Genomic DNA, 72,089 nt, shown 5'->3' on the forward strand with positions numbered 1-72,089 from the left:
TAAAAATATGAGTTGTCACATCCTTCCCCCCTTAAAAGAATTTCATCCTCAAAATTCTCACATTTGCACGCATAAACTTGATGTTACAAGATATTCTCCAATTCTAAAATGGTCTTTCCTTACTCATAGTACTACCACAAACTTACCTAAAGGGAAAATCTTACCACATAAACGCTAAACTAACATGCTAAGGAAGTTTAACAAAGATATCAAAAGGTGCAGGGTAATATAAGCTTAAAGACCCAAATTTAAAGTGAAACCGGTAACTATGAAACTTGGTTACTACCTCTACTGGTTCTTGAAATCAACACAGTACACTGGCCACTTACTATCTTCTCTAATCGAACTGCCATCCTTCATTATTAACCACAAATAAAGAATTCTTGTCCAAATCCAAGAACAAGGTGCAAAAATTGAATCACAGATAGGAATTTAACTCCAAACAATCACATATGTTTAATATCACTAATCAAAATATTAGGTAGCAAGTTCACTGTTTCTAACGGAAATACAACTTATATATAAATCTTTCACTGTACATAGCCTAATAAATACAGCTATATCAAATAAAACATCAATAGTTGCTAACTTTAACTATTGCTGCATTTTATCCTCAAGAAATTCATTTATCTTGGACAGTTCCTTATTTGATGTCCAAGTTGGTCGCATTTGAAACACACACCAGTTTTTGAATGACATAATCCCGTATGAATTTTATTACAGAATTCACCCTTAGCGACTACGCATTTCTTCTTGAAGGGTCCATTCTTTCTTTTCCCCTTCTCTTTATCCTTCATAGCGAGTTCATCTTCACTAATTGCTTTACGTTTCCTTTCAGTATCGTGAGAACTTCTTTCACCCCTTCTAACTTCATTACTAGGAAGGTCTTGAGGTACTACTTGACTAGGTGAATACCCCAATTCAAACTTATCCCGTACCTCGTCTGAGATCTCTTTGTATTTCTTTTCCAATTCCATGTTCTTGTATAGCAGCTCAATTTTCTCCGCATATTCCTGTATCCATCGTCCTTTCCAATAGTCAGCCAATTTCTTTTGTAATTCTACCTCCATTCGAAAGATGTCTATTTCCTTATGCATCTCTTTCAAATTTGTCATATCACTAATCTCCTTAAGGTCAAATGATGTCCTGTCAAGAAAATCAAAGGATCAAAATAAATAACTAATCACACTTGGAAACTATAGCCGTATAACTCTTCCATCCTTTTGCTTACAGGTCACCTAAAACATAAATCCTAGATATTTCTACCTAGATAAACAAGAAATTTAAATACAAGTACTTACTCCTATTTTTTAATCCTTCTATAAAGATTACTATCATCGCTTACACATATAATAAGATATAGAATCATATTCCTTAAAGTAGAAGTTCCGGGCCCTAACTCATTTTCCATTATACACTCACTTATAAACTCGTTGAAAAAGAAATTATAACTTCTTCGTCTCACTAATGATTGGTATCATCCTCTATCAAGACGTCAATCCTAATTTTGTCAAAATTCGTATATAAGAATGGAACCCATATCCGCCGCTCGACAATGCTAATACAGGTGGCTCAATCAAACACTTTTTCCAACCAAAACTCGCACTTATTGAACTTAGTAAAAGTTAGTGCTCTCTCTCAGGGTTTGCAAAATTATTCTCAGGTGTCTTTCATGATTTTCTTGAGACTTAAAGTATACCAATATATCGTCTATAAATATCATCACAAATTGGCCCAGATACGACTTAAAGATTCGATGCATCAAGTCCATAAATGCTACTGGCGCATTAGGTAACCCAAAAGGCATAACTGCAAATTCAAAGTGCCCAATGATGGAACCAGGGGGGCAGAGGGGGGGCCATAAGTTTTGAAAATTTTAATTTATAATATGTAAATATGTATGTAAAATAAAATTGGCCCTCCCTTTAATTTTTATAATTTTAGTTTATATTATGAGAGTTGATATATATATATATATATGAATTAGTCATCTTTGAATTAATTTTTTTCTTCAAAAAAAGTTATTTATTTTTTATTGTATTAATTATTTAACTTTCAAAAATTAAACATATAATTTGATGTTCCGTAGTAAATTGACCCAATGTGATGTATTAGAATAAAAAGATCCAATTCATAATTGTTAATGGGCTAAAACAAAAATAATTATTTTATTGGCCCATATACAAATATATAACTTAGCCCAATGGATACAAGATTTAAAAAAAATTATTTTATCTTTACTATTCTAAGAAAAGCTTACAAAGTAAGCTACTTGCCTACTTCTCTGATACGCGGATCAAAAAGGAAAATGTGGGTCACTTTTCATTTCTTTCTTTCTTTCACGGTGGTACTTGGTAGTTGGTAGACAAAAGTAAAGTGAAAAGAGCAAACTGCAAAGAGGACAGGAGAACTGGAGACGAATACAACAAAGGTTCAAAGAAGATTCATCAAAGGTGTCGCGTGATTGGTTTGGACCGTTTGGTGGCTTCCGTGGTTTGGTCACTTGGTGCTAGAAAGTAGAATCCAATAAATTGACGTGAAGTGGCTCCATTCTTTGGTACCTGTATTAAACCTTTTCCTTTTTATAATTAATTTATTATGAAATTTAATCTTTTCCTCTTTCCAATTATCTTATGCTCTTGTAAAATACATTTCTAGTATCAAAATTGTGATATTATACTATATTTGTAGTATATTTTTCTCAAGAAAAATAATTTGACATGTATAAAGTATTTTATTGTTTAATAAGTGAGTAACATTTAAAATTGTGATTCCATACTCTATTTGTGGTTCAAAGAAATAGTAATATAATGAATATATAATTTGGCATATATATAATTTATTATGATAATTTGCTAGAGTTGTAGATAACTTATGAAATGTGAATTAAATTCAGGTTTGAAATTTATTCTCCATGGGTAAGTCAACAACAATTGATGCATTTTTTAAAAGAAAAATTATTGAAGATCAAAAGCACAAGGAGAGTGATGCTACTCCATCCTCTATTCTTAGTGAGAGTTTGGTTGTTGAACCTCCCAAAAAAGTTCAAAGAGTTGAACTTGAAAAGATTGATATTGCTTCTTTGGAGCGTGATCCCGGAAAACGTCCACCTATATGGAGTTATCCTCTTAATCAACAAGATGAAATTCGTCAAGCTTATATCAATTGGGGGCCATATCAAGTTAAGCTTAAAAATTACCCTTCAAGTGGTTCAAAAAAACATGTTCGTCATTTTTGTAGCTCTTGGTTTGAATTGTTTCCATCTTGGCTTGAATATTCTCCATCAATTGATGCTACTTTTTGTCTTTCATGCTATCTATTTAGTAAGCCGAATGGACGAGTTGAATTAAGTGCATTTGTTCTTGGTGGCTTTAACAATTGGAAGAAGGTCAATAATGGAGATAATTGTGCTTTCTTATGACATGTGGGGAAAAGTCCTAACTCATTTCACAGAATTGCGGTAAAAGCATGCAATGATTTGATGAATGCTTCTCAACACATTGGAACTTTCATTAAGAAACAAAGTTTTGAGCAAGTTGAGATTAATCGATTAAGGCTTCAAGTTTCAATTGATGTAGTGTGATGGCTTGCATTTCAAGGTTGTGCCTTTCGAGGACAAGATGAGAGTGAAAAATCTCTTAATCGTGGAAACTTTCATCAACTTATTAAGTTGTTGGCTTCTTATAATGATAAGGTAATAATGATTTTCTTCCAGCTTTGCATTCTTTCTTGAATTTATATAATATCCATGCTTGAAAGAAATCTTTTTAGTTCATAATATGCTTCCATTTATTTATTATCTTTATAAAATTATAATTATGCTCTATTAATGGATAGGTTGCAAATGTTGTTCAAGAAAATGCTCCATCCAATGCCTCCTATACATCTCCTGAAATTCAAAAGGAGATTCTTTATATATTTTCCAGTAAGGTTAGAAAAGAAATTTGCCAAGAGATTGGAAATTCAAAATTTTGCATTGTAGTTGATGAAGCTCGTGACGAGTCCAAAAGAGAGCAAATGGCTCTTGTTTTGAGATATGTAGAAAAGGAAGGATGCATCCGTGAATGGTTTTTTGGTGTTATTCATGTCCGTGATACTGTGGCTTTAGCTTTGAAGGAAGCTATTTTTTCTACTCTCTCTCAACATAATTTGGCCATTCATAACATTCGTGGACAATGGTATGATGGAGCTAGTAATATGAGAGGTGAATGGAATGGCTTGCAAGCTTTAATTTGCCATGAATGTCCATATGCCTATTACATTCGTTGTTTGGCCCATAGGCTTCAACTTGCTTTAGTTGCAACTTCTAGAGAAGTAGCTTCTGTTCACCAGTTCTTCTCCAATTTAGTTTTCATTATTAACATTGTTACTGCATCTAGCAAACGTAATGATGAATTAAAGGAGGCTCAAGCAATTGAAGTTGCTACTAAGATTGCTAATGGTGAACTTGAAACTGGAAGGGGGCTTAATCAAATTGGCGCTTTAAAACGAGCTGGAGATACTCGTTAGGGTTCTCATTTGGATTCTATTTCTAGTTTACTGAAAATGTTCAATGCTACTTGTGTGGTTTTAAGTAACATTGCAGCAGATGGATGTTCATACTCTCAATGTGGAGATGCAAATTTTGCTTTGAATCAGTTGTTATCCTTTGAGTTTGTTTTCACTTTGCATCTTATGAAAGACATTATGGAAATTATTCATCTTCTTTGTATAGCATTGCAAAGTAAATCTCAAGACATTTTGAATGCAATGCATCTTGTCTCAAGCACAACAAAGCTACTGAAGAATTTTCGAGATTCGGGATGGGATGATTTCTTGGTGAAAGTTAAATTATTTTGCCAGCAACATCAAATTGATATCCCGGATATGAATGCTCAATATATTGAAAGACGTGGTAGATCTCGAAGTCATCATGATGAGATTAGTGTGGAGCATTATTATCGAGTGGATCTATTTCTTGCAACAATTGATTATCAATTGCAAGAGTTACATAGCAGGTTTAATGATCATGCCGTGGAATTGCTTGTTTTGAGCACTGCTTTAGATCCTAGAAATGGATTTATGCTGTTGAAGATTGATGATATTTGTAATCTTGCAGAGAAGTTCTATCCGAATGATTTTATGGAGCAAGAACTGGTACGTCTAAGAATAGAACTTCAACATTTTGAGCTTGACATTCCAAATCATCCTGAATTGCAAGAATTATCTGGTATTCATGAGTTATGTCAAGGCTTGGTGAAAACAAGAAAATCAGTGATATATCCTCTTATTGACAGATTGATTAGACTTGTTCTTACTCTTCTTGTATCAACTGCAACTACAGAGCGGGCATTTTCAATTATGAAAATAATCAAGACAAAGCTCCGAAACAAGATGGAAGATAATTTCTTGAATGATTGTCTAACTGTGTATATAGAAAAGGAAGTTGCTGAAAAATTTAGCAATGATTCAATCATAGATGAATTTAGTTCTATGAAAGAGCGTAGATTTCAATTTACTTCTAAGAAAAGATGTTGAAATTTCAAAGTATGTTAATATAACTTTTATCTTTTTTCAATTGAAAATAGTTACATTTATATTACATGGTTATATATATATATATATATATATATATATATATATATATATATTGCATAGATGACATATTGGAGAGCATCTTCTCATAATGTGTAAATTGGATGGTTTGTGATATTATAAAATATTTAATCAAAGGTTATCTTTTTTGTTAATTTTTGTTATGACTGTAACGCATATTTATGAATAGACATACCTTTATAATTAAATTTAATATTTGATATTTTTAGATGTCATATATTTAAATAGAAGAAAATTATTTTGAACATAATATATTAAGATAATTTTATGAGGAAAAAAATTTTGGCCTCCCAAAAAAAAAAATCCTGGCTCCGTCAATGAAGGTGCCCATATCTCAAATTAAAAGCGGTCCTAGGCACATCCGCTTTTAGAATTCTCAACTGGTAATAGTCTTGTCTCAAATCTAACTTGAAAATACCTCGGCCCCCTAGCAACTGATCAAATAATTCATCTATGTGAGGCAAAGGGTATGTGTTTTTAATGGTCACATCATAACCCTTAATTGTTAGGCTTATTAAATCTGTCAAAAATTTCCTCTCACCAACCCAAATCTCATAATTTCTATAAACCTTATTAACAATTAGGCACTGGTTCCCCGTAGGAGTCTTAATTTTCAAATCAAAAGAGTAAGAAATCACACTTTCCATCTATACTATTTATGAAGTTAGAGTCCACGAATGAATAGGTTGCCTCGGGATCAATTAAAACTCTAGATAGACGTTCAAGAACATCAATTATGCGGTTAAGAGCTGAAACCACTTGGTCATTTCTCTCAATCCTAGGGTTTTGGTATAGATCAATCGCTGATCCCTCATCTCTCTCGGAAGTGCGAGTTGCCAAAACCTACATCCATGACCCCATCCACGTTCTCGTCGATCCATGTAGCAAGAATATAAACATATAATTAAAAGAGAGAAAATAAATATAGAAATTTAAAACATATGCAAGTTCCAAAAACACTTGAAATAAAAGCGTAATTCTTTACATAAACTAAAAATCATACTATAAGTCAAGAGTTCACAAAACAAATCTAGAAGATCAAGTATAGGATATTGGTATTCAATTGTTTCAAAATATAGGGATACATACAACAAAATACAAAAGGCCTCAAAGCAAAGATCACCCTTTCTAAGTCCTTAGCAAAAGTCAAAAAGATCAGGAGATCACTAATATAAGTGAACTGAGCTAATAGACCCCAATTATCCTTGACAAAACTACCAAAGTAGAAAACTACTAGATTAATGGTTAGTAGAGTCAAAAGTCTCGGCTATTTCAGTAGGTTCAACTTCATCTTCAACACTAGGGTTGCGCTTTCCTATCCCTCATCGAATATTTTGCTATCAACCACTTATTCAACCAAGGTAACACACTCACCCATCATTCCTTCTGTCCGGTCTCTTATTTCATGTACTACCATAGCAAGTCGGCGCTTAGCCTCCTGAAGCTGCTCATGAAGAGCCTCTGCTCTATTTTGCTCTTCGAGTACATTCGTCTCCAACTCATGAATCCTAACGGTCTGTGCGTCCACAGTCGCTTTCAATTCTCGATTATCCTCTTGAGCTATCCTATTCACATTAGATGACTATCTCCAATCATCGATTACCGATAGCACCACACAGTTAGAGTATAAGTAAGTCCTCTAACAATTGCATGAAGGCCTAGCTCGACGAGCTAGATTCCACTGCCAAAGAGGGCCCCAAGCCTCTTTTGATAACGAATCACTGGAAGGCGTCTCAGAGATGACTCATTCCCACCATTTCTTTCCATAACTTACAATTACAATTAGAAACTTAGACAGATCCAGGTACACTTAATAAACTAGATCCTAATGCTTTATACTATCACATATACTTTTCACAAGATCAAGACTCCTAATTGTCCAAACTAATTCAAACCTAAGCTCTGATACCAACTGTGACGCCCTCACCTCTCCCTAAGGCGAACCCTAAGGTATCAGCGAGACGCCTGCCCAACTCTCGTCAGGGCTCACGCATTTATTCAAGCTTAAAAGGAATCCACAAGTCAACCATAGATTTAGGATTTAAGAAATACTTCAAATGTACAAGCCACAACTCCTAAGGCTACCATTTATAATTACAAACCAAAATATCCAAATATAACAAAATTTACACTTTAAAAGTCTCCAATGTCATACACAAGATTTACTAGCTTCGACCAAAAGTTGCTATTCTAAAGTCCTCAACTTCCACCTCCCAAAACCTGTTAAGGAAAACAAATTTGGAGTGAGCTAACGCTCAGTGAGCCCAAGAAAAGTAGGCAACAAGCAGGTACATCTAGCAATAATAACATATAAATACAAAGGCAGCCATAATATTCATGTAAAATCACAAAAGGAATTAAAAACACAATCAATGAAAGATACGAGAGCTCTCAGGAGCTAAATTCACACTGCTTCATCGATAATCTTGATCCATAATTTCCAAGTGTTGACACTCCGTCAATCGAGCAAGTAACAAGTCCGTAGAACCCCACTTTTCACCAATTTTCGTCGATCGTTACACCCCCTACCGGATCCAAACGTCAAAAGTTTTGATATTACTCGAGTATATCGAGGCAACTAAAGTATATGAGCCCAAGGTTCACCTAAATCTTCAACCAAACCCATACTGGCTTGAGTTGAATGGCTAGTCACTGGGTTTTGGGCGTCCTCACAAGTATGAGTGGTCGATGAGACAATGCTCAAATCGACTTAAAATCGATCATAATATTGAGTCAGGATAAGAAGCACCTCCCACCCGAATAGGGTGTGGTACATGCTACCACTCAATACTTACGATTACAAGCACGTTCCAGTACAAGTTCAAGTCACGCAATTTCATATACAAGTAGTAAGTATTCAAGAGGGAGAGGACAATGGCGATAAAGTACACCCTTGCCTCGGCAAGTTCATAAATCATGACAATTGCACGTAACACTTGTACACATATCATTTCAATTATAGTAAATGAAACATGCACTTGACACTCACTAATTTCCAAAATCAAGCAAGCAATTAAATCCTTTAGTTCTCCGCACCAGAATTCCTTTCGAAATCCTCTTGAGCATCTGAAAAAATATTAACCAACTATCACTCATGGATACCCTAGGCCACTTAGCATTCAAGGAAGAAAATGCATTTGCTTAGAACTTAGGACAATGCCTCAAAAGAGTTTTAATCCATCGAAAACTGAGATTCAAAATGAAGATTTAAAGTCACAAGAGAACTTGTATCATCCATGAAATCAAGTTTAAAATATACTATCAATCTCAAAAGGAAGTTGGAAGTTCTTAAAAGTTCATTTTGTTGGAAACCAGAAATTTCCAGCTTTATACGACAACACTTGAAAAATCATATTTTGAGTTTCGTAAGTCCAAAAATTGGAAATTTTATGCCGTTGGAAACTAGATTCAAAGTACTAAAACTTTCCAGAAGACACTTTTTCCAGATTCCAATCAGAAATCATTCAAATCTCAGCTCAAACTTGCTATTTCATTGAAACAGGGCAGGAACAGTTTTGATTTTCAGTAAAGTTTGAAAATTCGGTAAAATTCACAGGAATTGAATTAGCCTCTGAAATCTATAAGACATAAAGAACATCAATTCAAGTTCAAACAAAATAAGCAAAACTCAATTCAGATTTTCCAACACCAAGATACAACAGTTTTAAGAAAACTGGTTTTTGCAACCTGTTCCGCGGATTTTTAGTCACAAATCTTCGACACAGTTTCGAAGTCAGGCCATAACTAATGCTACACAAGTCCAAATTGGGAATGGTTTATGGAGTTGAAAACTAGATTCAAAATACTATAAATCATTAGAATAAATTATGTTCAAATTCTTTTCACAAGAGGGACGAAATTGAGCCACAAGATGCAGTTGTATGATTTTCTCGGGTAAACAGTAGAAGCAGATCAGTCCAATTTGCTGGTTCGCTACAGTTCACACAAAACGAATTAGCAGAGGAATTTTAAACCATTAGAAAGCACTTGGTGTCTAGTTTCAAATGCCACAAACTGCACTTGATTTCGACTCTTGTACAAAAATTTATGTGTGGTCAATGATACCATGGTCGGCCATCTGAACCAGTTTTCCAGATTTACTTCTTTTTGCAAAACTCAAATTTTACCCAATCAATTGAAACGATTTTTGAGAGATAGTTTTTGCACACATAATACAACATATAACAAGCATTTTTACAGCCATTTGAGTAACAAAATTCGAAATCAAACCAAGGAGATAAACCAGCAAAATTTCGGCAGCACCTTCCCCCTTCATCTTCAAGTTTCTTTCCAACTTTCAAGCCAACAACCAAGCCATAAACCACAAGAATACAACCAAACAAGTAAGAATCCTCAAGTCCTCTACCTAGAAGTTCACCTCAAGGCTACTATTAAATCAAGAAAAACAAGGAGTTCCTCAAATCCTCTAGCTTAGTTTTGGGTTAGGGTTTCCAAATTGCCATGCAAATAACCCATAACCACCACTAACTCTTGTATAAAATTGAAGATCAAGAGGGGTGAAACTTGTTACCTCTTCAAAGCCTCTTGAACCCTAGTTGGAGCCAAGCTTTGCACCAACAATCCACCAAGAACTCACCACAAGATGGAAGATTCCTTCAAGTTAGATCAACTACTAAAGGTTTTGAGGATTTTGTATGAATCTTGGAGCAAGATTGGTGGGTAAAAATTGGAGCTTTTCTCCCTTCTTCTTGAGCTAGAGTGTTCGGCCACTTAGAGAGAGAAAATGAGAGGAGATGAAGATGAATTGTGATGTGAGGTTGAGTGAAAAGTTAACTTTTGGTGGTTGAGAAGGTCAACCATTAATGGTGGTTCAATAGTGTCATGCACTACCAATTTCCTTCTTGATTGCAACATTTAAATACTAATCTTCCAAAGTAGTTCCTCTTGCACCACTAATACTCATTCTTACCAGTCTACAATTAATTCTCCAAATCTCCAATTAGTCGCGCTGGTGCAACTTTTGAAAAATTTTGACGCGTAAACGATAAAAATATAATTTAAGTAAAATTAATGCTAAAATAATAAAATTACATAACATCAATGCAAATAATTTTAAAATAGGCTAAATTAAGAATAAAAATATGAGTTCTCACATGTATACCCCGTGCTCGCCAGTTGTTAACAGGGAAATGAGAGTGACTGAAAAGTCACACATCTTGGTTATTGATTCCCCTCTTTTAGCAATTTTGTCCATGTACTTTTAAACTACTAATGCTGCATGATAAATCCACACCAAAGGGGGTTTTTTCCAACAAAAATAAAAGGAAAGAACAAACTATAATGTAGTGTGGCAAAAAAGTGGAATGCAATTATTCAACTATCATATGTTTAAGCGCATTTAATTTTACTTAATCATTGAAATGGTTGGCAACAATTTTTGTTTTTCTTTCCCAGTCGTGAAAGATAGGATATTCAAATTCAGAGGGGTGGCAATTGGGTCGAGTTTGGGTTGGCGGGTCAGGTTGAGACCCAGGTATAACAGAAAACCCGCTGACCCGAACCTGACCCACCAACCCGAAACGGGTCAGGATACTTGACACGAACCCGAAAATTTCGGGTTGGCGGTTTGGCTGGTCGACCCGAAACTTAATTTTATTTTTTTAATTTATCACTGTAATTTTTAATAAAATCAATTTCTGACAAAATTAATTACATAATCAAGTAATAAAAATTTAAATAAATAATTCCAAACCAAATCTAAATTAAATTAAATACCGAAAAAGTGTTTTATCCCAAACCAAATATAAAATAAATTAAAACAGTATAAAAAGTAAAAAATAATATAATATATTATTTGTTCAAATATAATAATTTCAACTTCACACAAGTTAAATAAATTCATTTAGGATTAAGTAATTAATGCCTTTGAAAAAAAGAATAACTTAGTTTAGTTAGATAAAATAATTTTTATGTTTATTAAATTATTTTTAATTGGTAAACGGGTCATATCAGGTTATCCACGGGTTGACCCGAAATCGACCTATTTTCTTTTCGGGTTCATCGGGTTCGACCCGATTCTGACCCTAACCCTCGAAACCTCAACCCAAACCCATTAATTTCGTGTTAGGTTCGTGTCGTGTTTTCGGATCGTGTCGAAAATTGCCACCCCTACAAATTCATGCGACACATGTGGCCTCAACTAAACTGCCAATTGCATACTACTTTGGTTAGCTCAAACTGTGTTCTTGATTATAAACCTTGAAGTGAAACTTACAAAACAACCTTTAATATCAAACTTATTTTTGAAAGAAAGGCCAAACAAATAAGACACAGATATTTTTTATTTTCGTTTTGAACTTGATGCACAAAGTGTTAGTGATTATCGTGGGATGGAATGGAAGGCTGTGAGTAGAAATAATGAAAAAGATAGCGATGAAGGTGATGGGAAATTAATGTAGGTGAAATTAATATTTTCCATATTGCTAGGTTGATGGGCCATGTTGGTCCAGATGAATCAATCAATCACACGTTCGGATCAAGTATCATTCCCTTTTCTATAATGTCCTAAAAAGATCGAAAGGTTTACTGGAAACTTGTACTTTATTCAAATTATAAAGGTATTTTTAAATTAAACAAAAAAGCTTAAATAAGTTGTAGAGTAAATGGTATGAAACATCTCTAAACCATTTAAAATTACATGATTTAGTCACTTGACTTTTTTTTCAGCTAAGAAGGTCACTCTTTTATTTTTTTTCCCTTTTGAACATAAATTTTTTGTTATTCCATTGAATTCAGGCATTGGACCTAACAACAATTAGGCTAAAAAGTTTAAGGTAATGATGCATGGTTGATACTAAACTTTGTTAGATGCACGAATAAAAGATTATATCCTATATTGATTCGAGAGATGCAAAAAGAACGGTTAATATATAAATAAGGGTCCGAAACCTAATAATTTAAATTTTTGGGTTAAAATTGGGTTCCTAACTTATATATTGGGTTTTTTGATGGGTTCTCTCGAAATTTTTCTCTCTAATAAGTGGTATCAGAGCCTCTTGTTGCGAGACTAGGTTATACATGAGTAAGTGGATTATTCTCAGAGTTGGACTAGTGAAAATTCTCTTCTTAGTGGTAGATCGAAGAACCAAAGAGTTTGGCTGGTATTGAATCAAGTGCACTATGGAGGGTTGGCAAGAGCTCGAAATCCAGTTTGGATGTTAAAGAAGAGTAGGTCCATGATTAGAAGAAAAGTGACCTTACGTGTTAATGTAGACTTACGTTGAGTATTAAAGTGGGTTCGGAGAAGGGTTTGTAAACTTGGTTTAGAAAAAAAAAGGTGATTTTAGGTATTAAAGTGGATTTGCGTTGAATACTAAAATGGGTTCTTCTAGAAAATGTGACCTTACGTGTTAATGTGAATTTGTGTTGAGTATTAAAGTGGACTCGTTAAAGAGTTTGTAAACTTAGTTGGGTTTGGAGAAGTGTTTGTAAACTTAGTTTAATGTGAGCGATTACTCATGAAGCTCTCTAACAAATGGTATCAAAATTTCTGGTTGCGAGACTAGACTACTCATGGGCAAATGGATTCTTTTCAGAATTAGACCGGTGAAATACTCTTCTTAGTAGTGGATCAAAGTACTAAAGAGTTTGGTTGGTGTTGAATTAGATGCGCCATGGAGGGTTGGCAAGAATCCGAAATCTAGTTTAGATGTTGAAAAAGAGTGGGTCCATGATTAGAAGAAAAGATGACCTTACGTTTTAATGTGAATTTGTGTTGACTATTAAAGTAGGATCGAAGAATAGTTTGTGAACTTTAGTTTGGAAGAAAAAGTGACCTTAGGTGTTAAAGTGGATTTGCGTTGAGTATTAAAGTGGGTTCCTCTAGAAAAGGTGATCTTCTATATTAATGTGGGTTGGCATTGAGTATTAACGTGGATTCGGAGAAGAGCCTATAAACTTAGTTGGGCTCGGAGAAGAACTTGTAAACTTAGTTTAACGTGAGCACTCATGCAGAGGGAGATTATTAGTTTTATGAGTAAAAGAATTATATCCCATATTGGTTCGAGAGCGGTTAATATGTAAATAAGGTTCTAAGACCTAATAGTTTAAACTTTTAGATCAGAATTGAGTTCCTGACTTATATATTGAACTCTTTGATTGATCTCTCGAGATTTTTCTCCCTAACAAACTTGACGGCAACTATTAAAAAAATGTTTACTTTGTGACTTTTTGTGTCATTAGCTCTAATATGAAAAACACATCCCCATTGTTCGAGGGATTTTTTAATCTATAGGGCCTCACATAATTGAATTATTAGGCTAAAATGAAACAAAAAATTTTTTTGTTTGCATTATTTTAGGATTTACAGGTGTCCTTAGACCACAGAATAATATATGATATAATCCTCGTTGTCATTAGTGTGACGCCCCCACTTTCTCCAAGGGCGAATCCAAGGGTATCGGCGGGACGCCTGCCTAACTCGTGCCAGGACTCAAAAACTTAAAGCAATAAAAGCTAGATGGACCAGAAGATTACTATTCATAATATATATACATTGGCTACATTGGCCAAAGAGTGCTATTTACATCCTCAAAAATAGATATCCAGACTACCACAATACCCTATGATAATAACCAAAAACAGAAAATAGACCCGAAAAGGATTTTTATACAGATCACCAAAACAAGAAGAAACACTTTAAATGTCCATCTAAGACAATCGAAAACTATCTATACTAGTGGTAGTGCCAAAAGGGTCCCCTGCGTCGTCCCCTGTTAAGAAAAACAAAGGGAAAGGGGTAAGCTATAGGCTTAGTAAGTAAACAGGAGTAAAAACATAATTTTCACATTAAAACGAACAATTACATCACAAAGAGGTCAAATTGAAAGTACAAAATAACAATACAAGTTAAGGATACAGGTTGGGTCCAAAGCCAAATCATGTGCCACGTGTGACCTCCTGTCGACCCCAAATAATGGTCCGTAGAACTCCACTTATACTCCCACCGTACACCTTATCACCCTCACTGGCTAGTCATCCCACGAAATGACTCGAGTAAACGAAACGAAATTGAACTTGATTCACAAGTTCGGTTCACAAACTTGGTTCACAAACTTGGTTCACAGAACCACAAACTTGGTGACCTTAAGGCTAGGTTGGACTGGCTTCGACCAAGCCCCTGCCGACTCGAATAATCCATCTAGGTCTTGAGATCGGGCCCCACAAAAGTCACCCCGAACTACAAGTTCGAGGGGTTCAACACCAAAATAAGTCATATATACACATCTCATAAAAAAGCACAAGTGCAAATTAGGGTTTAGATCGAGTGTGATCAAGTACACCCTCGCCTAAGTACCCTCTCATCCACGCCAAAGAACATAAGTAAGGTATACACAAAAACGGCCTGAATACTTATACAAAACACAAAGTTAGCACAAGGGCGAAAATCACTTCGCGTGTGATAGCTAGTAGGCCCTACCGGCTCCGTCTAACTCACCACCGTCTGTCATAGAAGGTTGCACCACATTATTACACAAACCACTACTAAAGTGCATAAATCAAGCAAAACGGCAAAACGGGCACATGCACGCGCGGAAACGGCAAACGAAAACGGAAACGGCCAGCAAACGGAAACGGGCAGATTTGGCACTTAGAACTGTTTTGATCAATTTTCAGGCTACAGTTATCAGATCGAGGTGCATGAGATACCGTTGTGAAGCTAAGAAGAAGGGCTACAACTTTCATGAAGACACCTCAAGCCAGATCTCAATGGGACTAGGACAAAAATGCACAAGACAGTCCCAGCCGTTTCAATTCAGGTTACCGAGCAGGCCCTGTTTGAACGACTATAACTCATGACTCAGAGATCAGAATCAAGAAATTCTAGAGGCGTTGGAAAACTCATTTATAAGGCTATAACTTTTGTGTTTTGACCAAAAGCTGAATCAGTACAGAGCATAAGGAAAAATGGCTCCAAAGTTCCTGTCAGAACTGTCCAACTTCAAAGGCAGTTCTGACACCCGATTTTGTTTTGGGTATAACTAGAGCTACGGAACTCGGATTTGGACGCACTTTATACCGTTTTGAAGTTGAAACAAATATCTACAAGTCTTATACCTCAACACCCAGTTCCTTCGTTATTAATGTGAACTGAGCACGGTCAGAAGCAAAATCAAGAAACGTAGCACAATTCAGAGTTTAGAACAGAAGCGAGGGTTTTGACCATAACTCAGGCTACACAGATCCGTTTGACCTGAAATTTTGCATGCACAACAAGAACTTAAGAAGCTACAACTTTCATGTTTTGGGAAAACCCTGAATCAGTACGTAGCACAAAGAAAAACGTAGCCAAAGTTCAGATTCTGGGCTGCCTTGTTTTCCAGTTTAACCGGTTTCGCACGTCGCAAACGCATGGTCCGTTGCTATGGTTCTCATGCAAGTTTTCTAACCAACTTCATACCAAACAAACACACATAAGCCACCTCCTATTTGCCCTACAAGAAAACCGAAATTTCTTTTCCAAATTAATCCCAAAACTTACCAAACACTAACCATAATATAGATTCTAATCTCACTAACTCTAACTACTTCAAAACTTAACCAAATCAACTAAGGAAAGCATAAAGTAAGAAGCCTTAATTCTTTCTAACCTTGACTGAAATTTCAGCAATATTACCATCAAAATAAATCATGAAATTACTCTATAATCATCATATATTCACCATAAAAAGTTCCAACCACAACAAAAGCATCACTTCACATGGTTTCAAGACTTAATCACCAAGAGTTAACTTCCAAATAAGATGATTTACCTTCAATCAAGCCTTGTTGATGATCAAACCTCAACAATCACGTGCTCAAGTTGCTACCATAGGCTCCAAAACCAAGATGGATGGCTAGAGGTTGATAAACTTTGAAGGAATTTTCTTTTCTCCCTTGCTCTCAATCTCGGCTCTCTCTCTCTCTTTTTCCTTTGATGTTTAGTTGGTTAATAACTTAGATTTCTCTTGTATGTTCTAGACCATGATATAAATCAAGACCACTAAAGATATTTTCCACCTAACCAATCATATAAAAGATGGTATTTTACTTCCTAGCCTTTACCACTTTATTTTAGCTTTCTCACACTCTTGCCCACAAACATTTAAAAATCTTTCAATTAACTCCATAAGTTACAAACTTAATCTAATCTAAAACACTTAACCACACTTAGTTACTTCACTAATCACCCTCCTATATTAATCACCTATACTTAATCATACCTTATCCTACATAAAAGCAATTTAATAACAACCTTTTTGTCATAGGCAAAATTAGGGTTTAAACCCAACTTAGAATTTCTAATAGATTATAACACTAGAGATTTTGCTAGTTTAGGGATAAAATGGATCAGATCCTATACTTACCTGTACGAAAACACACACTAGCATAACTACAACTCGAACTTATGATTAATACAAAAACTAGGGTTTCAATTCCTAACCCAAATTAGGGTTTTCTAATTAGCCCTAAAACCCAATTTTACCGCACAAATAATTCACCTCACCTACTATCATACTTAAGGACTAACCGGGGTCTCACAATTAGGATCACTGGTGTTAATTTCTAAAAATCTCAAAAAACGATTTGCCACTATGATTCTTTTAAAACTATTACCCAAGTTAAAATAACCACGTCAGCCTTAACATTCACCTGCAACTATTATTTAAAGAAGATTTTCTCTTTTAATTAAATAAAAAACTTTCTTCTAATTCAAGCTCCAAACAGAATTACCAACTCACTAAGTTTCCCGAATCCAATATTATAAAAATTAAGACCCTATTCGGCATTACAGTTTTTTGTCAAATTTGTCTGCTACAAGTTTTTTAAAAACTTTACCTACAGTAATCACAAAAAACTTCTCAAAGTTTTTAAACTGTACATTTCAAAATATTAAAAAATTTACACACTTCAAAATTTTTTTTTAAAATTTCTACAGTAAAGTTTTAGAGAAACACCCAAAAAACTCACTTACCAAACGGGGCCTAAAACCGGAAAGTGATTGACAACAACAAAAATGTGTCTTAAATCAACAAACATTATATTCATGCGATATTTTTATCCAAAATAAAAAAGATCCGTCCAATCAACATGATAGGTCTTGACAAAGTAAGAATGGATAAAAACAACAATATTCAATCTTCTCAAAAACATACTCATATAGATTATGTGACGACCCCACTTCCCCCTAAGGCGAACCAGAGGGTTGGCGGGCCGTCTGCCCAGCTCTCGCCAGGACTCACGCACGCACACTAACCCGAAACCTTCCGAAGAATAACCTAATCTATTACAAAACAACTTTTCCCAAATAGGATCATCCTTAAATCTACATTAACTTCAGAGATAGCAGTGATAAAAATAACCAGTCGAGGCTCTTAAACGTCCCACGTGCTACGTACCCAAGATATAAAGTCGTACCAATCCGGAGATAAAATACATAAATCCCAAAAACAAACTTACAAACCAAGTAACCGAATTAGGGTTTACACATTTTCCAGCTTCAAGTGGCAATCAAAAACAAAAGTACATAATTCAAGTTGAAGCATAATACAACCCACACAATAGCCGTAATTCTCCATTACATCCAAAAGAAAAGAAGCATAAGTAAGTTCAAGGCTTTCAGTTTCCCGAACCTGTCAAGGAAAAACAAATAAACGTGGGGTGAGCTAAAGCTCAGTGGTGCCCCAAAAACATGCAATCAATTAAAACAATTAACACGTATTGATTCGACTGAAGTAAACAAATAGGGAGGCGATAATACCCAAGTGTACCTTAGACTGGTCGAGGGATTCACCCAACGACGTTACGTCCAGCACTTATATTATTATTATAGACTGGTCGAGGGATTCACCCAACAACTTTACGTCCAGCACTTGATTCATTATTATAGACTGGTCGAGGGATCCACCCAACGACTTTACATCCAGCACTTGATTTACTATTATAGACTGGTCGAGGGATCCACCCAACGACTTTACGTCCAGCACTTGAATTCACTAAAAAAAAATGTTTTTCACAAGTCACCACTCGAACGGCTAGTGCGATAAAGTACACACAGCTCACTTCAATGGATCAGAAACCAACTTTTCAACTTATCACATATCAAGTCAAGAAGGTGCTTTAAGCAGGTAAGCATAGAACAGGCAGGGACACTCACCAGGAGTGAAGTTCAAATGTCAAATTGGGAATCGAATTCCGCTTCCTCGCAATATCCTAGATTATCAAATATTGAAACTATAAGCTTCTATTCAGTCTTTAGGCTCAAACACATTGAGGTTTATCTAATATATTGCTAGTTTACTTTCCCGTAGTAATTTCAAAAACCAAGCAAATTTTTCAACTCAACTTTCGGCTATCACATAAGAAATTCCAGCATTTATATAATAACATTTTTGGTTCCATCTTCCAATATATCAAGTATTTCATTGCTATACAACTTACACCATTTAAAGCTTACAACTCTTTTGTATTTCTAAACTATTATATTCCAAGGGAAAAATAAAATAAATTCCAGAAACCAATTACACTTTCAAAACAACTAAAATTTCTGGTTCAACCTTGCGGCTTCCAAAGTTTTTCCAGCAACCAATCTACTTTAGTTCAAATTTTCCCTCGGCTTGATCATGGTTTTAGGTACTCAATTTCAGCGTTTAAACACTTAGCTAACTATTAAAATTTTCTACTTCAAAACCTGATTCATACAGCAACTAAAATTATCCAGAAAATTCCAGAAATCTGTCCAACTAGCCACGGTTAAACATGCATGGAGGAACTCTCTGTTTTCATTTTATTTCTTGGGTTAAAACATGCTTTTAAACTCTCAATTCCCTCATGCAAATTCTTAGCTAGAAAATAAACGTTTCTAGCTCAGAAATAGAGTTCAAACAACAACCATTGGCATCAAAATTTTCTAAAATATTTTTATTTTTTTTTTTTCCTGCTTGGCTCGGATGACATGCTTGGGCAGATTGCCCCTTTTTATTTTTATTTTTTTTTTCTGGTTTATCTAACTAATTAGTTGCATGCAGAGCCTAATTAACTGGTTATTAACCTTCTAACCATGGTTATAAGTTTAAACAACAATCATTAAACCAATTTAGGCTGCAACAGATCAAGCTAAACTCTCGGCAGCTCCAACACTTGCACATAACAGAAATTCTGTTCTTAAAATTCCCATTCGAGTGCCTAACATCAACATGCATGTCCCTAGATGGCTTAACCTTATTGTTGTTGAGTAGTTAAACACTTAATCAAACTCAAATTGTCGTAGGACACCAGAAATAATGCTACATTTCTAAACCAGCTACTCGGCAGAATTGTTTAGCCCCAAGACAGAATTTTTTTTTGTATGCTATACCCACATCATCCGAATGCACAAATCCACATGCATGGTATTAATCTTCAAGTTTTCATTCGGCTAAGTACACTTAGATGCTCAGATTGTCCCAGAAAATTGAAAATAAAACTGCATTATCGGCTCAACTTCTCGGCAGAAGCATCAACATCCAAAACAGAAATTTTCTAATGGCTTAATCTCATTCATCCGACTGTACCATAGTACATGCATGCCCCTAGATAGCTCAAACTATCTCTGATTAGTCATAAAATGAATCCAGAAATTACCTCACAGCAAGCTAAGCTCACGCAAGAAAATCTGGAAAATTTCTGCTCCCTCTCGGCTCTCACGCACACTGGTTGGTCCTGGTTCGATTTGCAGCTGGAAATGGTGTTGTGGTGAAGATGGTTGCAGCTGGGAAATGTTGGTCTGAAGTGAACGAAAATGGTGATGATCAGCAGCTCCTCCGACTTCCACTTGCTCTCCCTGGTTTCACTCCAACTCACGCCAGAACCAAAAACATTCAATCCTGCGGTTTCCTTTCTTCCACTCGGCTGCAGAGTGCAGCTCGGTCTCTCTCTCGCTCTCTCGGTTTATCGACACTAGCAAGGCAGAGTGAAATGCAGTTGTGGTTTGAGATGTGAAGTGGAAAGGGAATGAAGAGGGTGCCGTGGTTTTGAGAGGTGTTTGTGGTTAGAATTGGTTAAGTGTGGAGATGGTTTACGTATGGAATTGGAGAGAACGGGATTGGACAATTTGGGCGGTGATGGAAATGTTGTCAGAAGGGGTGTTTGGCCGTGCATGGTGATGGTTGTGGTGTAGTGGGGATTTGTGGATTGTGAAGGGCATTTTGGTCCTTTCACTTTGCTCCCTAACCTCAACTAAAATCTCAATTCTAACTTAATTCCAACAATTATCCCCAAGTGTGATTTTAAGGCCTAATTATACACTAGTATACTTGAACCGTTTTTATCGAATATTTATCGATTACAATTTAATATTAAGGTTCCTAGTAAATCCTAACATTCTTACTTTATTAACTAAACTATAAAAATCAAGTTTGACCTTAATATAACTTTAACATTCTTGATATTCATTAGCTCAAACCTTATTAACACTTAAGGTTAGCAACTAATTGGAGTTAGTCATTGGAATTTAAATAATTTGTTTTAAGATAGTAAGGTTATCGACTCAAGTGTCATTAATTAAGCATAAAGGAATTTATTTTTAAAGCGTAAACTTACTATAACTCAAGAGTTATTACTTTAGTATAGCAATACCGAATAATTCAATATTGGGCACCATCATATTATTTGTTACATAAAAATTATCTTTACACTTTATTTCAAAACAATTAATTACAATACTAGAATTCAAAGAAATTAATTGTTAAATCAATGAAATAATTTACCATCGAAATATAAGTTTAATGTAACAAAACTAAGAAGTTTAATAGTTTCGCACAATTCTTTTATTTTGCACATAACGTTTATTTATACGTACTTATTTAAAAACAATTAGATTTAGTGCTAAAATTTATTAAAGAATTAAAATGCAAATGAAATATGCACTGATATTTATATGTGTATTTTCAGGGTTCTCACAGATTAATTGTGAACAATATAAATTGATTAATAAGTCATTGTGCTAAGTAAAATAATCTCAAAATTTACCTATTTATCAACCAGAGTATATTAATCAGAACTACAGAGTAAAATCAACTAAAATACAAATTAAGTGGTTGATATGAAGTATTGAATTTAAGCATCAATCGCTTCAACATGTTGATTCATCTATCCAATACACAATAACAAAAGGGAATCAGAACTACTACTTACCTATGAAATAACCATCAGAAGAAAAACTACATAACTTGAAATTACATTAAAATTAGTAACCCGTAATACCGACAAGGTGTATAAAGATTGAAAAGTAGAGGAATCTTGCAAAATCCAGCCAATTTGGCTACACCATTTGGTTCAATAATCTTACCATAATTCACAACTTTTGCATATATGTCGTGAATTCAATAATGATAGTGTATACACTATCAATGTATATAAGATTTAGTCAAAATGTTGGAGAGGTAGACAAACAGCAGGTAGAAAGAGGACCTGTAAGACGTGTTCATTTTTTCATGCGAAGTATTTGCAATGCTGTCCAAGATGACTTTAGCTTGGGTCTCAAGTAATAGTTTTAGAAAAGTTTTAAATGGGCATATGGTTTTTTTGGGGAAGTGTTATCATGGAAGTTAAGTCACTAAAGCAAAGACTTTTTCAGCATGCGTTTAATTTTCTAGAGAATGTGTTCATCAGGACAAGTCAAAATTTGCAATAAGGTCTGTGACGATCCCACCTCCCCCTAGGGCGTGCCTAGGGTTTAGCGAGTCGCCTGCCCAACTCTCGTCAGGACTCGCTCACTCTTAATAAATAAAATAAGATATAATCTCAAGAATAAGTGAAATAACAGTTCCCAAACTTGGAACGTGTACTTACATTCATATTTATCCCAAAATTCATACAATCCCAAATATAACAAAAGTTGTGAATTCTAGATACATTCAATCCTAACTGAGCACTAGCGTGAGTACAATTGCAAAAATTCAAAAACTAGACTACGCTAACCTGTACAAGTCTCACGCCTCGCTCGTATCCCCTGTAAGAAAAATAAAAACTAAAGGAATGACCTAAAAGCCCAGTAAGGTTCCCATACACATAATCAAGCAATTGAAATAAGGACATATCGAGAAAACATTCACAGTATAAAAGCAATGAAAACACACTCATTAAAAGAATACATGCTCACATGAAGCCATTCGTTCATTCGTTCGCCAACCATTTTCCTTATCCCTCCAATTATTAGAAAAATACTTGCAAGTGAAAATTCCTCCAATGCTTGACATACATTCATTGATTTCATTTCCCGCCAGGCCAGTGCTCTACCAATCTAACAATCATTGAAAACATTTAACATTCAATCAAACATTCACAACAATCTACATAGGCATTAGAAGTACAACATACAAAGAACACTCACAAAAGTGTAAGGACTCGCAAAATTCTTCTTATTTACTTAAAATACCCTTTTATTTTGATTAAATTACTTTATAATATCTTTACTACTCATTTATTCTCTCAATAGTTACAATAAATCATAGAATCAAGAGTTGTACCTTTAGTTTTATAGTTAGCGTAAATTAGGGTTTTCGCGTATTTTGACCGTGTGATCACTTGGTGAGCTGTGTGTACTCAATTTGGTGGATAAGAACGAGTATTAGGTAAGGAAAAGTGTGTGGTTAGAAGTGATAATAATAAGCTAGTGAACCATATGTAAAAACACAAGTACGTGCGAGTTAAGGAAAAACGGTTCGAACCGACGTGCACCGTTTGCTACCAAGTGAGTGCACCACTTGAACATTACTTTATTACCTTAATCACCTTGCTTTTATTTCAACTAATCACCCCTAAAATATCCTATAAAGAAGCCACCATTTTTGACCAAAGGAAAGGAAAGAAAAGAAAAAAAACAAAGAAGGGAAATCTTGGCTTGACAAGTGTCAAGGATCCAACCAACTTTGACCAAATTAATTTCGTATCTTCTTATCTTTCTCTTGGCTTCATTTCTTCTCCATTTCCTTCACCTTGGCCGAAATTCTAGGGAAAGAAAAGAGAGAAAAACTTCCAAAAATTCCATCTTGATAGCTTGCTTGATTCTTGAGAAAAGTGAAGTGAAACTTGAATCCACTTCGATTAATCTTTGTGGAAGCTTGGAAGTGAGCTTGGTGCAACTTTTGGGAGGAAGAAAGTCCTTGTATCACAACTTATTTTGGGGGTTTTGAGGTATTATACTAGAAACCTTTCTTTTTCTTTCTTATTTTGCAATTGAAGCAATACATGGCTTGATAGTGATGGATTTTATGAAAGATTTCATGGTCTTGCTTATTAACTTATAATTTTCAGCTAGGGTTTGTAATTTTCAGTTGTGATTAAGGTTTTTTATCTAGTATATAATGTTTATGAGCTTGGATAGGGACTTGGGGTAATGATTCAAGGCATGAGTGTTAGTTTTAAACATTGAAACATCAAATTTTCAGCATTAATGATGAATCTGCCCTGTTTCTGACCTGCATATTGGTCCATGTTAGAGGCCGAATCAGGTTTAGGTCAAAACATGAAAGTTGTAGGGAAAGGAGTTAACTATCTGCCTGTAAATTTTCAGCTCAATCGGAGCACTGTAGAGTATGAAATGACTAAAATACCCTTGACTGCCAAATGCCCTATTTCGTGGGCAGCTTTCTGTTTTCTCTGAGATTTCACATTTTGGCCTTGAAAATGCACGAATTGGGTGTTGATGTCTTCATAAGAAATGTAGGTCTCTGTTTTAGCTTCGAAACGCCATAAAATTTATCCTAATCCGATAAGCGTAGCATCAGTTGTGACCAGAACGCCGGAAGATGACAAACCTGCTACTTACACATTCTTCTTTAATACTAGTTTCCAGCTTTGATTTTGATAGTTGCATTGCTAGAAATTGCCTTGTATTGGGATGACATTGAATCTAGTGAAGGGCTATTGTATTAAGATTGTTTATGTGTGAATTTGGGCTGAGTTGAGGAAAATAATGAAGCCATAAATCGCTGAAAAATAACTAAATACAAAGGGCATGCTGCCCAAATTTCTATTACTTACCCTTATGAATATTAGTAAGATGTAAGATTTGATTTTAGAGTTAATTGGATCTTAAATTACATTTGCTCACTTCAATTTGGGATTGGTTATTCTTAGGGTTTGTCGGTGATCAAGAGCATAATCTGGATGGAAACTTTTGACGTTATTTTGGCTTAGACTGGTGAGTGTTCTTTGTATGTTGTGCTTCTAATGCCTATGTAGATTGTTGTGAATGTTTATTTGAATGTGAAATACTTTCCAAGGGTTGCTAAACGAATTTTCGATGGGCGAGTGTGTACTTTATCGCACTCGATCTAAGTTAACGTGAAATTTTCAATGATTAAATGATTGAATGCTACTTGTGCATGAATGTAAGCCTCTTGGCTAAACTGGGCCCTTGCCCTTCGTTGCCAGCCGACTCGAGCCAGAAGCGGACTCGGTCGGACGGTTGGTGACCCTGGGACAGTGTTTTGGTATACTCGAGTATGACCACGAAGATTGGTGGAGACTGACCAATGAATTGACTAGTGGCGGGAAATGAAATGAATGAATGAATGTCAAAAACATTGGAGGAGTTTTCACTTGCAAATGTTTTCTAATGTTGGAGGAATAAGGAAAATGGTTGGCGAACGAATGAATGAATGGCTCCTCGTGAGCGTGTATCCTTTTATTGAGTGGGTTATTATTACTTTTATATGTTAAATGTTTTCTGGATTATTTGCTATTAAATGATTAATGTTTTGGATTTAATTGCTCGATTATGTGTATGAAACCTCACTGAGCTTTTAGTTCATTTCTTTTGTTTTGTTTTCCATACAGGGAATACGAGCGAGGTATGAGACTTGTACAGATTAGCGTAGTCTAATTTTTTTGAATTTTACAATTATATTCGCGCTAGTGCTCGACAGGGTTGGTTGCACCTGGATTGTAAACACCTTGATATATTTGAGTGTGTATAAGTCTTGTAGTTAGATTTGAGCATCAATGTATATGTTAAGCTTGAAATCGTTGTTTTATTTCTTTTCTATGATTGTAAGTTCTTTTCTCAAGTTAAACGTGAGTGAGTCCTGACAAGAGTTGGGCAGGCGACTCGCTAAATCCTAGGATACGCCTTAGGGGCAGGTGGGATCGTCACAAGGTTTCCAACAAAAGAGGAATGCATTTACTTTTACCCTATTAGCCACGAGCTAAAAAATGCTAAGTACCCCAAGGCTTATTAACTCCATCAAACGGTTCCTTAGCAAAAACTGTAAGAGTAAACATTAGGACCAACTTGTTTCCCCAAAAACCCCTGCGCTGTGAGTAGGATAATAACAGCAGGATGGACTATTCTGGAACCACTCCTTATATTCTAGAGAGAGAGAGAGAGAGAGAGGGAGAAACTGGAACAACAGAATTTTACATCTGGCCTCTTCGGGCTATCAGCAAGGAGGGTATATCAAACATCGCTAACATGGTAAAAAGGAGAATCATACAAACATGTAACACCCATTGCTTTGTCATATCCTGATGTATAATTATCAAAAATGTTGGCTAAAACCAAACTACATTTTAGACTACAATGTACAAACTAGGCTCAGTCCGTCCACCTTCTGAGTTATCTGCAAGAAAATTTGCCGCATTAAACCCTCATCCCAAAGATTTGTGATGCTCTTTGGTCAAATTTCACCATACTGAACACTTCTAACCCATGTAGCTCACTTTCTCCACAATCAACTATTAATTCAGTTTAACATTCTGGGAGTGAGTGAGCTGAAGTATATGGTGAAAAGCTAGCAGCTGACTCACTATAGTGAAGTGGATGCGGCTGCTGACTAGATGAACCAATGTAACTAGATGAGGCATTGCCTGGACTAGGAACATAGGGAGACATAAATCGTGAATTAAGGGGTGACAAAGAAGGATAACCCAGTGAATGGTGAGATGAAAACAAATAGGATGCATGAGATCTTTGAGAGGAAGCATTTCTGAGATCAACAGAGCTTCTGCTCACACTGAGATGAGGAGATTGGTTATAAGACTGGAGCGACTGCAGGTTGTACGGCGTGGAGCTAGAAATGGAATTGGGACGGGAGACTGAAGGGGACCGAGAAGATGCAGGTACTATTCGTATGGCTGACGATGAAGCTAATGATGATCTAACGGATGACAACATAGATGATGACGAAACAGAAGCCGGAGTAGATGAAAGCAAGGGTGTAGATTCAGAGGCTGGGGGTTCACCAGTGCTAGTTCTTGCATCACGTTTGCAAACAGGGCAGAAGGTTCTCCATGATGTAAGCCAAGCATCAACACAGATAGCATGGAATTCTGTCAAAAGCTCCAAGAATCAATCATTCCATGAAGAGTAGTAGTATTTTGCAAGACACAATATTGACACAACCACTATCATCTCACACACAAACACATACCAAGAGAAGCTGGCAGCAAACAGCTTAGACATGAATTCTTACAATTCCATGATCTAGTTAGTGAACCCAAAACTTCATTTATAAAGGAGGTCTATATACAACTAAGGCATAGCAGCAAACACCAAAAACGAAAATGACTCCCTAAAAACCCAAAATCACCAAATATGGTCAGGCTTCTTAATGCAAATGCACTCATAATGTGCTATTTACAGGAACAAATTGTAAATGAAATATGAAAACATTTCATACTTTTTCTTTGGTGCTTAATAGACAAGGGAATAGGAACCAAAGCATCAACGAATTTACATTATGGCTGTAGATATAACTCAAAGGGCCGCAAAAATGCTGCAACTTCCATGCATTGCAGTTATATTTGAAGTAACAAGCACCCATCAATGCCATTAATTGTTTAATAAGAAGGTCATACCTTTTCAGGAAACAAATCAGCTCTTTGCAAAGTAGGGGCGTGTCCAAAAAACTAGGGGAACTGCAACAGTGAAAAAGGTCCCACCAACTGACAAATTTAAAGCCAAAAGCCTATCCCTTTCAAGATACAATCTGGCTGATTTTATTTTCTTAACTTGCAAGAAACCTAATTAACTAAATTGAATTGAAGATGTACTTTTTTTTAGCCATAGAAATATCAAACATACGATGCTTATAGTGATAGAATATGGAAGAATATTATTACTGTTATTAAATAGATTTAAACTAAACTTTATCTCGCTTATTATATCTTTCTCGTATTATGGTATGAGATGGGGATATAATGCATTTGGTCAGTTCATTTTCTTTTGCTTTAAGAACTATGCTATGCTCAAGTGATTTCAACTTCAACGAATCTCCTTAGACTAAGTTCAACTATTCTATGCTCATGCTAAATTAACTTCAAAGACACATTACAAAAGAATATGGGAAACTTCATTAATAGTTGAAGTATACTGAAAAAACCAGTTAATTCATCCTAGTTCTTTCAGCTACATTTCTTTTAAAGGGTCTGGATCTACAGTAGAACGTCAGCTTTGAAAAATCAACAAATGAGCTTAGATCATATATCATGATCTCATCATAGCAACAGGATTACCTCAAAAGGCTAGAACAAGAACTTCACAATAGTTGGAAAATAAATAATGAGAAACAAGTACCAAGGAAATAAAGTTAGATATTGTTCTTAATGGACTCCAACAGTCAACCATATTCTGCAATTGCCAACACCATGCATGGTGTTTGTTGAATACGAGATTTTAAAATTAGGATTGAAAGGGGATATCTTGACTGCCACATAAATTATCATTATTATGCATTAAGCCAAAAACAAGTACAAACAAAATACAGAGAAAATATTTTTTTAACCAAAAATAGAATGAGGTTCCGGGAACAATAATACAGAAATCCAAAGCTCTAAACATGGAACTTTAATATGTAAAATTACCACTGATTCAAAATATACACACCTGATGATTTCCATTCAAGTTCACATGTAAGATGTTCAGCATCCATTAAACAAGTACAAGAATTACAATATAAACACATTAGTTGAGAACAATTTGATAAAATAAAGAAATAGATAATCAGTTCTTGCAAAACTTAGATATACAAAAGCAAGAGATGCACCATTCTGTCAACTATATAATGTCCAAAGTAATGCTGAAAGAATAAGCCACCAAGATTGTTTCTCTAAATGTAAGACCTAAAAAACTGTATTTACACTTACTGTGGTGGCATGGAAGAATTCTCAGCTTCTCTCCAACAATATAATCTTCTAGACATATAGCACATGTTGTTGAAGTACAGTTATCATCGAGAACGGCTGTAAATATTAAGCTGGGCATGGCTCTTACAAGACGGCTACTCATTCCATGGAACTCTCTGACCTGAGAAGTTCGAGAGTGCTCCCTTCGGATGCGATGCCTCCGAACAAAGAAACATGTTGCCAGAACTGCAGACATGGCAAGTAATGAAATGAAAGAGATAGCCATAATTGACCATGCTGAGTTCTCAAAGCTTGGTATTATCCACACTTCAGTCCCAGCAACAACAGCACACTTTGAAAGAATTTCCCCCGAACGTTTTGCAACAAAGACAGCATTTATTTTTATACCAGCTGAACTTCCTGCCACTGCAATTTTCAAATGACTTCATTAGATAATTGTTCTTAAAAGAAAGTAAGAAGCATATTATATCGGCATCTAACTATTTCAGATAACACTTGCTTCCCTCTTTCCAAGACCTTCTGGCTTAGGGTATCTGAGCCTGTCTAGCCCACTCAAGAAAAAGAAATTCGGAGGAAAAAACTCACTTCATTTACATAATTTTCAACCTACTTTAAGTCTTGTCTCCAAGGGCTTAAAATCAAATATAAAGACCTAAAACTCAAGTCATTACGATTTAACATAACAGGAATATCACTGGGATACCAATCTTTGACCCCCTCAAGGGTTTCTTAAGGGATTTCTCTCTGAATGAATCTTGCCACGTCAAAATTTAACTGCTTACAATGTGCTAAGAATGATGCACCATCAATTAACTTAAACCGAAGCTCCTACTACCAACTAAGCTGCAGTTTTAGATATGTAACTATACATAACTGACACAATGTGTCACTGTCTCATTGCTTAGACAAGAAAGAAGAAAAAACAATTTTTCCCTCTCATCAAATTCTTCTCTTCTGTGATAACTATGCATGGCAAAGGCAATAACCTCATGCATAATTCTATGCTTTACACGCACGAGGGAAACTTCACAGTCAATCCCATCTTTCACATTTTGGTTTTATAATTATACCGTCGCAAGAAAAGGAATGCCTTAGTAAGACATTACCAAAAGAGTTTGTTCCATAAAACCCTGCCTCAAACATGGCAAAAAAAAAAAAAACAACACAAAGGGTGACATTTATGACACCACACCCAAGTATGGAAAACTGGATGACAAGCGGCAACAAGAAGGGGAAAAAATCCTCAAGGTGTACTCAGTTCCAGAAACGGTTAACTTAGTTTTCAGCAGACGCCAGTAAATGAGAAATATCAGCTTACCTCTATTTATTTATCTCAAAGTACAGAATTCCTTCTTTGTCTACTGCTAAGTCATATAGTCATACTAAAATCAATCAGGCAGATGATTTTTTGCCAAACAAGTATGAACACATAACACACTAAATAAGTCAGAGCCATGGAGAGAAAATGACATTACTTGCAACTAATTCATCGTCTTCACTGTTATAGATAATGGCAGCTTTAAAACCTGCAGTTTGAGCGCTTCTTACTTTGTCCTCGAAGCTACATCCTCCCCTAATAATCAACACAAAAGGGGAAATGGTACCATTCCTATCAGTATCGTCGACCTTATTAGTCAATGGTAAGCATGCATCCAATGGCTGTGCTATGTACAGTGTACCACCCTCCCCAGATGCTTTCACTGATGGAGCTGCAATTGCAGTCAAGCTAAATCAGCAGATGCCACTGAGCTTAAAAGTTAACAGCAAAAAGTGAGAAAAAGGAAACATAAAGGCATGCCTTATACAACTTGTTTAATTCTTGCAGTAAATATATCTTACGCTTGGGAAACAGCTCAGAGTATTTAGAGCTGTCACCAGAAGAAAGAAGTCGTTGTACCGTAACTTTGAAAAGATCTTTTAAAGTGTTTTGTTAGCAAATTTTTATGTGAATATATTCCTATACCCGAAACCAAAAGTAGGATATATTATTAGAAAAGTTGTTTTTGTACCATTTCCTTAAATCGTCCCCCAACTACATTTTATCTTCCCAACCATCTTTTTTATGCAATGAGTAATTCACAAAAGAAAAAAGATTCAAATGATCTTCAGTCCAAGGGCACTTGTCAAATGATTACACAAATTCCAGTCAAGTTCACAAGAAATGCACACGTTCTGCAACTTAAATCTACAGTTTGAAGCTCAGATCAAGATTATTTCCTTTTTTCCAAATGAAAGGCAGTTCAAGAAAAGCTTAGCGTGAATTAATCGAATCGCTACCCCGATACAAAACGATCAAAATTCAGCAATTCATACTTCAAAAGAAGCTCCCATTGATACAATTAAGCAAAACCCAGATTCCAAATTCCACCAAACGGCATTCACTAATACCAGAATTCAGATTTCCAAATTAAAATAAAAATAAAACACCAGCACACAAATTCAGCCGAAATGAACAAAAAGACAATCAAATGAATCAAATTTAAGCTCACCAAAAGTAGCTTCAATGTCAGCAAATGATAAAGTAACGTTTTTCCCAATCAAAACCACGTTCCCTGAAGTTGTGATAGCCATTAAAGATACAAAAATCCCACAAAAGAACACACAGATATTCATCTTCATCATCTTCTCAAGAACCCCACAAAAATCTCAGCCCTAGTACTCTTCAATTCTCTGGAGAGGAAGAGATAGAGAGAGAGAGAGAGAGTTGACAAATTTAAAACTAGGGTTTTAATTTGGGAATAGAAACATCAGCTTCCATTCTTCTCAGAGGAAATGATAACTGACAAGTGAAGAATTGGAGTTCAATGTATGAATTTTTTTCCTAAAATGGATTCTCTTTTCTTTTCTTTTCTTTTTTTTTGGGGAGAGGGTTTGAGTTTTCAATGGAAACAGATTTTAAAAAATCCAAAATTTCTGCATATTTTAAAGATCTCATTGTTGTGCTGTAATGATTATCCTGATTGGCATGAGAGTTCCCGATTTTTAAAATAAATGCAAAGTTGTGCTAATGTACTACTGGTGTGTCAATTAGCGTTTCAAAATGACAAAAATGGCCTTATTGGATTAGATAAAATAATTATCAAGTAATAAAAATTTTTGAAAGGCTACTTGTGTTTTGGACACAGAATGAGAGGCGGACCCAATGTCTCATTGTTGTAAAATTTTAAATTTTATAGGCAAAAGTTTAGGCAATTATTGGATGATAAATATGTTTTCTGTGCGTATAGGACACATAATCAAAAAGTTATTTTAAAAATATAAAAATTTTTCAATGGTGTAAAACCAATTAAAATTACTGACATAATTTATCATATAAATACATAAATACATACATACATACATATAGATGTGTATATATATATATATTTCATCTTTTAATACCATCGTTACATGTTAAAGCTAAAAAGTTATATTTTTCAGTTTTTTTAATAATTACTTTATGTGTAGCATGTTTATATGCTACTAGTATCTAGTGTAGTCATTTTGGAGTAATTTCACACGTTAATTAAATGTTCATTTCATCAAAATTTTATGTCAAGCATCATAAAAATATTAATTTTTGTTGAAGTAGGAGAAAAAAATTAGTGAACATCTTATCTCAAACAATACAATAGGACACAAAAAAACAAATACAGTTCAAAGATAGATGTTTCATAAATGAAGAAGATTCTTTTGGCTGATAATAAAATATTCTTATGCGGATCCAGAATTAACCTTCACCGTCCGGACCAAGACGATGTAAGAGGATTCTTACAAAAATCAAGGTGACCCTTTTTAATTTTTTTTTTTTTATTGATGGAGTTGGTAATTAATTTCTTTTTAATACATGTTGAAGTTGGTGCAAGTGGATCCTCATGTACACTAACTGTAACGTCATCTTGATTCTTTGCTCGTAATTAACATCAATATATTCACATATCATTTTCAAAAAAACAAAAAAACCCCTCATATTCAAAAAGTTAGTCACTTTTGGACAACATTTTTTTTTTGGATATGGATTTAAAGAGTGGATGGTGGGTCCAGTTTTGTGGAATGCAGGCTGGTGGAGATGTAGGTAGAAACTGAAGGCTGTATGACTAAACCATGGAGCTGAGAACAAACTTGAAACCGTGGGCTCAATGTGTCTTTCATTAATTCTCATTCTACTTTGCTTAGTGAGTCACGTCCTGATCCTTGAAACGATGTGATTGGTTCCTCGTCCTATAGTAAAATCTTTATAAATTAATGATTTTAGAATCATACAAATTTTTTAATTAAAAGAGATATTAATTAATTAAAATAATTTATTAATTCATCGAGTGTACTTATAATTCAAAGAAATACTCATTTAAGTAACTGAAGTTTTGTTTTATTTTATAAAAATATGAATTGTTCTATTAATAAAAGGAGGTTAAAAGTCTAAAAAAATATAAACCAATCTATATCTCTTGATTTACAAATATAATTTAATTCTATTAATGTCTTCAATGTGTGTACATAACTTATATAATTTTTCTATTATCAAAAGACCAAAAAGACTTAGAACAATTGAGGGTGATACAATAGCTTTGGAATACAAGTTGAGGATGATACAGTAGTTTTAATGCCGGTTACGTGGAAGGAAGCACTTAAGGTGTCAACAACTCTTCATAATTTCTTCATTACAATATGAGAATTCAAGCCAAGAATTTTAGATGCATTAAGAAAAATTAGGGATGAGATTCATGAAGATTTAAATCTTAGGAAAAAAAAATAGCGATAGACTCCTATTTTAAGAATATACGACATGTAATTTGTGAATTGTCAATTTATGATATGAATAGGAATAAAAGGTTATGTAAGATTTTCAAAAAAAAAATTATTATCTTGCTAATTTGTCAAAATTATTAATTTTAATTGTCAACTCAAGTTGGCATTAAAAAATTATTATTTAATCATGATTATTAATTTATCGTGTGAGAACTCCGAATTTTAAGTTTTATGTTTCCATTTTTAATCCATTTATATGCATTTAAATTATTTTAAGTATTTTAAGTATTCAAGATATGATTCATTTTTGGGGCCTTATTTTCTTTACTTTATTTAACTTTAGTAAAAATGAGTTTAAGAAAATGAGAGAATTAATTTTTGTTATGTCTAATAAACCCTAGGAAATTTAATTGTTTTGGGATGAAGTTAGAACTTAAGTAAACTACTAGGATTGGAAGGAAATTGGGAAAAACTTGTTAGGTAGAAATTTGGCCAAGTGTCATCACACTACAACACCTTGACTTGGACAATTAGCTTCTTAAGCAAACTCTGCCATTTAACAAAACATTAGCCTTTTTGTCTTGAGCTCTTGGTTGAACCTCTTGAGAGGAAAAACTTCACACAAACCCTATGTCTAGTTCTTGGAAAATTAGTGCAAGATTCAAAAGGAAGTTCAACTAGATTCTACCCAACCTTGGCTTGCTACTTGAGAGGTGATTCTTGGAGTTCTTGGTGCAACTTGCAAAGCTTGAGGAGCTTGAGGTAAATCTTAAATCATGAATTTTAATGCTTTAAATTAGTAGGGTATGCATGTAATTAAGGTGCTTAGATAACCTAGATATTTGGGTTGTTGATGGCTTAGTTTGGGTTATTGTTTTGAAGCTTGGATCATGTGTTTATGTTTATGCCTTCTATATGTTTGATGTATGGTTAGGTGTATTAGGTGAGGATTTCTTTAGGTTTTCTTGGTTGTGTTAGCATGAGAATCATGGTTAAAGTAAGCTTAGTTAACTTGGTGCACATGATGTAAAAATTGAACATCCACAAGTTGGAATTTATGCTTGGGCTGGCCGAATTTTTAGCCTCAATTTTGTGAGGATTTTTCTGTTGTTTTGGTGAGATTTGTGCTCAAGGAACTTGGTTTAACATTACCCTAGAAGTGCATGTTATGTATGTGTGTTTAAGTAGTAGTTTTATTGGAGTAATGTTAAGAAAATAAGAGGAAGTGTTGTTGGAATTTTTGCGCAGGAGACTCTGAGCAGTCTTGGTAAATCTATTATATCTTGGTGTAGAAAAATCCAAATTGAGTTCTGCTTATTGCGTTTGAAACTAGATTCAGAGGGCATTCTACTGTGAAAATTTCAGAATTTTTCTCAACTCCTATGAATATCTATGATTTTCCAAATTTGACTGAATTTTCACACCTGCTTTGTTTTTCTACTTGATGAAGCAGCAATTTGAGACTGGAATTTGATTGATTTATAGATAGAATCTTACAAATATGTATTCTGAAAAATTGTAGTCCTTTGAGTCTATTTTCTAATGGTATAAAGTTTATAAATTTTGGGCTTAAGAAGATTGCGATACGATTTTTCAAACAATGTCGCCCAAAACTGGAGAAAATTCTGTTTCCAAATGTATGCATGCTGACCGGTTTTCTTGAGTTTATTTATCTTCACTTTTTGGTTTGTTTTGATGAAAGTTTGGCTCAATCTTGTGCTATAAACTTAGTAGAACTCTTGTGGACTGATTTGTAGTGAAAACCATGCATTTAATTTGAAGAAAACTTGAGTTTTGATTGGCTTTTGAGTTGAATTTCCTGATTTTTGGGTGCCTTGTTTCACCTTCAATTCGTGATAGTTTGGACTTGAAATCGCTTGTATTATTTGCCAACACATAATACTAGAGTTGTGCGTCGATTTGATCGTAAACCGATTACTCAAAGGGAGCGAAAATTAGCTATTTTTCACTACCATAAAACTGGAAAATTTCCAGTATTTGTACCCTTTTCATGTATTTATTATTGTTCTTAGTTTTTGATCCAAGAAACATTCTTTTCGCGCCAAACCTTGCTTGAATCATAAACCTAACGTGTATTGGTGACTTCCTTGAACTCGCACCTTTGCGTAGGTTTTAAAACTTATGTCCTTTTGAAATCTCTTTTGGGTCATTTGTCGCTTCGAAGTCGAGTCGCTCTAGTAGCTCTCTCAATCATTCCTTCTTTTGTTTAGTTTCTCTAATTGGAATCTTAAAGTTTCGTACTTGCTTGAATATAGGTTTTGATGTGGAAAAAGAGAACCTTGGTCGGACCATTTGATTTGCTCTGCTTTGTCGGTGAGTGTTCCAATGCATGTTATTTGATTATGCACGACTTGAAAAAATGTTATTATTTTGCTTAAGTGCTCTCCTTTGAATGACATGCAAATAAATGAATGACTGTTGTGATTTTCTTGTCGTGTTAATTTGCTAAGAGCGCATGTTCACATTGCATGAATGAGTGATAAATGTGCAAGAATGTAGGCCGATGTGTACTTTATCGCATCGGTTGAACTGAGTTTAACCCTATGCTGGCACCCTATCCAAGACCTGCCATTTGCGAGGTCGGATCAGCTGGACAACTTTGGGTTTATAACTTACCAATGTTAAGTGCAAAGCTCAAAACTCTTTGCTGAAAGGCCTTGAGTGCAATGTTTAATGTTTAATGTTAAATGAGGGGATTGTTGATTTTTCGGAGGACATAAGGTGGGAGTTCGGAGGTTATAAGGTGGTAAAATGTAGGGAATTGTTTATTGGCAGTTATAAGGTGAATGTTGCTCCATGTGAGCCCCGTATCTTTTTAATGTTTAAAGTATTATTCATCATTGTATTTACTTGAACGAATGATTGAATGCACGTATGAATGTTAATGATTGAATGCACGCATGAATGTTATTGTTTATCAAGTATTTTACATTGAAGGATTCCTATTACAATTAATTGCTCCACTACCAAATTTTTTATAGTTGAGTATCGATTTACTTGAACCTATATTACTTGAAAAACGTGTTTACATGTTAAATTGTGTTATTCTCTTATTTTGCCTGTTTACCTGGAATGCTCACTGGGCGTAAGCTCATCCCACGTTTTGTTTTCCTTAACAGGATTCGGATCCGAGAGTGCTCAAGAATACTGTTAGAATGTTTGAGAGACTTTAAGTTTTATTTTAGTAGAAATGACTGTAGTGTATATATTTTTGGGTTGTAATTAAGATAGGCGCCGAATGATGAATCTTTTGTACGCGAACCTATGTAATAGCTTTTGGAGGTATGTAAATGTTATTTTGAGGTGTAATGAATATTATTTTGATTAGTTTAGAAATTTCAAGTAATTCTTGTTATGGATGGTAGTGAGTCCTAGCGAGAGCTGAACAGGCGGTCCACTGACCCCTCTGGTTTGCCTTTGGGGAAAGTGGGGCTGTCACATATCGAGTATTAATTTATACAAGTTTTACCATTTATAGTTTTGTGAGTATTTGTTTGGGAGAAATAATTAGGTCCTCAATGTTACGCTTTTGTGCTAAATTGATCGCTCCCCACAAGTTGGTCCAAACATGCAATTAATTCAAATTAAAGGTTACTAAATTCTTAAACTTTTTTTCCCAACAAAGATTAGTTTAAAAGTAATCCTACGTAGGCAAACTCATAAAATATAAAATCTTCAAAATTGTGGTCGTCACCTAAAGTTTCTTGAATTTCAAATAGTGATAGCGAGAGGTTTAGAATGAAGTAAGATGCAAATCCGCAAGAGACCAAGGAAGGTTGTCAGTCACGACCATATAGAGGCGTTGACGACTCGAGCTGCTCGCGAGTAGCTCGCGAGCAGCTCGAGTCAAAGCTCGGCTCAAGCTCGTGTTGACCGAGCTCGAGTCGAGTTCGAGCAATTCGTTAATACAAACGAGTCGAGTTCGAGCCTTTATTTTTTAGGCTCGATAGCTCGATGAGCCACTCGTTAGGCTCGAGTAAATATGAAATTACAAAAATATCCTTTGTTAGGTTACCTAATTTTTGTTCCTCACTTTCACTGCCCCCAATCTAGCATCTTCCTCCGCCGACAATCCTAGTTAAGCCTGTTGACAACCCTTCTTCCAGTTCCTTCACAGAATTGGACCCAAACAAACACGCCATAGCCGTAGCGGCTGCCACCGCCGCCGTTGCCGAGGCTGCTCTTGCTGCTGCTCAGGCAGCTGCAGAGGTCGTTAGGCTGAGCTTGGATTAAGGTGTCAGTTCTTGGATTAAGGTTTGAGCTTTACGAATTCCGTTGTCTACTTTAGCAGAGATATTTGAAGCCAAAGTTGCATAAGGAGTTTTGATAAAGTTGGTGTACTGAGGTCACGTTGGGTTGGAGAAGCAGGTCACGTTGGATGCCTCAGCAACTGTGGTTCTCGTTTGAGCTTCATCAGAGGACAGATCCATTAAGGGAGGCAGCTCCGAAGAACACGAATCATCACGACAATTTGTCGCCCAGGTTAGCCCTGAAATGTGTGGGCTTGCGCTTGAACAAGAGACCTCCTCAAGTAATGTATTGCTTTTTCTGGCCACAATTTGCTGATCGTCTAATTTTCTTGTCCTTTTCTTTGGGTTTGATTTGCTAATTGAAGTTTGAACAAAATAGAGAGCTATCCCTCGGTAGCAAGTCTAAAATAATTATACTTTTGCACACTTTACAAGACTTAAAGCATTACCTGCTTTCTACTTTTTGCTGGCTCTTTGGATTATTTTTTGCTGGTTTTTCGCGTCTGATTCTTTCAAGTTTTTGGCTGCTGTTTTACGCTTTTTTTTTTGGCAGCTCACTTGCTGGTTTCTTTTGCTTCTTAATATAGTTAATGTTGAAGAGCTTATGCATCGGAGCTTGATTTGTTGATGAAGTGTTGAAGACATTATTTACATTTGAAAATTGATGGTTACTTATTGTATTTTATTTCCTCGTGCAACAATGGTTGAACATTTCAAGTGTTGGACATTTAGATTTTTATTTCTTATATGTTTATGATTATATTAGTGGATAATTTGTAGGCCTTAAGATCAGGAATATGTGAAAATTGTTATTATCATGCTCAAATTGTATAAAAAACATGCAGACAAAAATGTTGTTTTCTTGCCCAAAACTCCAGAAACTTGAGCTGATTTCGAGCCCGAGCTCGAGCTCTTAACGAGCTAGAAATTGAGCTAAATTCAAGCGAAACGCGAGCCAGAAAATCAAACGAAAATCGAGCGGCTCGCGAGCCATAAGCGAGTCGATCTCGAACTTGCCTTTTTCTAAATCGAGCCGAGCTCGAGCTTTATTTTACGAGCTCGTCGAGCTCGAGCTCGCATATAAATAAGCTAAGCTCGATTCGATAATTTTAAAACTCGATTCGACTCGGCTCGTTTGCACCCCTAGTCACGACCATATCTAACAATTCATGGATCCAAATTTGCCGACAACGTAAACATTTGAATTGAAGTGTTAGAACACGCCATGTAACAGTAACATATCTATCTTGTACGGGCCATAGAACCAATAGTTAAATATAATTTCTTAGTTATAAAGATCTACAAGTTGCTTACGCTGAATCACACTTATTGAAGTGCTTTTACATTATTCATAAAAGGTTACACTGATAACTTTTCCTACCCCATTTTTGATGCAAATCACCTAAGAATTGCTTAGATGTGTCCTACGAATTCCAATAACCAAAAAATGTGAAAAATAATAAAAATCCTTTTTTTTCCTGGGAAAATGGCTATTTTCGTCCCTAAACTTTTTTTAGAGTCGATTTAGTTCCTAACTTTTATTTCTGGCCAATTTAATACATGAACTTAATATTTGGATCCAATTAAGACCTTTTACCTCGGCGCCACCACCTAAAAGTAATTTGTCTCCTAATTTAACATTAAACAAGGGCATTTTTGAAAATTTTGAATTATCTCTTCTCCACTACCAACCGCCGTCACTTGCCACCCACATCCTCCTTCTTCTTTTATCCTTCTCTTTTCATCCACGTTTGAGTTTACATTGTAATTGAGAAAGTAGATGAGGAAATCTGCAAATGTAGGTGAGTGGGTTCCCCAATATTCCAGCCCTCAAAGCTCTAGCTTTTTTATTTTGAAAATAGAAGAAATTTTCTTATGTATACAGGTCAAATGCATCAAAGAGAACAAATTCAGTAGAGAGAGAGAGAGAGAGAGTCACTCATGGAAATTGTGATTTAGAAAATGCATTTAGGATCATGAAAGAGTGGCAATCCAAGTCATCAGGGACACGGATGGCTATGAATTCTACTTTATTAGTACAATAAAACTCCCATAAATAGGGCCAAATCAGTTAAGGAGCATTAAGAGGCTAGAACTTGAGCCCAATCTGCATAGTAGCAGGTAGAAACAAACGGTTGAAGAAAATACCACCGAGCCCCCAGTATAAATTAAGAAGGCAGAGAGAAAAGGTGTAGGTGGGAGGAGAGGTGAATAAATAAAAATTTTACCTCAGCCAAAAACCGTTGGGCTTTGGCTCGGCACCTTCCTGTTGTCTGAAGCCTCTGTGGCAGGCAAGCAATGAAAGACTAAGAAAGAATAACCCCATAACCACAAGCCAATTGGCTGGGAAAGACAGCCAACAGAAGTAGCAGCAGCTTCCAGTCAAGAGGTCGGGTTGGGCCCAACACTAACTGCTATGCTGGGTGATCGCCGCTCACTTGAACTGTGCACCCACTTGATGTTAGATGAAAGTACTTGATCTCTTTAGACATCACATCTTTGGAGGGTTAACGGGAAAGGGGGGTGACTGAGGAAATTAGTCGACAGAGAAAGGAAAGGAAGGACGGGGAGGCGGTGGCGGTGCCGGCAAGGAGGGGTGAGGTAGAGGAAGGATTAAGAAGTTAATTAAATATATTAAAAATCCCTTCAAATAGCTTTAAAATAAAAAATACCCCAAATACTAATAATTTTTTTAATCTACTCAGTTTGGTTACAATTCATGCCTGAAGTTCCTAATGTTAAATTAGGAGCCAAATTGCTTTTAGGTGGTGGCATCACCGTAAAAGGTCTTAATTGAATCCAAAAATTAAGTTCATATATTATATTGGCCAGAAATGAAAGTTAGGGACTAAATCGACTCTAAAAAAAAGTTTAGGGACGAAAATGGTCATTTTCCCTTTCCTTCCTTTTTGTTTAATTTTTTAATTTCATTTATTTATCCTAATAAATTTTCAACTGTTTCTACTCTTCTGCACAATTGGAACATGCTTAATCTCATTATTCAAATTTTGCATAGTATATGTACTTACCATTTTGCATTGTGAATAGCTAATTGATAATATATTCTACCATTTTCACTTACTTCGATATCAAAGACTCAATTAAATAACCCTTTAAAATATACTGCACATCAACTTTTATGATCTTTTTTTTTTTTTTTGCATCTCAATACAGTTATCAATTAAGTTTCAAATGAAATAAATATTGTATAGAATTATTTGAGTTATTCAATAGCAATATCCACTGTAGACACCAAATTCTTAAATAATTTGTATGTTGCATCTAATTCATGATTTTGTTTTAGATTATCTGCATTTTAGTTGTTACCTTTTTATTTGTCTTTTATTTGCTAATTATTTGTCATATTAATTTTGTTCACGTTTTAGTCTTAGTTTTAGTTTTAAGTTTTAACGTAAAATTTGTGAAAAAAAAAGGAAAGAAAAGAGGAAATTGATGAAAAATGGAAAATTGTGCTTTCGTGGATTCTAGTTTATTTAGATTTAGTTTCTATCCAATGTTAATTAAATTTTTTTGTTGTTTTTGTTGTTTGTTATCTATTTTTATTATCAGTTTTATTTAATTAATTAAAAAAAAAAATCAAAAAATCAAAAAAATCACAATCCTATTTCTGCCGAATCCATTTCCACTTCACATTCTAGTATTTTCTATCCTTAGTGCCGGTTTCTTTCTCCACTACCACACACATCCATTTTCATTTTGCTGCCGTGAACTAAGGAGAGAGCAGGGTCATTGGAATTAACGACTGAAAGAGAGCCGAGCCTTTTGGTTTTCTTTTCTTCCTGTCCGTGAGCTAAAAAAAAAAAAAAAAGAAACCTGCTGCCTTGTATCCTTGTACCCGTGAGCTGGTGAAGGGTCTGAAAACCAGGCCTCCTCCATCCTAGTCGCAAGTTGGAGCAAGGGAGAGGAGGAGCTGGCAGGCGGCATTTCTGGATAGCCGAGAGGAAGAAAAGATTGCAGCTGCTAGTCGTGGGTTTTAGGCTTCAAGCTAAGGTAAATTCTGGACTTAGATGAATTGTTTATAGGTTGATGCAGTTGTCTATACGCATGCATGTGGGTTTGTGAGGTTAGATGAGGAATTGAGACTTAAGAAATCTGGTTTGGAAGAATTGGAGCTGCCGAAAGTTTGAGCTGGAATTTGTAATTCTAATTAGCTAATCTGTGATAATCTGAGTCTAGATGCACATTTAATCAACTAAAACCTGGATGATCAGGATTTGCATGAAGGTAGTTAACCTTGAATAAGTCAGAAAATTGAAAAGATACAAAATCAGGTTGCATGCAAGCCAACCGGGAACAGGATTGTTTGAAATTCTGGTTGAGTAATGTTTTTGATGTTGTCCGAATTTGCTTATGGATCAAAATTGATAGATAGTTTCTTATTTGATGTTGCATGTAAGCTACGTGGTCTGAATTTTGATTGCATGGCTGGAAATGTTATTGGAAGTTGCTGGATTGCTAAATCAATTTTCCAGCTTAGCCGATGGAGCTGTTTTGGAAATTGCATGGGTATTTTAGCATGAAATTTGCTGGAAAGTGGTCGATTTTCACTTGGTTAGATGTTTGACTAATTAAAATTAGATGTTCAAGCTAAGGAAGTTTATTGGTCTGGTTAAGCAAGGAAAAAAATGAAATAATGAACAACTCCAATTGCCGAATGCTGGCTGGACTTTTCTCTAAGCACTGGTGTGTTTTTCTGTTTATGTTTTGGCTTATTAGGATGTTGAATTTGGTAATTTTATTGTTAAGATCAAAGTCATGATGTTTGTTTAAGATTCTAGTTTTTGTTTGGATGGAAAAGTTGCATTAGAATGACCACAAGAATGGCAAGAGACATTGCTGGAAAATGTACATAGCTGGCCGAATCTTCATGTCTTACGGTTTTAGTTTTTTTGTTTATTCTTTCATTTCGGTTCCAAGCTGGTATCTTGTCTAGATGATAGTTCAATCAAGCCTCTTATTGGTTGTTTGCATGAATATGTCTAAGTGCAAGAAGAAATTGCATGAGAATGGTTGTGGAAGGAAAGATTTTTCCTGAAGCTGCGAAATGGTTATAGCAGAAATTTTCTTCATGGCATTTGCATGATTTTTCTTTTATGCTTTGGTTTGATTGAATGTTGAAGTTGTTTGCGGAAATGAAGTTAGTTTGAGTTGAAAGAATTTTGATTAAGTTTGTGTTGAGGTTGACACTTGTTTTGCGGAAATGAAAGTAGCAATGTTGTTTTGGGCTGCAGAAAGCTTTCGGCAAAAATGATTGTTGCAGAAACAAGTTTCTTACGCTTGTTGCATGAACCTGCATGGAAATTGTTTCAAAATTGCCTTTGAACCCCCCAAGTCCCCCCTAGCTCACTATGGCCCAAGTAATTTGAATACTTAATCAATTTAGTCCCTCAAGCTTCTCCATGTTCCACAAAAGCCCAAGCATGTTCTCATTTCTTTACAATTAGGTCCTAAGGTGGGTGTACTTTGAGTCATCATTTGGCCTTTCATTGTTTTTTTTTGGGATTTTTGAAGCTCTTAAATTTTTCAATTAGTTTTATTTGGTTGATTAATGGTGGCTATCGAGTTTTCAAAATGCATGTTTAAATCATTCATGGACCCTTGTTCACTCTTGGACCTTCAAAACTCCATAATGTTTGTTTGAATCTTGTTATTTACTTGGGGAACTTTTTGTGTTTTTAAAGGTTTCAATTAGGTTCAAATGATTGAGTAGTGCTTGCTTTTGGGTCTTTAGTAGATGTTATGCTTAGGGATCGGATGATCATGCCTTTTGCCTTGGTCTTTAAGTAGTTTTGACTTCATTGAGTTGCAATTGAGGGAAAGTTTGATGTTTTGATGGATTCAAATTGTTTAGTTTATATCTTATCACTAAATTGGTGCATTAATCTTTCGTTTTTGGTGATTTTAGCCTAAGTTAGTCTTTTCTTGGTTGAATCTAGCCAAGTTGAGTTTGTTTACTCCCTTAGTATCACCAACGGGGAGGTATAATCTCTTTTACCCCTTTTGTTTCTCTCCTATGTGGACTAACGTGCTAATTGAGAATTACATGTTTACTTGGCTTTCTTAAATTTGCTTTAATTCCTTTCATTTTAAGTATTTCTTTTATTTATTCATGGGGTATGTGTACACCTCTTGGCTTGTAATAGATAGGGCTGTGGCGAGCAATTTGGTCCCTTTTCCCTTCCCCATTTGTTTTAGTTAGCCAATGTAATAGGCTCATTAGCTTGGTAGCTTGTGTTTGTTGCTATGTGTTAAATTGCTTTATTAGGTCCTTGCATTTAGTCGAGCATGCTAAGTGTTATGTGCTACGTGTTTATAAGTGATTTGCATGTCTATTTGCTTTCTATAGTTATAAATGAATATGATGGATGAATGCACGTCACCACACTAGTCCAACGCTAGTTGTGGCTCATTATTTCGTATTCCACTAGTCCAACGCTAGTAGGAATTCCTAGATATGGGTTAGTCCAACGCTAGACCCTTAGGGACTTCCCCTCGTTAGTACATGCTTGCATGTTCATTACATGTCATGCATTTTTTTTAGTTTTATCATTTTGCATGCCCCTCGAACCCCTTTGCCCTCCATTTTAGGATTTTTGCATTTCATGCTAGTTATAGGGTTCATTTGCTTGAGAGTCCCCTTAAATATGGGATATAGACGAGTGTGGCTTTTTCTAAGCCTTAGCACGCTTGTATTCCCTCTATAAAAGGGCAAATTGAGTCACGATTTAGGTCTCCCCGTACCCAATATGCATGAATTCCCTAGGCTCATGCATTTTCAAATCCACTTTACCATTTTATACCCTCATCACACTTTCATTTTTCCTCCCATTTTGCACACGTGCACCTTTATGTTTCTTCACTTGCACACGAACACTTTTATCATCACTTGCACACATGCACTTCATATTATCATTTCACATACCATACCTTGCCCGCTCACGTGCACATTTTCATTTACATATTTATTGTTTTTTATTACTTTTTCAAACTCATGTCCTCACATTGCATACATGCATTTCATTCATTTGCATCCCACTCGCATTATTCGTGACCTCTCCAAAGGGTCATTATTGGGCTTCACAATTAATGTGATTGGCACCATTCAACCTTTGAAGAGAAATTTCCCCCAATATCCCTAGGTCTAGGGTTTGCATTCATATAGTACATCCAAATGTAATAAATTTTTTGGTTAAAACAAGAAAATATTTGATTAAATCACGCAACTAGCCTTGGCTAGGTCGAAGGGGTGCCTTGGATTTTTATCCTTGCCTTCCCCTTCGTCAAATGTGACTCCCGAATCTTTTTCGTTGGTTTACGTGGACTAGGAGTCGTTTAAAAGGGGTTTTTTAATATTTTTTCCTATTTTTCTTTAAAAATTCATTTTAGGTGACTTGGTACACCTTAACTCATTACCAAGTGGCGACTCCGATTTTTATTTCGAAAACCCTTTTTAAACTATAATTTTGGGTCAAATCGTCGCATTCTTAAACCCCCATTTAGACCCATTTTTCTTTTAAATAACAATTCATTTTCCAATCACAAATTGAATCAAAAAATACATTTTTTAAATCATTTATTTATTTTTTCTTATCAAAAATGGGGCGCGACAGTTGGCGACTCCACTGGGGAAGTCCTAAGTGGGTCCAAGCTTTTTGACTTAACCATTTGTTTCCTTTTTCTACCCTTTCTATGCATGGCATGTGGATATTAGGATTGCATTTTTCATTTTAGGACCTTTTGTCTTATGTACGTAATCAAACCAATCCCTCGACTCACGAATATATGTTTGAATGAATGTTTACTTGTTATCTCGCGCTTGCATTGCATTTTGGGAGGTATGGGTCACCCTAGAGCCTCGCGTTGGTTCTTGACCCTTCCCCTCCAAACGAGCACTAGCATACGAGCATACGCTTTACTTCTTTTATCCCTTTATTTTTCTTTTAGTGGCTTGCCACGCCACTCCACCCTATTAGGATTAGGTGACTCACTTGGACATGTGATCACGACACGATGTGTGTGTAGCATGTTCCAATGGGTCACTCAATCTTCCACTTAAAGCTATTGGTTGATAGCCTTTAGCTTTTGGTCGAAGATTGAGGTTTTGATAGATTCACTCAAACACGTAGCCGTGACACGATGTGTGCGTAGCGGTGTTTGGGGAATCGCTCGAGCCACCGACAAAGAACCTTGGGATTGATGACCCTTGGTTTCTAAGTCTGAAGGCTCGGGGACCTGAGCTCATCGAGTCTAGATGCATTAGCGAACCCCAACCTCATGCATCCATGATAGCTTGCCTAGGGTAGAGTCGGCCTTACCCTAAATTAGGGACACAATTCACGATGGGAGGGGTCCAACCCCTTTCTCCTTTTTATTGCTTTATTTCTTTGTATTTATTTCGTTGCTGCAATGTGTTATGTGCATTTATCTGGCTGAACTAACTTTTCTTGGTTTTGAGTCCCCATTGCGTTCACAAACTCTGGCAAATAAGAGGTCTGGTACGACCTCCTTTTAGAACCTACCCTTATAGATAGGCTATTGCACGTTTAAAATATTTTGGTATATTGCATTCATAGATTAGTAATTGCATATCATTCTAGGCCTACCTTGGCGTATAAAAGGTCCTTTTAGATCATGATTTCATTTCAAATTGCATGTTTTACTGCTTTAATAAAATGGCATCATGCATAAACCCTAGAAAGGGAATGCCACATAGGGAATCCCGTGTTTAGGAATAAACCACCTTATGTCTCGGATACTTAATCCAAGGAGACTTGCACGTTCATATTTCCTGTACCATCCAAAGGGGTAGTGCACAAGGTAAGGTAGGATCCGATCATTTTCATAGAGTGATCTTTGGAATATGAGCGTCTAAAAATCACTTTTTGGCCATTTTATCAAAAATTGGTAAAAATCCCTTGCGTGAAGGACATTAATTTGAAGAAATTCACAAATGATTCCTCCTTTTGAGACAATAAATAAATTGAGGCCAAAATTTTATTTTTAGAAGGTCATAGACTAATGCACTTCAATAATTTTGAAATAACCAATGGTCGGATGATTTAACCAATCCATTTTGCCGATTCATTCGATAAATCGTCAATTCACTTGACCATTTTACCCTTTTTAGGGTCATCTGTTCAATTTTGAATAAATCGTCAAGTCATTTGACCAATTTACCCTTTTTAGGGTCATTCGGTCGCTTTTGAATAAATTATTAATTCAATTGACCAAATTACCCCTTTTAGGGTCTTTTGACCAATTTACCCTTTTTAGGGTCATCCGGCCGATTTTTGAATAAATCTCTAATTCAATTTCATTCATTTGATCAATTTACCCATTTTTAGGGCAACCGAGCCGATTTTTGAATAGATCAAGTTTCGTTCAATCTATTTGATCGATTTACCCTTGTTAGGGTGATTTGATTAATTTTGGATAAATTAAATTTCATTTAATTCATTTGACCTGTTTCCCTTTTAGGGTAATCCAGTCAATTTTTAATAAATTGTCAATTGACCAATTAGGGTTTCGATATCGAATTCCAAATTGGGAAATCTAGTCAATTTTTGAGAAAACCATCCATTATATCCAACTATTTAATCAGTTGGGTTTTTGACTCATGCTTCACTGAGGAAATTTGTCGACAAATTCCAATCTCTTCGATAGGAGTTCGTCAAGGTCAAACCCATGCGTTTTACAAATCAAAGGTGATCAATCTATTCGGACGTTGTCCTCATTTTGACAAATCCCTCGTCACTCCAATGGTCAAATTTTTCAAATTATTTTTCACTCAATGAGTTGATCAGATCCGTCAGGTATGGTATAGTGCTTACCCTAGAGGATTGCATTTTCATGCTAGGCCTACCCTTGGCATAAAAAGGGCTCCCCAATAGGACATGCATCCGAATTTTTTGGATAGTTACTAACTCTTGCCTTTTTCTTTTCCTTTTCTTTATTTTTATTGGAATAACTAAGCAAGGGTTGAATCTAAAGACAATTCCTTTCAAAATTCTTAGGTAATATTTAAATATAGCTTCTCGTCGAAGCCCCATCATAACGCGGTCCCGTAGTCAAGCCCAGAGGAGTCGTGTAAACATGAGTTCACAACCGGAACAGTCAGATAGGTCTGCTACTACCGCTCAACCCGAGACTTCAAGTTTGGGGATTCAGTTGACTGAGATGCTTACCAAGTTTGGAGAGATGGCGTCTGAGATGGCCGCCCAAAAGAAGTTGAATGATGAGCTAATTAGCAGCGGAGTTCAACCCGAACCTGTACCCGCCAGACAGCCTGAGCAAGAGCCATTTGTCCTACCTTCGGCCCATGTCACTGTTACTCCATCATTTCCTATTGCACCCGAAGAAACTTTCACCTATCCCACCACAAATTTGTCATACACTTACCCTCCTCATCCTTCATCTTTTCTTACTCACATGCGAGGTCCACAACCCCAAATCACTTCAAATATACCACCTGAGCCACATACCTTTTATTACCCTGCTGCTGAGCCATTCCTGCCGGACCATACTTTTCAAACCAAGCCAGAAATGGGGGAATCTTCCGCTCCCGTTGATATGAAGTTGCTTAAGCGCCTTGATCGTTTTGATGAATTTATAAAGAAGAGTCAGGGGCTGAACAAGTAAGGAGTCCTGGATTACGATGAGTTTTGCCTTTTCCCGAATGTGCAATTGCCTGAGGGGTTCAAAACTCCGAAGTTTAACAAGTATGATGGGACGGGCAATCCCAAGACACACCTCCGACTGTTCGCCAACAAGTTGGGTAGGCCAACAGATGATGAAAATCTGCCTTTGAAGCTATTCCCAGAAAGTCTGGAGGGGGATGCACTCGACTGGTATTCCAAGCTGAAACCCGAAGAAGCAAAGACCTGGCTGGACTTGTCCAACGCTTTTGTAAGGCAGTACGAGTATAATTGTGAGCTGGCTCCAACACGAACCACGTTGGAAGGGACAAAGAGGAAGCCATCTGAAGATCACAAGACTTATGCCAAGAGGTGGAGGAAAATAGCTGCAAAAGTCGAGCCACCAATGACGGAAGACGAAATCATACGTACTTTCATTAAGGCACATGATCCGCCGTACTTTGAAGAAATTTTTCGCATGACTGGATGCTCATTTGCCGCAATTGTTAATAAGCTTGAGGAATTTGATGATTTCGTGAAGACTGGAAAAATTGTTAATGTGTCTGCCCTAAAAACTCAAGTGGAAGCTTTGCAAAACCAAGGAGGTAATGGGAAGAAGCAACAATTCAAAAGGCAAGAGGGGGAAACTACCTTCACCTGGAGTCAAAACCCTGTCTCAAGACCCAGATCTCGACAATACCCTACCTACTCAAACCCTTACCCCTACTACTCAAATCCTCGTCCTGTTTACCACACCAATATCACTCATCCTCGACCTCGCCCAAATTATGCCAACCCACCTACAACCCTTTTCCAAATATCTCAACCAAGCTTTCAACAAGCTCGTCCTCGGCCTCCTTACCACCAAAGATTTTCCCTACCAAATAGACCCACCTACAACTATCCCCGACCCACTGAAACCTACAATCAAAGCCGTACCCGAACCTTCGCCAATCTAGGCAGGCCTTTGGACCAATTGTATGAGCAATTGAAGGCTGCCAACAAAATAGGCGTGATTCCCCCTCCAACTTACCTTCATGGCATGCCTGCTGGGTACAATCCACATGCTATTTGTGCCTATCATTCGGGAGTACCTGGCCACTCAACCGCCGATTGCAGGGCACTTAAGCACAAAGTCCAAGACATGATCGAGGCTGAGGAAATAGTGCTAAAGGGAAAGGGTGGACAAGGACCAAGTATAAGTACAAATCCCTTTCCTAAACACAAGGACACCTTTGAGGCATCCACTTCCAATGACGAAATTTGAAAATCCTAAAGGAGCTTTGCACAAGTTGGATGGCTGACTATCTTCCCCCTCGAAGATAATTTCGATAAATCTAGGGGTTGTCATTTGCTAAAGTTCACAAAGACTTTTTCTTGCATGTGTGAATAGCTTAATGAAAGCGCCTTTTGCAAATTGAGTTTTGTCTTGTTTTCGCTTTGATTTGGAGTTTCATGAAATGCACAATTGGTTTTATTTGTTTATTTGATCATTGTCATGAAGTTTTTTTAATTCTTTTAGATGGCCAAAGATGAAATTATTTGATCCTTTGAATATCATTGTTCTGGAATCTGATGAAGCCCTTCATTGAAAAACCTCTTCTTTGAGAGAAAACCTTCATTGAGAAAACCTTCATTGAGAAAGCCTTCATTGAGAAAACCCTTCATTGAGAAATTCTTCATTGAAAAATCCCTTTCCTGCCAGGTTGGAAGCTGATGAGTTAAAGCAGCGTCATCAACGATTGATTTGATGAGAAATAGTTGAATGCTATGTGCCATGGCCAAATGTTGCCAAGACCCATGGCCTGTGTTCATAACAAAAAGGTCCGCCACCGATCCTTTGAAGGAGGGAACAAAGTGCTAAAGTGATTTTGCTAACGAAAGATGAAGCCAAAGGCAAAAATTGCTTCAAATTGGCAAAGCTCATTGGGTGTTCAAAAGGTATTACCTGGCGGGGCATTCATGGATAGACAGATATTCTCTCAACCTATCAACTCAGACATGTGTAAGAAATTCTTTATCTTGGTTATGCAAATTTCTTTTGGAAATTATGCAAGGGGCGAAACAAAAGTCAGGCCATCTTCTTTTCCAATCAAAACATTTCATCCCTAGTCATCCCTTTGAGCCATTAGAATTGACAAATTTCGTTTGATAACCCTTGAGAATTGCAAACCCCACACTGGGGCAAATTTGTTTCGAAAAAAAAAAAAAAAAAAAAAAGAAAAAAAGAAAACCCTACACTGGGGCAAATTTAGTTTTCAAAGAAAAATGCAAAAAGTGAGGAAAATACAATGAAAAATGCAAAGAGAGAAAATCTGATCAAACTGGGGCAAATTTTCCTCAGTTTCGAAGTTGTTTTCCAAAGGGTGCAATCTCACGTTATTGCACCCCTCGTATCAAATCTGCTTTCAAGCCTCAACCTTTCTTGAAAAACACCCCACCGGACCTCATTACAAAAGCCCAAAGTCCTGATTTTCGTCACTTGCTGCATTTCTATTAGGAAATTTGTTAATCAACTGGCAGGTGATGTCTATAATGTCTTCGCCTAATCTCACAAGGGAAGTACATTCTACTGATGCCAGAAATCTTTAACTCATACTCCTGAGGCGATTATGGTTGAGCTCTTCCATTGCTTCCTTAGGTAAAAACCCGAAAGGGCACCTCAAAAGAAAAAAAGAGAAAAAAAAAAAGAAAAAAAGAAAGAAAAGAAGAAAAAAGAAAAGAGAAAAGACAAAACGAAACAAAAAAGGGGGGGCAACCTTGGTAAAAACCCGAAAGGGCACCAAGGTAGGATTTTGCAGCGAGCGAGCGCGAGGAAGAACAGCTGGTGATTTGGTTCATTTGGATTTCTTCTCATTTTGTCATACTTCTGTCAATTTTTAATTCCAGAACAAAGATATCCAGAGAATTGAATATGACATTTGTTGGCCAAAACTGTGTCATTTTGTAAAACATTCTTTTGCAAATACATTCTTAGGAAGCTCATTTTTCCAAATTACTTGCATTCATGGCATTTTTTGTAGAATTTAAGCACAAATGGTTATGTGTGCATTCTTGTGCATATTTATTCTTTCATGACATGTGAATTTTCTTGCATACTTCATTCTTTATCTTTGAATTTTGGTGAATAACAATCCCCGTGGTTTATTCGAAGCATACTTGGGTTCAGTCATCTTTTGAAAAGGGTTAAGGTTCAACAAAGTCAGTTACGCAGACTTCACAATATGACAAAGCACATACCTGATCAGTTTGTAAATCGAAAAAGCCTTAGGGTGAAAAATCCAACTCAATCGACTGCCGCAGCAAAAGTTGATAAAGGCGTTGAAAGACTCATGTTTACACGATTCTCAAAGGAAAACGGATCAAATGATGGTGGCAATTTCTTTGTTTTTTTCTCTTTTGCAGAAAAATTGCATACACAGATGAAAGTAAGCACACCTCGCACTGGAATAGGTGTCGGAAAGAGTCCTCCGGTGAACAAAGGCAGATTGAAAATGTCGCAAGCAAATTTCATCAAAAAATGCAACAGCATGGCGATACAGAATCAACTCTGGACTCACATTGCAAAAATTCATCATACTGAGGCAAATTAATTTTTTGGAAAGATTTTCAAAAGTCAAAAAAAAAAAAAAAAAAAAAAGGGAAAAATCATCAATCAAAAAATCAACACAGATTTTATCACGGCAGGCTCGGGTTTAATCCCACTGACCGATTGTCAAAAGCATTTTCGGGTCAGTCCCATGATCAAGAGCTTATTCGGGTCAGTCCCATGATCAAAAGGATTTTCGGGTCAGTCCCATGACCAAAAGCATTTTCGGGTCAGTCCCGCGATCAAAAGCATTTTCGGGTCAGTCCCATGATCAAGAGCATTTTCGGGTCAGTCCCATGATCAAAAGGATTTTCGGGTCAGTCCCATGACCAAAAGCATTTTCGGGTCAGTCCCGCGATCAAAAGCATTTTCGGGTCAGTCCCACGATCAAAAGCTTATTCGGGTCAGTCCCACGATCAAAAGGATTTTCGGGTCAGTCCCATGACCAAAAGCATTTTCGGGTCAGTCCCGCGATCAAAAGCATTTTCGGGTCAGTCCCATGATCAAAAGCATTTTCGGGTCAGTCCCACGATCAAAATGCTTTTGGTCAGTCCCGCGATCAAAAGCATTTTCGGGTCAGTCCCATGATCAAAAGCATTTTCGGGTCAGTCCCGCGATCAAAAGCATTTTCGGGTCAGTCCCATGATCAAAAACATTTTCGGGTCAGTCCCACGATCAAAAGGATTTTCGGGTCAGTCCCACGATCAAAAGCTTATTCGGGTCAGTCCCACGATCAAAAGCTTATTCGGGTCAGTCCCACGATCAAAAGTTTATTCGGGTCAGTCCCACGATCAAAAGCATTTTCGGGTCAGTCCCACGATCAAAAGCTTATTCGGGTCAGTCCCATGATCAAAAGTTTATTCGGGTCAGTCCCACGATCAAAAGCATTTTCGGGTCAGTCCCACGATCAAAAGCTTATTCGGGTCAGTCCCACGATCAAAAGCATTTTCGGGTCAGTCCCATGATCAAAAGCATTTTCGGGTCAGTCCCGCGATTAAAGCTTGTTCGGGCCAGTCCCATGATTTGAATTTCCTTCTCTAGTCAGTCCCAATTTTTAAATTCCTGTTCGGGTCAGTCCCGCTTTAAGTTCCTGTTTGGGCCAGTCCCGTCTTTAAATTTCGTTCGGGTCAATCCCACTTTAAATCTCCTGTCTAAGTCAATTCCATTTTAAAAGTTTTGCCAAAAGGGGTCAGTCCTTATCTCTAAAACGTCCACCGTTCGTGACGTTTGCCACCGAATAAAGCAGGTAAGTATTTGGTGTCTACTTCTTTGTCTCAAGTTTTTCCAAAACTCAGACAAAGAGGGGCAAACTGTAGACACCAAATTTTTGGTGTAATTTCTTTTACTTTTTATTCTCATTTGTCGTGGTTGCTTTTAGTTTTTTTAGTTTCTAGTTTCTATTTTAATTTTTAAGTTTTAACGTAGAAAAATCATGGAAAAAGAGAAAAAAAGGAAAATTGTTCACAAAAATACGTTCAAATTTAATTTTTTGGCATTTTGGTTTATTTTTGTTAATTTATTTTGAAAAAAAAAAAAAGAAAAAAAATGATGAGAAATGATGAAAAATGAAAGAAAAGATCGAAAATGGTAATTTTGTTATTTTTAGTTTGTTTATTTCGATGTGTTTGTAATTAAAATTGTTGTTTTTATTATTATTTAGTTTACTATTATTTTTGTTAAATAATTAAGGTGAAAAAAAAATAAAATAAAATAAAACATCTCCATAACCACGGCACCACTTCATTCATTCCACTTCACATATCAAACCACAGCTGCACCTCACCTTCATTGTAGCGTCCGAGAGCAAGTGAGTGAGAGCTGCTCCTCGTGAGTATCGACCAAAGGAAGCCGCGCGAGCTGCAACCTTTATATTCTGTCCGAGCAAGTTAAGTGAGAGAGATAGAGAGAGAGAGAGAGAGAAAGCAAAAGGCAGTTGCGGGAGCTGCTGATCATCACCACCTTCATGAGCTCCAGCCATCAAAACCACAGCTGCAACCATCCGCAACCAGGACCAACACCTGCAGTCCTTGCGCGAGCCGAGAGGAGGAGAAGTTGACAGCTTTCTTGTCGCGTGTATAAGCTTCAATTTAAGGTAATTTCCGAGCTAAGATAACTTGATCAGAGGTAGATTAAATTGTTTATGGCCATGCATGTGAAGTTTAGGCGTTCGGATGATGAATTGAATAAGAGGGAAAATCTGATTTTGAAGGAAATGGGTTTGCTGAGAAGCTGAAATGGAACTGCCGCTTAATCTTGTTTCTCTGAAGTAATCTAAGCTCATAAATGTGATTAGTTAACTAAAAAACTAAATGATTAAGTCTTGCATGAGGTTAGTTAGCTCGGATTAAGCCAGAAAAATAAGAATGAAATGGATTCTGTTGCATGCAAGATTAGCCGAGAAGAGCTGGACAAATTTCTGGAATTTTGGATGAATGTGGCTGTTGTCCGAATCTGATTTTTGAACTAGAAACGTTAATTAATTAGTTAAGGAGTTGCATGCTGGATTTGAGTGCCAAATACAAGGCTTTGGCCGAAAAAAAAGCTGGATTATGACCAACTAAGTGCTGGAAAAATTTCTGTTGTGCCGAGGGAGTGAAGCTGGAATTGCAGCTTGTTTTTGGAAATTTTCTTTGGAAATGATGTTTAGAAATGCCTGAAATATGTGTGTCTTAAGTCTTGTAAGCTATATAGATGTGAAACTCTTGATATGCTGGGAGATTGAACTGGAAATAGTTAAATGAAACTGCTGGAATTTTTCCAGTATAGCCGAGTGAAGAAGAAAAGATTTTTCCAGTTTTCTTTAGGAATTTTGGGATTCCAAATTGTTCCATTTAAAGTTTGACAAGCTGTAAAATATTCCACACTTGTTGATTTCACTCTAGAATATTTTAAGAGGGTCATGCATGCGATTACTGTTAAGATGATATCCGGAAGTCTTGTCTGAAATAAGAAAAGCTGCGCTTCATTGCTCCTGTTTTGTTCATTGGCTTTGCTTGCGTCTATAAGAAATTTCATGTTTGGGGACATTCGATGGTAATGGAGGGCAAATTCCTTGCATTTGGTCTGTAAATGACATATTGGTAGAGCTTGTTGGAGTGTTTGCACGCAAATAAAAATTGCTGCATCTTTCTTCTTACTGTTTCTTTCCATGGTTGTTTTCTGAGCTTGCATGCTTAATTCTGTGTGGAAGGGAAGAAGTGGAAAGTTTAGTGTTGAGTTCATGTCTTTGGGTCAAAAAAGTATTTGAATCATGCCTAAGCACTTGCTGGAAAATGCATTTCAATTTGCCAAATCAGTTTTATATGTTCCAGATTTTTCAACTTGCTGAACGTATTTTATTTTTGTTTGCACTGGATTTTGCTCAGTTTTTTTTTTTCTATTTGTTTGGATGATGGCTTGCTGCCTAGTTTAAAGCCTTGTGCTTGGGTTTGAAATCTGAACTGGAAAACAAGTTGTGTGTTGGGCTTTGTTTAGTTGCTGAAGGCTGAATAAGAAAATTGCAGAAACGTTTCTCACATCATTTTTGCTGCATTAGTTTAATGTTCCATTCGGCAACAGCTTACAAGTCGGTTTCATCACTTTGTTTGTACATTTAAATCTTGGGTTTGATTTAGTTGATAATTGATAGTTAAAATCTGGGTTTGGTGAACTCGTTTGCATGATGAAATCTCGACTGAAATGGTGTAGAAATCGCAAAGAGATTGCAGCAGCCTTTTGTTTTGTTTTGTTTTTTTTTTTTTTTTTCCCTTGACATGTTTTGCATGATTTTCCAGAGTTTGGCATGAAATATTTCTAAATTTTCTACCTGATTGGATGGTGGTGAGTATGAAGTTTGGGTCTAGATTAAAGTTGTGTGTTTGGGTTTGAAATCCGAGCTTGAACAATAAGCTGTGCGTTTGGTTTTGTCTTGGAAGCAAAAGAGAGCATGTTGCATTTTAGTTGCAGTAGTTTAAGTCTCACGTAGCTTGCATGAATTTGCATGGAAAAATTGTTTCAAAATTGCCTCTTAACCCCCTCAAGTTTCCCCTTATGCCAGTATGACCCAAAAAATTGGGAAAATCAATCAAATTGACCCCTCAAATTTCTTTAGTTTTTGCAATCAAGTCACTACTTGTTTTAAATTTTACATGGGCTGTTCACCTTCCTTTAAATGCCTTGGATTGATTCAATTTCATGTTTACTTTTATCTTTTGTGATTATTTCTTGATTAAAGTGATGCTTTGACTCTTTTATTATTTTTGAGGGTAAATAAGTGGTTCCATTCCATTTGGGCCCAACTCAAGGGAGGTACACCCTAATCCTTCATTTCTTACTTGATTTTGACTCTACGTGCTCCTATGTGTTATGTGTGAATATGCATGCTTTAATTCGCTTTTCATTTCATGTTTAATTGCCTATTTCGCTTTCTTTTTATTTCATTTTTCTTAATTTGCAAGTGATTTGAAGGCACTTGAATGCCAAGTTGTAATAGCTAGGTTATTATTTTTATTTTTATTCCGTTCCCCCTCCTAGATTGTATAGGCCTTCTTCCCCTAAAAATGTGATAGTTAGGGCCTTAGTTGCCTTATGTGTCTTGCATGTCTATGTGCTATATGTTTCATCGCCTTCTTAGGTTTTGGCATCTAGATATGCATGCTAAATGTTATGTGCTACGTGTTTATAAGTGTTTGGCATGTCTACTCGCTTTCCATGGTCATGAATGAATGTGATGGACGAATGTACGTTTCCACTAGTCCAACGCTAGTCGGAATTCATAGAATGGGCTAGTCCAACGCTAGACCCTTAGGGGTTTCCCCTCGTTAGTACATGTTTGTATGTTCATTACATGTCATGCATTCTTTTTAGTTTTGTCATTTTTTGCATGCCCCCGATTCCCTTTCCCTTCATTTTAGGCCTTTGCATTTCATGCTAGTTATAGGGTCCATTTGCCTGAGAAACCCCCTTGGGTAAGGGAAACGAGCGAGTGTGGCTTCAAAATAGCCTTAGCACGCTAGTTTTTCCTTCTAATCAAAGGGAAAATTAAAATCACAAAAACTAGAGGTCATTCCCGTACCCGACCTGATGCATTCCTCTAAGTTCATGCATTTTCATATCATTTTCTCACTATTTTCCTCACTAATTATATATTTTAAATCCACATGTCATATTCACACACTTATTCACTTTCTTTACTTTTCACTTCACACATTGCACCTATTTTACTTATATATTTACTATTTTCATTCACTTGCACACGAGCATTTATATTTCATTCATTTGCACACAAACACTTTCAAATTGCACACATGCACTTTTTTCTACACTTTGCACACTTACACTCTCATTTGAGTCCTCATTTGCATCATTCATGATTTTCTATGAGGACTTTCCTTATTGGCCGTCACGACTCGTGTGAATGGGACCAAAAGCCTCATAAGAAACATTTCTTAGACTTAGGATTGCATTTCTCATTCATTAGTCAAATCCAATTTGCAATACATACTTTGGGTAGAAAATATAGGAAAATAAGGGTTAAATCACGCAACTAGCCTTGGTTAGGTCGAAGGGGTGCCTTGGATTTTTATCCTTGCCTTCCCCTTCGTCAAATGTGACTCCCGAACCTTTTTCTTTGTTTTACGTGGACTAGGAGTCGTTTAAAAAGGGTTTTCTTACTTTTTTCTTTAAAAAATTCATTTTTTGGGTGACTTGGTACACCCTAACTCTATACCAAGTGGCGACTCCATTTTTCATATAAAAACCCTTTTTGAATTATTTTTCTTGGGTCAAATCGTCGCATTTTCAAAAGTCCCATTTAGACCCATTTTTGTTTTTATCAACAAAATTCATTTTTCCCAAATCAATAAAATTCAACAAAAAAACAATTATTTTATTTTTTCCAAAAAAAGTGGGGCGCGACAGTTGGCGACTCCACTGGGGAAGTCCTAAGTGGGTCCAAGCTTTTTGACTTAACCATTTGTTTCCTTTTTCTACCCTTTCTATGCATGGCATGTGGATATTAGGATTGCATTTTTCATTTTAGGACCTTTTGTCTTATGTACGTAATCAAACCAATCCCTCGACTCACGAATATATGTTTGAATGAATGTTTACTTGTTATCTCGCGCTTGCATTGCATTTTGGGAGGTATGGGTCACCCTAGAGCCTCGCGTTGGTTCTTGACCCTTCCCCTCCAAACGAGCACTAGCATACGAGCATACGCTTTACTTCTTTTATCCCTTTATTTTTCTTTTAGTGGCTTGCCACGCCACTCCACCCTATTAGGATTAGGTGACTCACTTGGACATGTGATCACGACACGATGTGTGTGTAGCATGTTCCAATGGGTCACTCAATCTTCCACTTAAAGCTATTGGTTGATAGCCTTTAGCTTTTGGTCGAAGATTGAGGTTTTGATAGATTCACTCAAACACGTAGCCGTGACACGATGTGTGCGTAGCGGTGTTTGGGGAATCGCTCGAGCCACCGACAAAGAACCTTGGGATTGATGACCCTTGGTTTCTAAGTCTGAAGGCTCGGGGACCTGAGCTCATCGAGTCTAGATGCATTAGCGAACCCCAACCTCATGCATCCATGATAGCTTGCCTAGGGTAGAGTCGGCCTTACCCTAAATTAGGGACACAATTCACGATGGGAGGGGTCCAACCCCTTTCTCCTTTTTATTGCTTTATTTCTTTGTATTTATTTCGTTGCTGCAATGTGTTATGTGCATTTATCTGGCTGAACTAACTTTTCTTGGTTTTGAGTCCCCATTGCGTTCACAAACTCTGGCAAATAAGAGGTCTGGTACGACCTCCTTTTAGAACCTACCCTTATAGATAGGCTATTGCACGTTTAAAATATTTTGGTATATTGCATTCATAGATTAGTAATTGCATATCATTCTAGGCCTACCTTGGCGTATAAAAGGTCCTTTTAGATCATGATTTCATTTCAAATTGCATGTTTTACTGCTTTAATAAAATGGCATCATGCATAAACCCTAGAAAGGGAATGCCACATAGGGAATCCCGTGTTTAGGAATAAACCACCTTATGTCTCGGATACTTAATCCAAGGAGACTTGCACGTTCATATTTCCTGTACCATCCAAAGGGGTAGTGCACAAGGTAAGGTAGGATCCGATCATTTTCATAGAGTGATCTTTGGAATATGAGCGTCTAAAAATCACTTTTTGGCCATTTTATCAAAAATTGGTAAAAATCCCTTGCGTGAAGGACATTAATTTGAAGAAATTCACAAATGATTCCTCCTTTTGAGACAATAAATAAATTGAGGCCAAAATTTTATTTTTAGAAGGTCATAGACTAATGCACTTCAATAATTTTGAAATAACCAATGGTCGGATGATTTAACCAATCCATTTTGCCGATTCATTCGATAAATCGTCAATTCACTTGACCATTTTACCCTTTTTAGGGTCATCTGTTCAATTTTGAATAAATCGTCAAGTCATTTGACCAATTTACCCTTTTTAGGGTCATTCGGTCGCTTTTGAATAAATTATTAATTCAATTGACCAAATTACCCCTTTTAGGGTCTTTTGACCAATTTACCCTTTTTAGGGTCATCCGGCCGATTTTTGAATAAATCTCTAATTCAATTTCATTCATTTGATCAATTTACCCATTTTTAGGGCAACCGAGCCGATTTTTGAATAGATCAAGTTTCGTTCAATCTATTTGATCGATTTACCCTTGTTAGGGTGATTTGATTAATTTTGGATAAATTAAATTTCATTTAATTCATTTGACCTGTTTCCCTTTTAGGGTAATCCAGTCAATTTTTAATAAATTGTCAATTGACCAATTAGGGTTTCGATATCGAATTCCAAATTGGGAAATCTAGTCAATTTTTGAGAAAACCATCCATTATATCCAACTATTTAATCAGTTGGGTTTTTGACTCATGCTTCACTGAGGAAATTTGTCGACAAATTCCAATCTCTTCGATAGGAGTTCGTCAAGGTCAAACCCATGCGTTTTACAAATCAAAGGTGATCAATCTATTCGGACGTTGTCCTCATTTTGACAAATCCCTCGTCACTCCAATGGTCAAATTTTTCAAATTATTTTTCACTCAATGAGTTGATCAGATCCGTCAGGTATGGTATAGTGCTTACCCTAGAGGATTGCATTTTCATGCTAGGCCTACCCTTGGCATAAAAAGGGCTCCCCAATAGGACATGCATCCGAATTTTTTGGATAGTTACTAACTCTTGCCTTTTTCTTTTCCTTTTCTTTATTTTTATTGGAATAACTAAGCAAGGGTTGAATCTAAAGACAATTCCTTTCAAAATTCTTAGGTAATATTTAAATATAGCTTCTCGTCGAAGCCCCATCATAACGCGGTCCCGTAGTCAAGCCCAGAGGAGTCGTGTAAACATGAGTTCACAACCGGAACAGTCAGATAGGTCTGCTACTACCGCTCAACCCGAGACTTCAAGTTTGGGGATTCAGTTGACTGAGATGCTTACCAAGTTTGGAGAGATGGCGTCTGAGATGGCCGCCCAAAAGAAGTTGAATGATGAGCTAATTAGCAGCGGAGTTCAACCCGAACCTGTACCCGCCAGACAGCCTGAGCAAGAGCCATTTGTCCTACCTTCGGCCCATGTCACTGTTACTCCATCATTTCCTATTGCACCCGAAGAAACTTTCACCTATCCCACCACAAATTTGTCATACACTTACCCTCCTCATCCTTCATCTTTTCTTACTCACATGCGAGGTCCACAACCCCAAATCACTTCAAATATACCACCTGAGCCACATACCTTTTATTACCCTGCTGCTGAGCCATTCCTGCCGGACCATACTTTTCAAACCAAGCCAGAAATGGGGGAATCTTCCGCTCCCGTTGATATGAAGTTGCTTAAGCGCCTTGATCGTTTTGATGAATTTATAAAGAAGAGTCAGGGGCTGAACAAGTAAGGAGTCCTGGATTACGATGAGCTTTGCCTTTTCCCGAATGTGCAATTGCCTGAGGGGTTCAAAACTCCGAAGTTTAACAAGTATGATGGGACGGGCAATCCCAAGACACACCTCCGACTGTTCGCCAACAAGTTGGGTAGGCCAACAGATGATGAAAATCTGCCTTTGAAGCTATTCCCAGAAAGTCTGGAGGGGGATGCACTCGACTGGTATTCCAAGCTGAAACCCGAAGAAGCAAAGACCTGGCTGGACTTGTCCAACGCTTTTGTAAGGCAGTACGAGTATAATTGTGAGCTGGCTCCAACACGAACCACGTTGGAAGGGACAAAGAGGAAGCCATCTGAAGATCACAAGACTTATGCCAAGAGGTGGAGGAAAATAGCTGCAAAAGTCGAGCCACCAATGACGGAAGACGAAATCATACGTACTTTCATTAAGGCACATGATCCGCCGTACTTTGAAGAAATTTTTCGCATGACTGGATGCTCATTTGCCGCAATTGTTAATAAGCTTGAGGAATTTGATGATTTCGTGAAGACTGGAAAAATTGTTAATGTGTCTGCCCTAAAAACTCAAGTGGAAGCTTTGCAAAACCAAGGAGGTAATGGGAAGAAGCAACAATTCAAAAGGCAAGAGGGGGAAACTACCTTCACCTGGAGTCAAAACCCTGTCTCAAGACCCAGATCTCGACAATACCCTACCTACTCAAACCCTTACCCCTACTACTCAAATCCTCGTCCTGTTTACCACACCAATATCACTCATCCTCGACCTCGCCCAAATTATGCCAACCCACCTACAACCCTTTTCCAAATATCTCAACCAAGCTTTCAACAAGCTCGTCCTCGGCCTCCTTACCACCAAAGATTTTCCCTACCAAATAGACCCACCTACAACTATCCCCGACCCACTGAAACCTACAATCAAAGCCGTACCCGAACCTTCGCCAATCTAGGCAGGCCTTTGGACCAATTGTATGAGCAATTGAAGGCTGCCAACAAAATAGGCGTGATTCCCCCTCCAACTTACCTTCATGGCATGCCTGCTGGGTACAATCCACATGCTATTTGTGCCTATCATTCGGGAGTACCTGGCCACTCAACCGCCGATTGCAGGGCACTTAAGCACAAAGTCCAAGACATGATCGAGGCTGAGGAAATAGTGCTAAAGGGAAAGGGTGGACAAGGACCAAGTATAAGTACAAATCCCTTTCCTAAACACAAGGACACCTTTGAGGCATCCACTTCCAATGACGAAATTTGAAAATCCTAAAGGAGCTTTGCACAAGTTGGATGGCTGACTATCTTCCCCCTCGAAGATAATTTCGATAAATCTAGGGGTTGTCATTTGCTAAAGTTCACAAAGACTTTTTCTTGCATGTGTGAATAGCTTAATGAAAGCGCCTTTTGCAAATTGAGTTTTGTCTTGTTTTCGCTTTGATTTGGAGTTTCATGAAATGCACAATTGGTTTTATTTGTTTATTTGATCATTGTCATGAAGTTTTTTTAATTCTTTTAGATGGCCAAAGATGAAATTATTTGATCCTTTGAATATCATTGTTCTGGAATCTGATGAAGCCCTTCATTGAAAAACCTCTTCTTTGAGAGAAAACCTTCATTGAGAAAACCTTCATTGAGAAAGCCTTCATTGAGAAAACCCTTCATTGAGAAATTCTTCATTGAAAAATCCCTTTCCTGCCAGGTTGGAAGCTGATGAGTTAAAGCAGCGTCATCAACGATTGATTTGATGAGAAATAGTTGAATGCTATGTGCCATGGCCAAATGTTGCCAAGACCCATGGCCTGTGTTCATAACAAAAAGGTCCGCCACCGATCCTTTGAAGGAGGGAACAAAGTGCTAAAGTGATTTTGCTAACGAAAGATGAAGCCAAAGGCAAAAATTGCTTCAAATTGGCAAAGCTCATTGGGTGTTCAAAAGGTATTACCTGGCGGGGCATTCATGGATAGACAGATATTCTCTCAACCTATCAACTCAGACATGTGTAAGAAATTCTTTATCTTGGTTATGCAAATTTCTTTTGGAAATTATGCAAGGGGCGAAACAAAAGTCAGGCCATCTTCTTTTCCAATCAAAACATTTCATCCCTAGTCATCCCTTTGAGCCATTAGAATTGACAAATTTCGTTTGATAACCCTTGAGAATTGCAAACCCCACACTGGGGCAAATTTGTTTCGAAAAAAAAAAAAAAAAAAAAAAGAAAAAAAGAAAACCCTACACTGGGGCAAATTTAGTTTTCAAAGAAAAATGCAAAAAGTGAGGAAAATACAATGAAAAATGCAAAGAGAGAAAATCTGATCAAACTGGGGCAAATTTTCCTCAGTTTCGAAGTTGTTTTCCAAAGGGTGCAATCTCACGTTATTGCACCCCTCGTATCAAATCTGCTTTCAAGCCTCAACCTTTCTTGAAAAACACCCCACCGGACCTCATTACAAAAGCCCAAAGTCCTGATTTTCGTCACTTGCTGCATTTCTATTAGGAAATTTGTTAATCAACTGGCAGGTGATGTCTATAATGTCTTCGCCTAATCTCACAAGGGAAGTACATTCTACTGATGCCAGAAATCTTTAACTCATACTCCTGAGGCGATTATGGTTGAGCTCTTCCATTGCTTCCTTAGGTAAAAACCCGAAAGGGCACCTCAAAAGAAAAAAAGAGAAAAAAAAAAAAGAAAAAAAGAAAGAAAAGAAGAAAAAAGAAAAGAGAAAAGACAAAACGAAACAAAAAAGGGGGGGCAACCTTGGTAAAAACCCGAAAGGGCACCAAGGTAGGATTTTGCAGCGAGCGAGCGCGAGGAAGAACAGCTGGTGATTTGGTTCATTTGGATTTCTTCTCATTTTGTCATACTTCTGTCAATTTTTAATTCCAGAACAAAGATATCCAGAGAATTGAATATGACATTTGTTGGCCAAAACTGTGTCATTTTGTAAAACATTCTTTTGCAAATACATTCTTAGGAAGCTCATTTTTCCAAATTACTTGCATTCATGGCATTTTTTGTAGAATTTAAGCACAAATGGTTATGTGTGCATTCTTGTGCATATTTATTCTTTCATGACATGTGAATTTTCTTGCATACTTCATTCTTTATCTTTGAATTTTGGTGAATAACAATCCCCGTGGTTTATTCGAAGCATACTTGGGTTCAGTCATCTTTTGAAAAGGGTTAAGGTTCAACAAAGTCAGTTACGCAGACTTCACAATATGACAAAGCACATACCTGATCAGTTTGTAAATCGAAAAAGCCTTAGGGTGAAAAATCCAACTCAATCGACTGCCGCAGCAAAAGTTGATAAAGGCGTTGAAAGACTCATGTTTACACGATTCTCAAAGGAAAACGGATCAAATGATGGTGGCAATTTCTTTGTTTTTTTCTCTTTTGCAGAAAAATTGCATACACAGATGAAAGTAAGCACACCTCGCACTGGAATAGGTGTCGGAAAGAGTCCTCCGGTGAACAAAGGCAGATTGAAAATGTCGCAAGCAAATTTCATCAAAAAATGCAACAGCATGGCGATACAGAATCAACTCTGGACTCACATTGCAAAAATTCATCATACTGAGGCAAATTAATTTTTTGGAAAGATTTTCAAAAGTCAAAAAAAAAAAAAAAAAAAAAAGGGAAAAATCATCAATCAAAAAATCAACACAGATTTTATCACGGCAGGCTCGGGTTTAATCCCACTGACCGATTGTCAAAAGCATTTTCGGGTCAGTCCCATGATCAAGAGCTTATTCGGGTCAGTCCCATGATCAAAAGGATTTTCGGGTCAGTCCCATGACCAAAAGCATTTTCGGGTCAGTCCCGCGATCAAAAGCATTTTCGGGTCAGTCCCATGATCAAGAGCATTTTCGGGTCAGTCCCATGATCAAAAGGATTTTCGGGTCAGTCCCATGACCAAAAGCATTTTCGGGTCAGTCCCGCGATCAAAAGCATTTTCGGGTCAGTCCCACGATCAAAAGCTTATTCGGGTCAGTCCCACGATCAAAAGGATTTTCGGGTCAGTCCCATGACCAAAAGCATTTTCGGGTCAGTCCCGCGATCAAAAGCATTTTCGGGTCAGTCCCATGATCAAAAGCATTTTCGGGTCAGTCCCACGATCAAAATGCTTTTGGTCAGTCCCGCGATCAAAAGCATTTTCGGGTCAGTCCCATGATCAAAAGCATTTTCGGGTCAGTCCCGCGATCAAAAGCATTTTCGGGTCAGTCCCATGATCAAAAACATTTTCGGGTCAGTCCCACGATCAAAAGGATTTTCGGGTCAGTCCCACGATCAAAAGCTTATTCGGGTCAGTCCCACGATCAAAAGCTTATTCGGGTCAGTCCCACGATCAAAAGTTTATTCGGGTCAGTCCCACGATCAAAAGCATTTTCGGGTCAGTCCCACGATCAAAAGCTTATTCGGGTCAGTCCCATGATCAAAAGTTTATTCGGGTCAGTCCCACGATCAAAAGCATTTTCGGGTCAGTCCCACGATCAAAAGCTTATTCGGGTCAGTCCCACGATCAAAAGCATTTTCGGGTCAGTCCCATGATCAAAAGCATTTTCGGGTCAGTCCCGCGATTAAAGCTTGTTCGGGCCAGTCCCATGATTTGAATTTCCTTCTCTAGTCAGTCCCAATTTTTAAATTCCTGTTCGGGTCAGTCCCGCTTTAAGTTCCTGTTTGGGCCAGTCCCGTCTTTAAATTTCGTTCGGGTCAATCCCACTTTAAATCTCCTGTCTAAGTCAATTCCATTTTAAAAGTTTTGCCAAAAGGGGTCAGTCCTTATCTCTAAAACGTCCACCGTTCGTGACGTTTGCCACCGAATAAAGCAGGTAAGTATTTGGTGTCTACTTCTTTGTCTCAAGTTTTTCCAAAACTCAGACAAAGAGGGGCAAACTGTAGACACCAAATTTTTGGTGTAATTTCTTTTACTTTTTATTCTCATTTGTCGTGGTTGCTTTTAGTTTTTTTAGTTTCTAGTTTCTATTTTAATTTTTAAGTTTTAACGTAGAAAAATCATGGAAAAAGAGAAAAAAAGGAAAATTGTTCACAAAAATACGTTCAAATTTAATTTTTTGGCATTTTGGTTTATTTTTGTTAATTTATTTTGAAAAAAAAAAAAAGAAAAAAAATGATGAGAAATGATGAAAAATGAAAGAAAAGATCGAAAATGGTAATTTTGTTATTTTTAGTTTGTTTATTTCGATGTGTTTGTAATTAAAATTGTTGTTTTTATTATTATTTAGTTTACTATTATTTTTGTTAAATAATTAAGGTGAAAAAAAAATAAAATAAAATAAAACATCTCCATAACCACGGCACCACTTCATTCATTCCACTTCACATATCAAACCACAGCTGCACCTCACCTTCATTGTAGCGTCCGAGAGCAAGTGAGTGAGAGCTGCTCCTCGTGAGTATCGACCAAAGGAAGCCGCGCGAGCTGCAACCTTTATATTCTGTCCGAGCAAGTTAAGTGAGAGAGATAGAGAGAGAGAGAGAGAGAAAGCAAAAGGCAGTTGCGGGAGCTGCTGATCATCACCACCTTCATGAGCTCCAGCCATCAAAACCACAGCTGCAACCATCCGCAACCAGGACCAACACCTGCAGTCCTTGCGCGAGCCGAGAGGAGGAGAAGTTGACAGCTTTCTTGTCGCGTGTATAAGCTTCAATTTAAGGTAATTTCCGAGCTAAGATAACTTGATCAGAGGTAGATTAAATTGTTTATGGCCATGCATGTGAAGTTTAGGCGTTCGGATGATGAATTGAATAAGAGGGAAAATCTGATTTTGAAGGAAATGGGTTTGCTGAGAAGCTGAAATGGAACTGCCGCTTAATCTTGTTTCTCTGAAGTAATCTAAGCTCATAAATGTGATTAGTTAACTAAAAAACTAAATGATTAAGTCTTGCATGAGGTTAGTTAGCTCGGATTAAGCCAGAAAAATAAGAATGAAATGGATTCTGTTGCATGCAAGATTAGCCGAGAAGAGCTGGACAAATTTCTGGAATTTTGGATGAATGTGGCTGTTGTCCGAATCTGATTTTTGAACTAGAAACGTTAATTAATTAGTTAAGGAGTTGCATGCTGGATTTGAGTGCCAAATACAAGGCTTTGGCCGAAAAAAAAGCTGGATTATGACCAACTAAGTGCTGGAAAAATTTCTGTTGTGCCGAGGGAGTGAAGCTGGAATTGCAGCTTGTTTTTGGAAATTTTCTTTGGAAATGATGTTTAGAAATGCCTGAAATATGTGTGTCTTAAGTCTTGTAAGCTATATAGATGTGAAACTCTTGATATGCTGGGAGATTGAACTGGAAATAGTTAAATGAAACTGCTGGAATTTTTCCAGTATAGCCGAGTGAAGAAGAAAAGATTTTTCCAGTTTTCTTTAGGAATTTTGGGATTCCAAATTGTTCCATTTAAAGTTTGACAAGCTGTAAAATATTCCACACTTGTTGATTTCACTCTAGAATATTTTAAGAGGGTCATGCATGCGATTACTGTTAAGATGATATCCGGAAGTCTTGTCTGAAATAAGAAAAGCTGCGCTTCATTGCTCCTGTTTTGTTCATTGGCTTTGCTTGCGTCTATAAGAAATTTCATGTTTGGGGACATTCGATGGTAATGGAGGGCAAATTCCTTGCATTTGGTCTGTAAATGACATATTGGTAGAGCTTGTTGGAGTGTTTGCACGCAAATAAAAATTGCTGCATCTTTCTTCTTACTGTTTCTTTCCATGGTTGTTTTCTGAGCTTGCATGCTTAATTCTGTGTGGAAGGGAAGAAGTGGAAAGTTTAGTGTTGAGTTCATGTCTTTGGGTCAAAAAAGTATTTGAATCATGCCTAAGCACTTGCTGGAAAATGCATTTCAATTTGCCAAATCAGTTTTATATGTTCCAGATTTTTCAACTTGCTGAACGTATTTTATTTTTGTTTGCACTGGATTTTGCTCAGTTTTTTTTTTTCTATTTGTTTGGATGATGGCTTGCTGCCTAGTTTAAAGCCTTGTGCTTGGGTTTGAAATCTGAACTGGAAAACAAGTTGTGTGTTGGGCTTTGTTTAGTTGCTGAAGGCTGAATAAGAAAATTGCAGAAACGTTTCTCACATCATTTTTGCTGCATTAGTTTAATGTTCCATTCGGCAACAGCTTACAAGTCGGTTTCATCACTTTGTTTGTACATTTAAATCTTGGGTTTGATTTAGTTGATAATTGATAGTTAAAATCTGGGTTTGGTGAACTCGTTTGCATGATGAAATCTCGACTGAAATGGTGTAGAAATCGCAAAGAGATTGCAGCAGCCTTTTGTTTTGTTTTGTTTTTTTTTTTTTTTTTTCCCTTGACATGTTTTGCATGATTTTCCAGAGTTTGGCATGAAATATTTCTAAATTTTCTACCTGATTGGATGGTGGTGAGTATGAAGTTTGGGTCTAGATTAAAGTTGTGTGTTTGGGTTTGAAATCCGAGCTTGAACAATAAGCTGTGCGTTTGGTTTTGTCTTGGAAGCAAAAGAGAGCATGTTGCATTTTAGTTGCAGTAGTTTAAGTCTCACGTAGCTTGCATGAATTTGCATGGAAAAATTGTTTCAAAATTGCCTCTTAACCCCCTCAAGTTTCCCCTTATGCCAGTATGACCCAAAAAATTGGGAAAATCAATCAAATTGACCCCTCAAATTTCTTTAGTTTTTGCAATCAAGTCACTACTTGTTTTAAATTTTACATGGGCTGTTCACCTTCCTTTAAATGCCTTGGATTGATTCAATTTCATGTTTACTTTTATCTTTTGTGATTATTTCTTGATTAAAGTGATGCTTTGACTCTTTTATTATTTTTGAGGGTAAATAAGTGGTTCCATTCCATTTGGGCCCAACTCAAGGGAGGTACACCCTAATCCTTCATTTCTTACTTGATTTTGACTCTACGTGCTCCTATGTGTTATGTGTGAATATGCATGCTTTAATTCGCTTTTCATTTCATGTTTAATTGCCTATTTCGCTTTCTTTTTATTTCATTTTTCTTAATTTGCAAGTGATTTGAAGGCACTTGAATGCCAAGTTGTAATAGCTAGGTTATTATTTTTATTTTTATTCCGTTCCCCCTCCTAGATTGTATAGGCCTTCTTCCCCTAAAAATGTGATAGTTAGGGCCTTAGTTGCCTTATGTGTCTTGCATGTCTATGTGCTATATGTTTCATCGCCTTCTTAGGTTTTGGCATCTAGATATGCATGCTAAATGTTATGTGCTACGTGTTTATAAGTGTTTGGCATGTCTACTCGCTTTCCATGGTCATGAATGAATGTGATGGACGAATGTACGTTTCCACTAGTCCAACGCTAGTCGGAATTCATAGAATGGGCTAGTCCAACGCTAGACCCTTAGGGGTTTCCCCTCGTTAGTACATGTTTGTATGTTCATTACATGTCATGCATTCTTTTTAGTTTTGTCATTTTTTGCATGCCCCCGATTCCCTTTCCCTTCATTTTAGGCCTTTGCATTTCATGCTAGTTATAGGGTCCATTTGCCTGAGAAACCCCCTTGGGTAAGGGAAACGAGCGAGTGTGGCTTCAAAATAGCCTTAGCACGCTAGTTTTTCCTTCTAATCAAAGGGAAAATTAAAATCACAAAAACTAGAGGTCATTCCCGTACCCGACCTGATGCATTCCTCTAAGTTCATGCATTTTCATATCATTTTCTCACTATTTTCCTCACTAATTATATATTTTAAATCCACATGTCATATTCACACACTTATTCACTTTCTTTACTTTTCACTTCACACATTGCACCTATTTTACTTATATATTTACTATTTTCATTCACTTGCACACGAGCATTTATATTTCATTCATTTGCACACAAACACTTTCAAATTGCACACATGCACTTTTTTCTACACTTTGCACACTTACACTCTCATTTGAGTCCTCATTTGCATCATTCATGATTTTCTATGAGGACTTTCCTTATTGGCCGTCACGACTCGTGTGAATGGGACCAAAAGCCTCATAAGAAACATTTCTTAGACTTAGGATTGCATTTCTCATTCATTAGTCAAATCCAATTTGCAATACATACTTTGGGTAGAAAATATAGGAAAATAAGGGTTAAATCACGCAACTAGCCTTGGTTAGGTCGAAGGGGTGCCTTGGATTTTTATCCTTGCCTTCCCCTTCGTCAAATGTGACTCCCGAACCTTTTTCTTTGTTTTACGTGGACTAGGAGTCGTTTAAAAAGGGTTTTCTTACTTTTTTCTTTAAAAAATTCATTTTTTGGGTGACTTGGTACACCCTAACTCTATACCAAGTGGCGACTCCATTTTTCATATAAAAACCCTTTTTGAATTATTTTTCTTGGGTCAAATCGTCGCATTTTCAAAAGTCCCATTTAGACCCATTTTTGTTTTTATCAACAAAATTCATTTTTCCCAAATCAATAAAATTCAACAAAAAAACAATTATTTTATTTTTTCCAAAAAAAGTGGGGCGCGACAGTTGGCGACTCCACTGGGGAAGTCCTAAGTGGGTCCAAGCTTTTTGACTTAACCATTTGTTTCCTTTTTCTACCCTTTCTATGCATGGCATGTGGATATTAGGATTGCATTTTTCATTTTAGGACCTTTTGTCTTATGTACGTAATCAAACCAATCCCTCGACTCACGAATATATGTTTGAATGAATGTTTACTTGTTATCTCGCGCTTGCATTGCATTTTGGGAGGTATGGGTCACCCTAGAGCCTCGCGTTGGTTCTTGACCCTTCCCCTCCAAACGAGCACTAGCATACGAGCATACGCTTTACTTCTTTTATCCCTTTATTTTTCTTTTAGTGGCTTGCCACGCCACTCCACCCTATTAGGATTAGGTGACTCACTTGGACATGTGATCACGACACGATGTGTGTGTAGCATGTTCCAATGGGTCACTCAATCTTCCACTTAAAGCTATTGGTTGATAGCCTTTAGCTTTTGGTCGAAGATTGAGGTTTTGATAGATTCACTCAAACACGTAGCCGTGACACGATGTGTGCGTAGCGGTGTTTGGGGAATCGCTCGAGCCACCGACAAAGAACCTTGGGATTGATGACCCTTGGTTTCTAAGTCTGAAGGCTCGGGGACCTGAGCTCATCGAGTCTAGATGCATTAGCGAACCCCAACCTCATGCATCCATGATAGCTTGCCTAGGGTAGAGTCGGCCTTACCCTAAATTAGGGACACAATTCACGATGGGAGGGGTCCAACCCCTTTCTCCTTTTTATTGCTTTATTTCTTTGTATTTATTTCGTTGCTGCAATGTGTTATGTGCATTTATCTGGCTGAACTAACTTTTCTTGGTTTTGAGTCCCCATTGCGTTCACAAACTCTGGCAAATAAGAGGTCTGGTACGACCTCCTTTTAGAACCTACCCTTATAGATAGGCTATTGCACGTTTAAAATATTTTGGTATATTGCATTCATAGATTAGTAATTGCATATCATTCTAGGCCTACCTTGGCGTATAAAAGGTCCTTTTAGATCATGATTTCATTTCAAATTGCATGTTTTACTGCTTTAATAAAATGGCATCATGCATAAACCCTAGAAAGGGAATGCCACATAGGGAATCCCGTGTTTAGGAATAAACCACCTTATGTCTCGGATACTTAATCCAAGGAGACTTGCACGTTCATATTTCCTGTACCATCCAAAGGGGTAGTGCACAAGGTAAGGTAGGATCCGATCATTTTCATAGAGTGATCTTTGGAATATGAGCGTCTAAAAATCACTTTTTGGCCATTTTATCAAAAATTGGTAAAAATCCCTTGCGTGAAGGACATTAATTTGAAGAAATTCACAAATGATTCCTCCTTTTGAGACAATAAATAAATTGAGGCCAAAATTTTATTTTTAGAAGGTCATAGACTAATGCACTTCAATAATTTTGAAATAACCAATGGTCGGATGATTTAACCAATCCATTTTGCCGATTCATTCGATAAATCGTCAATTCACTTGACCATTTTACCCTTTTTAGGGTCATCTGTTCAATTTTGAATAAATCGTCAAGTCATTTGACCAATTTACCCTTTTTAGGGTCATTCGGTCGCTTTTGAATAAATTATTAATTCAATTGACCAAATTACCCCTTTTAGGGTCTTTTGACCAATTTACCCTTTTTAGGGTCATCCGGCCGATTTTTGAATAAATCTCTAATTCAATTTCATTCATTT

The 72,089-nt window shown here is 36.7% G+C and overlaps 3 protein-coding genes and 2 long non-coding RNA genes across 6 annotated transcripts; 4 read left to right on the forward strand and 1 right to left on the reverse strand.

The window, feature by feature from the left end:
• The first annotated feature begins 2,914 nt into the window (after positions 1-2,914).
• On the forward strand, positions 2,915-4,509 carry LOC140015125 (uncharacterized). The gene is made up of 3 exons (XM_072067018.1): positions 2,915-3,407; positions 3,600-3,694; positions 3,838-4,509. Exons 1-3 carry the CDS (start codon positions 2,915-2,917, stop codon positions 4,507-4,509), a joined length of 1,260 nt encoding a protein of 419 aa, XP_071923119.1.
• A 36-nt stretch (positions 4,510-4,545) lies between these two features.
• Positions 4,546-20,574, forward strand: LOC113711334 (uncharacterized). Its single transcript, XM_027234498.1, has 2 exons — positions 4,546-5,209; positions 20,312-20,574. The coding sequence occupies exons 1-2, from the start codon at positions 4,546-4,548 to the stop codon at positions 20,572-20,574; spliced, it is 927 nt and encodes a 308-aa protein (XP_027090299.1).
• Positions 20,575-23,521: 2,947 nt separating this feature from the next.
• Positions 23,522-25,613, forward strand: LOC140015276 (uncharacterized). Its single transcript, XR_011821874.1, has 3 exons — positions 23,522-23,769; positions 24,715-24,778; positions 25,417-25,613. It is a non-coding gene; the product is annotated as an uncharacterized lncRNA (long non-coding RNA).
• A 364-nt stretch (positions 25,614-25,977) lies between these two features.
• LOC113712240 (receptor homology region, transmembrane domain- and RING domain-containing protein 2-like) lies at positions 25,978-31,686 on the reverse strand. Of its 2 annotated transcripts, XM_027235569.2 has the most exons (4): positions 31,212-31,680; positions 30,198-30,431; positions 28,723-29,127; positions 25,978-26,907 (listed from the first exon to the last, which is right to left on the reverse strand). In XM_027235569.2, the coding sequence occupies exons 1-4, from the start codon at positions 31,342-31,344 to the stop codon at positions 26,327-26,329; spliced, it is 1,353 nt and encodes a 450-aa protein (XP_027091370.1). In that variant the 5' UTR covers positions 31,345-31,680; the 3' UTR covers positions 25,978-26,326. The 2 variants fall into 2 exon arrangements, with proteins under 2 accessions (XP_027091370.1, XP_071923340.1); XM_072067239.1 differs by lacking the exon at positions 30,198-30,431 and having other exon boundaries at positions 31,212-31,686.
• A 2,352-nt stretch (positions 31,687-34,038) lies between these two features.
• Positions 34,039-36,768, forward strand: LOC140015046 (uncharacterized). Its single transcript, XR_011821808.1, has 3 exons — positions 34,039-34,212; positions 35,727-35,784; positions 36,591-36,768. It is a non-coding gene; the product is annotated as an uncharacterized lncRNA (long non-coding RNA).
• Positions 36,769-72,089: the final 35,321 nt, after the last annotated feature.

Source organism: Coffea arabica, chromosome 10e (assembly GCF_036785885.1).
Source record: "Coffea arabica cultivar ET-39 chromosome 10e, Coffea Arabica ET-39 HiFi, whole genome shotgun sequence".
NCBI classification, from domain to species: Eukaryota; Viridiplantae; Streptophyta; class Magnoliopsida; order Gentianales; family Rubiaceae; genus Coffea; species Coffea arabica.

Excerpts from the sequence above, each read along its gene's own strand:
- LOC140015125 (XM_072067018.1), top strand. The coding sequence starts at position 2,915 with ATGGGTAAGTCAACAACAATTGATGCATTTTTTAAAAGAAAAATTATT. Across the intron at positions 3,408-3,599 it reads GGTCAATAATGGAGATAATT|GTTGTGCCTTTCGAGGACAA; the intron begins GTGCTTTCTTAT and ends TTGCATTTCAAG. Across the intron at positions 3,695-3,837 it reads TGGCTTCTTATAATGATAAG|GTTGCAAATGTTGTTCAAGA; the intron begins GTAATAATGATT and ends ATTAATGGATAG.
- LOC113711334 (XM_027234498.1), top strand. The coding sequence starts at position 4,546 with ATGTTCAATGCTACTTGTGTGGTTTTAAGTAACATTGCAGCAGATGGA. Across the intron at positions 5,210-20,311 it reads TGAATTGCAAGAATTATCTG|CTGGAAATGGTGTTGTGGTG; the intron begins GTATTCATGAGT and ends TTCGATTTGCAG.
- LOC113712240 (XM_027235569.2), bottom strand. The coding sequence starts at position 31,344 with ATGATGAAGATGAATATCTGTGTGTTCTTTTGTGGGATTTTTGTATCT. Across the intron at positions 30,432-31,211 it reads TGACATTGAAGCTACTTTTG|CTCCATCAGTGAAAGCATCT; the intron begins GTGAGCTTAAAT and ends CTGCAATTGCAG. Across the intron at positions 29,128-30,197 it reads AGACGATGAATTAGTTGCAA|TGGCAGGAAGTTCAGCTGGT; the intron begins GTAATGTCATTT and ends TGAAAATTGCAG.